At 41.0% G+C, this 72,089-nt stretch overlaps 2 protein-coding genes across 9 annotated transcripts in view; one reads left to right on the top strand and one right to left on the bottom strand.

The window, feature by feature from the left end:
- LOC146570526 (uncharacterized) overlaps window positions 1-25,301 on the top strand; it is a 26,160-nt gene extending 859 nt beyond the window's left edge. The window contains exons 2-13 of the mRNA XM_085279014.1: window positions 5,631-7,557; window positions 9,669-10,037; window positions 10,965-11,004; window positions 11,154-11,299; window positions 18,722-18,754; window positions 19,039-19,125; window positions 19,409-19,609; window positions 20,785-20,964; window positions 22,512-22,724; window positions 22,841-22,960; window positions 23,099-23,239; window positions 24,820-25,301. Coding sequence (XP_085135140.1) covers window positions 5,707-7,557; window positions 9,669-10,037; window positions 10,965-11,004; window positions 11,154-11,299; window positions 18,722-18,754; window positions 19,039-19,125; window positions 19,409-19,609; window positions 20,785-20,964; window positions 22,512-22,724; window positions 22,841-22,960; window positions 23,099-23,239; window positions 24,820-24,891 — 3,453 coding nt within the window. The 5' untranslated portion in view covers window positions 5,631-5,706 and the 3' untranslated portion in view covers window positions 24,892-25,301. The remainder of the gene's footprint in view (window positions 1-5,630; window positions 7,558-9,668; window positions 10,038-10,964; window positions 11,005-11,153; window positions 11,300-18,721; window positions 18,755-19,038; window positions 19,126-19,408; window positions 19,610-20,784; window positions 20,965-22,511; window positions 22,725-22,840; window positions 22,961-23,098; window positions 23,240-24,819) is intronic.
- A 770-nt stretch (window positions 25,302-26,071) lies between these two features.
- On the bottom strand, window positions 26,072-69,987 carry tjp2a (tight junction protein 2a (zona occludens 2)). Of its 8 annotated transcripts, none has more exons than XM_085279011.1 (26): window positions 69,754-69,987; window positions 60,009-60,138; window positions 50,874-50,927; window positions 44,069-44,193; window positions 43,817-43,919; window positions 42,547-43,309; window positions 41,148-41,251; window positions 38,905-39,058; window positions 37,548-37,659; window positions 35,782-35,912; window positions 35,599-35,683; window positions 35,298-35,448; window positions 35,047-35,155; window positions 34,547-34,766; window positions 34,105-34,289; window positions 33,908-34,003; window positions 33,718-33,797; window positions 32,702-32,912; window positions 32,088-32,188; window positions 31,772-31,993; window positions 31,561-31,650; window positions 30,700-30,921; window positions 30,470-30,484; window positions 30,137-30,214; window positions 28,891-28,976; window positions 26,072-28,792 (listed from the first exon to the last, which is right to left on the bottom strand). In XM_085279011.1, the coding sequence occupies exons 2-26, from the start codon at window positions 60,012-60,014 to the stop codon at window positions 28,636-28,638; spliced, it is 3,660 nt and encodes a 1,219-aa protein (XP_085135137.1). In that variant the 5' UTR covers window positions 60,015-60,138; window positions 69,754-69,987; the 3' UTR covers window positions 26,072-28,635. The 8 variants fall into 8 exon arrangements, with proteins under 8 accessions (XP_085135137.1, XP_085135131.1, XP_085135138.1 ...); XM_085279005.1 differs by lacking the exon at window positions 69,754-69,987 and adding an exon at window positions 63,879-64,362; XM_085279012.1 differs by lacking the exon at window positions 60,009-60,138.
- Between the last annotated feature and the right edge of the window lie 2,102 nt (window positions 69,988-72,089).

The following is a 72,089-nucleotide window of genomic DNA, read 5'->3' as shown; positions in this document are numbered from 1 at the left end:
TTTAGGAAATGGGAACTATAACATTTCAACGATTCGAAGAAGCGGGCTGTAAGACTGGCTGATCATTTATAATGACAGTAGCAATCACAAAAGCAAAGACGGCTTTTGGTATTTTAACATCAAGGCCATGGGAGGGTATTTAAGAAACCGAGTGCGCCTTCAAAATAAAAGCTCATGGCAGCTTTATGGGTTAATCGTCTCCCAGAGGCTACATGTAATACAGTGCACGTAATGTCACGATTGATGCATCCCTGTATGGGCCATATGCTTGCTGAGTGGGTGTCTGTTTCTGTGGTGTGTGTGTGTGTGTGTGTGTGTGTGTGGGGGGGGGGGGGGGGGGATGAATCATACTTGGATAGAGAAAGATGAGGATAGGTGTACATACGTTTTCATCTGCCCATTGCTTTCTTTTTTTAATTTCCTTAAAGCATAATGTGAGAAAATATTAAAATTATGTATTAAAACCCTAAACTAGCTTAGGTTACTTCAGTTTACTGTTATGTAAGGCAGCTAATCATGAGGAGACGATGGAACTGGGTTATGTTGGGCATTTTTTCTTTGAAATATGCAAATCAAATTTGTTTTTGGTTAGCTGCCTATGAACTAATCATAACTGAACAAAAATAACTAAAGTTGCTTTAAGTGTTACTGCAGTATTGAGTGTGCAGGCTTAAAAACCAATACAAGAAAGCCTGTAATTCCTGTAGTGGCCACTTGAGGCCAAGTGAGTCATCCCCATCGACTCCGATGTTAAAATGCTCAACTTTACACCATTAAAAGCATTTTTTAAAGCCTGGTACGAAAACGGTTTTAGCTTCTATAAATGACGACTCTTCCAGGTGTATTCTGCAGTTAGGGGGTGGCCAGTTTGTTTGACAGCTTCAGTTTTGATTAATGACATTGTTTGTTAACCTTGTACTAATTAGTAGATATGTATCTGTGCATTGCACCCTTACAGTTTATGAATACTAGCTTGGCCTGATAACCGAACTACCTAGCTAGCTGATAACCAACAAAACACTTTCATGTCTTCCTTCCCTCGCTCCAAAAAAAAATGGCAGATGCCACCTCCCTGAGCCTGCTTTTGCCAGAGGTTTCTTCCTGTTAAAAGGGAGTTTTTCCCTCCCAATGTCACTTTCCTACAGAGTTACTTTTGCGAGATCTCGCAAACTTGAGATCTCAAAAGATCATCTTCATTTTTTTTTTCCTCCAATGTCCCTTGCGGGGTTCCCAAATGCCTGCTATTATAATACAATATAATATAATATAATATAACATAATATAAATTGATTTTTGCTTTCTTTTTTAGTTTTTTATTACTTAATTAATTACTTATCTTTTCCATTTTGAGTGAATTTATTTTCACTGTGGGACTAATTAGCTGAGGTTAGCTTTGCTTAGCTTAAAGGACTAAAAATCCATGATCAGACATAAGATCCACATTGAAACAGATATTTCTTTTATGTGACGTTCTCCCTGATGGCGTTAAGCAGGTGCTGACGGTCCACCTCAAGTTTGTAAACGTGGCCAGGATTGTCCAAGTTTGTGCCAATAGTTGGATGTATGAAATGGGATGCTAGTGTTTGTCACAGTTTCCTGATAGTTCATAGACTAAATGTTTAATCATGTAACATAATGACAGCAGCATTGATACTGAAATCAATTATTTGTTGGTTTAATTCTGCCTTTTAGCCCTGATGCATGCATAGAGTGTTAAATAGATTTAATCATTCAGGGCTTTGCTGGTATGTATAGTGTGTGTGGATGATTGTCAGTGAAAGGTCAGCGAGTTAATGGGTTAGTAAATCCCCCACCCGGCAGCTTTCACTTCAGCCTGACAGATGGAGGCGTGGCGCTCGCCTCTCAGCTTTGCATGCCCTGCCTGACTAACAGCAGTGCTGCCAGGGCCATCTGTGACCCAAGTCACCCCTTTCTCCCTGGACTCACCCAGCCGCTGCTATCCAGTTGTAAATTCCACTCAGAGTGGGACATTAGCCATGCTGGAGGTCCATCCTCGATCTTCCTGCTTCCCCTCCTGACAGTTGTGTTCTGTCCTCATGTTTCATCATCACCATTAACCTTTGCCCTCACCATCCAGCATATTCACATATTCGCTTTTTTGCCTTTAATTTACTTAACACCTTTACAGAGGTGGTGGTGTTATGAGACAGCTGTAATCCTTGTACCACCTTTTCACAGTTTATTATGACTGCTGCAAAGCCACTGACATTCATCAAAAGAGATGCAAATGACATGAAGATGAGAGGGGAAAAATATAAGGATGCTTCAGAGGTTTTGCTGCATGTGAAAAATGTTGGCACCCACCAAAGACCTTGGCCTTTCACCAAAGAAAAATCACCAGGAATATGATTAAAACATATAAATATAATTTTTTCTGTTTATTAAATAGATAAAAAATAACAGGAATATCCACAGACTTTCATTAAGTATGGTCACATACTCTTTGCTTTAAGCATACGCAGACCAATCTTTGTTAAGTAAGTAGCTGAATGCTCCAGATTCTTGGTTTTCTAAAGCTGTATACAGATCAGTTTTTCCCTCAGTAGGTCTTTTGAAATTGCCTTAACAAAAAAAAAAAAAAAATAGCAGTAAGCATTCTCGACGCTGCAAAATCCATTTATACTTTTTTTTTGTTTCTGCCTTGGTTTGTTGTAATACACATTAAGACGTTTACTGAGGTTTTGCTTTCACACAGGAAGGTTCATCCATTCATGAGGGAAGCAAAACAGTTTTCTGACTGTAGCGTCGTCAGCAGATTTATTAGCAGTGACGTGTTACGTTAGACTGGATAACTGAAATGGGATCAAGAGCTTCCTGTGTCTGTTTGTTAGGAATAAACGAAAAAATTAAGTCAAAGATGTTTGTGGGACACTTAACTAGCGAGCTGTGGGAAAGCTTCCAGAAACACCATGCATAAATAGACTTCCTGGATCCAGATGAAGTTGTGATTCTTTCTTTGACATCAAGATGATGTCTCCCAGTTTTTCTGTGAAGATGCATTGCTAAACGTCCCATTTTTCTAAATGTTACATTCATAAAGAATCCAACCAAAAAGTTCTGGATCGAGATCTAGATCCGGAAAGACTCCTCAAGTTAACGTCCTTAATTGGCTCCGCAAATGCTTCCAAAACTTTTTGAGGCATCCTGCTTACAAGTGAACAGAGAAAGCAGTCGTGTCTGCATTTAGGTTTGCAACCCCACATTAACTATTTCCTCCATAAAGACGACCGCCCCTGTAGCCTTAATGACGTGTTTTGGCACCCCAGTTTATCAGTCAAAGCACAATTTGACAGCCGTTAGAATTTCTGGGTTTTTCCGAGCATAGCCGTAGTAAGCTGTACAGGAAGAGATCACCCTCACTAACTTCTTATGTACACCCAGTTATTTTGTTCTAGAAGCAGGTCCAAAATATCACAGAAACCACTCAGTTCAGAAAAAGAGAAACAAGGATTACGCCTAGTAGGTGTCCAAGGTGGAGAAGATACACACATACATAGCCAGTTCTGCAGAAGCGGGACTAATTTCCACAATATGAAAACCATCGAGGACATGATGTGTATCTGCAGATCATCTCTAGTACTGCAATAGCCCCTCCTGCTTGGCTCCTCAGTACAACCGTGTCTCTGTTTCTCAGATGTTATTTGCTCACATTTTTGAGTAAATATAGTAAAAAAAATAGTCATTTGGTTCAGATTACTGTCGTATTCTCCTATTTTAAGTTCTTCCTTGCATTGCTAAAGCCACAAGCCTTTATCCTGAGGTTTTTGTGCTTACGTTCAGAATAAATAAGAAAAAGGCTTTGAGGTGTTTATCTGCGTTCTTTAGCAATGAATGCAAAAAATGGAAGTCTTGGTTCACATATGCACGGCCAGCATTGGAAGCCCTGAAAAAGTCCATAACCCCCGGAGGCCAAGTCAGCAAACAAGCGCGCCGATGGACTCTCTGATTGACCATTAGCTGCAGAGCTGTAAGAAGAAGCTAAAAAAGTTGTAATGTAACTCTAATGTATTTATAGATTCTTGTAATAAGGGAGGGCAGATCAGATACGAACCTTTTAAGATGCATCTGCGCTGGTCTTTATAAACTACACTGCAGTGTAGTTTATAAAGACTGTCCAGAACCAGTTTAATATTCTGAAACATGCTGCGAGGTGACGTTCGGGTGTCCTCTCTCAGCTTATTGACCTCAGAAGCCTGCGATACAAGATAAATGAGTGATTCCCCGGTAGCCTCGTCACATTAAATACATATCAAAAAGGGGCTTCTCCTTCACAGAGGGCATTTATTATTTAGATCACTCCCTTTTCCATTCTTCTCTGTCAGATCTTATCATGTAGCAAGAAAGAAGCCCCTCCTTGTCCCCCTGCCCTGCCTCCTCCTCTCCCTCTTCCTTCTCGTGTTTTCCACCCTGTGCCATCTGCCAGCTGCTGGCGGACGGACGGATGAACGGGGTGCAGATTAAAGTGCTCTGCATCCCAGAGGATTTGGATTTTGTTTTGTTTTTTTTGCTATTAGCAGTATAGTCCCTGCTTAGTGTGATATGCAATATTGCTGTTTTTTAAAGAGATGTTCGTTAGTCAATGACATATAAACCTTCAAAACAAAAGACCTGGAAAATGTAAAGTAGCAGTCTACAATAATTTTAACTTAATGCTTTTGTAGTAAATGGTAAATGGCCTGCATTTGTATAGCGCTTTACTCAGTCCCTAAGGACCCCAAAGTGCTTTACACTACATTCAGTCATTCACACACACATTCACACACTGGTGATGGCAAGCTACATTGTAGCCACAGCCACCCTGGGGCGCACTGACAGAGGCGAGGCTGCCGGACACTGGCGCCACCGGGCCCTCTGACCACCACCAGTAGGCAAACATGGGGTTAGTATCTTGCCCAAGGATATTTGGCAGTAAATAAAGTAAATAAAGACCAGTAATTAAGATATTGATTTGTGATGAAGCGCATCGGCAGCTGGCACAGATCACAGTGGGAAATCAATCTAGATTCACGGTGACTGGCCTCCAGTTACTAGCAGCCTTATGTATTTTGGTACAGACAAGGTGTACCCGTGTCTGAAAAAGAGGTGATTGTTATCCGTGCTTGGCGATCTCGGGAGACGTCATAGCTTTCATCTCAAGCTCATAAATCCTTCTGTAGCTCTTATTCTGGTTTAAACAATCAGACAAATGTTGTGAGTGGGACGTAGGTGTGTAAGTAATAAATAAACAGAGCTGCAGACTTATTTTCACACCTCTGCTGCTGCACCATTGGATAAAGCAAAGTATAGCTTTCAAAAAGAGGTGGACATGACTGAGGACACGGGTCCATCCGACACTGAGAATGAGCCCCAGGCGGCAGAGACCTGCAGTGCAAACTAGGGGTGATCACCAAAGCCACCATTATTTTATTTTAGATGTTAGGCAAACATGTTAATAGAATCTGTGAGTCCTTATATCAACACAATGATTATTATTCTTTCACTTATCCGTTAGCAAAAGTTTTTATTTTAATATAATTTTTACCCCGTTTGTCTCAGGCTTCAAAGCCTTCATGTTTTATCCTTACCCTTTAATAATTTTCCTGCTTATGTCGTGTCTCCATCTTTCCCAGGTTGTGCCCTGAGCTGGCTTTTCTTGGCAGTAAGAGGAGCATGTTCTGAAAATTGGACTCGAATCATACCCCAGCCATGAGCCACAAGTATCAGGGAGAGGCAACGGGGGAAGGCAGCGAGGAACACAAGGAGGTGTCGGGGCCTCCGAGGAGCAGGCAGCCCAATGGGACCACTGGAGACCCTCCTGTACGCCGGTCCTGGAGACCATGTCAGATGCTCAACCAGGATGGGGAACTGAATCCCCTTCATCACCATCACCCTCCTCCTCACCATCACCACCACCATCACCACCACCACCCACCTGGAGGTCGTGGACCGCCTCGGCACCGCCGCCGGCCTCCATCAGGGCAAGGGCAAGGGCAAAGTCAGCCTCTGAGTCCGGTCTCTGCCCCAGCTGCGGTTAGTCAGGATGCTGACCCACGTCCTGTCCAGCAACCCCGCGCTGCCGTCACTCGCTACCGCCGTCATGGTGACCCTAACCCCAGACTGAGAAGTCACAGACAGCGGCAGCCATTCAGAGAGGTTCAGGACTCCTCACCAGGTGTGGAAGAGAGAGAAGGTCCACGGCAGGTGCAGGTGCAGGAATCATCCACAGCTGATCCTGTAGTGGACCAATCACAGGACAGGGAATCTTCTCACCAGACTCCCATTGCTGTTGTTACACCCACCCACCTTGCATCTGGTGCTGCACCCCGTGAAGTACAGCTTGACACTCACAGTGCTCCTCCTGATGATGCTGAAGAAGATCTCCTGGAGAGTAAAATGGAGTGTGAGCAGGAATCAGATCTTAAAGAGGATCATCGAAAGCAGGAGAAGGTAGGGGATGAGGATGGAGACCACCGCCCAGGAGAAGGTCACTCTGGCTGCGGGCATGATGAGAAAGCTGAGGAGTATGCTGAGAGGGTGGAGGAGGATGAAGAGAGAGTGATGGACAATGTGGAGGAGGATCCTTCAGCTCAGGGAAGTGAAATCACAGATCTCTGCTCTGACACGGAGAGTGCCGCCTCACTCAGTATGGATGGACCTCTCCACAGCCCGCCTCCACTTCACTCACCAACTCCCCCTTCCTCCCCTGATGTTCCAGCTTTCCCCCAGCTGGACCACTTCGGTGAGGACGCCAGTATGAGCCCTCTACCCGATAATGACCTGCCACCAGAAGAAGAGGAGGATGAGGATTACTCTGAGTCATGCTCGTTGTCCCACTCCACTTCTTGCTCTGAATCTTATCCAAAAACCTATGCAGACTTTTATACAGAGTCCCACCAAAAGTCTTACTCAGAGCCGGTCTATGAGTCATACTCGGAGTCAAAACCCCATCCCAACTCTTTTCCCGAGCCGCTTAAGACCTCCTACCCTGAGCCAAACAGGGAACCTCGCAGGCAGGCCAGTCAGAGGACCGAGGCTAACAGGGGCCACCAAGAGTCTCGCCAAGAGCCCTTTACCCCCCACAGACAGGAGAATGTACAAAAAGGAGCTCTGCCCTCCCCCATCGAGGGTTCCCATCATGTCCCGAGGCAGGCCAGAGACCGGCGCTCACAGCGCTCCCCTCTGGATCGCTCTGTTGGCTGCCGGCTGCACCACTATGATGGTCAGTCTGATGGCGAGGGAGGCAGTGCCGATCAAAGCCCTGTCACTAAAAACCGCAGGCAGCCACCCAGACAGCCAGAAACCCAAGCCAAGACCCCTCCATCTGGGCTGAGCAGCTCAGGCGAGGCCCAGGATGAGCAGAATGCAGAAGGTGCAAAGGGCTCAGGCGACGCCATTAGCCTAGCGATTAAAGACATCAAAGAGGCGATTGAGGGGGTGAAGACGAAGACGATGCGCTCCCCGTACACACCTGACCAACCTGTGGAGCCGATCTGGGTGATGAGACAGGAGGTCAGCCCCACGGAGGATATGTACCCCCTGCAGACTACAGCTGGCCATGTTAGTATCCCATCAGTTACTTTATTAATTTCACAACAGACTGAAAGATGCAGTTTGATTGACTCAGGGGAGTAGATCAGTTTAGCCTTTTTATTTTCATGTTCCTGCTGTTTTGTTTTTCTACAGTGAGCAGGTTTCTCTCGTGATGGCAGCAGATAAATATAGAGGTCATTAAACAGAAACAGAACAGAAAGCTGAATCTTTTTAGGGATCAGCATTTTAAGTACAGGAAGCCATCCAACCGCACTATCACATGACAGTGCAGAGATATAGAAGACCTGCAGCTTCTTGGTTTTTGCCTCATTTTCTGTGATTTTTCAGGACTTTTTAACATCTCTACCGATTTTTTTTATTTATTTTCATGCTTCTTCTGTTTCATCTGTAGCATCTAATTTCATGTTTCACACATATTTTATCAGCTCTATACACATTTGATGCATTTTCTTGTCGTTATATGGTAGTCTTCAAATAGACTGTGAGCTACATACTACCAGGTGCACATAAAAAAAGCAATACTTGCAGAAACAATTTTATTTTCTTATTAATTTGATTACTATTCAAATATTTGAGAAACTTGAGCCTCAGTAAATATTATCTCACACTGCTATAGAGCCGCCGGTATCTATCATAGTCACCAGAGTTGAAATCATGAAATATTTTGTCCAAGTCTCTTTGAGTTCTTTACTATTAAGCTTATATATACCCCTACCAGAAAGCACATCAAATCCATGATGCACTACTACTCATGTGCCCTCAAATTATTTATGCCAAAATTCAGAATTTAAGTAATGTGATTACATGTAATTTTGTTACATAAATAAATTGTAAAAATGTTATTTAATAGAATCTGGTCAAATGAAATACGATTGATTGGTATTCATTCAGTTATTCCAAGCATTTTTCCCTCAATGATTAATTATTTGAATAAATAAACTTTTAATTTTGTGTATTTCAGTTGCATTTTACTCAAAAAAAAATTAATCCTTCATGTTCACGTTAGCAAAGAATCGTCTTTTTGAGTGTGCCTCAAAGTGTTAATTATCGCACCTGGTGGTAAGGTGGTATGGCACAGAGTAGAGTATTAATTCATGATTTTGGCGCGACTTAGCTGAGATAGGAGTTTTGTGTAGCCCAGCATGTCAACAGGAGGCAGGGGGCAGAGCAGAATTAGGCTGGTGCTGAACAAAGATGGAGAAACATATAAAGATCATTTTAAAGCAGTGATAGGTATTTGAAAATGTATTTTAGAATATTATTATGTATTACTGCTGTTTATTTTCCACAGTGTTAAAGGGGATCTATTGGGCTCAGTTCCACCTCTGTATTTTTGGACTCTGCTAGAGCAGCTTTGCATGATTCACAGTGCAAAATAATCCATATTCATGGTCCAGCCCCTCAGTTCATCTGCTGTCTGTCCAGTCATTATAGACATCTTTCTTCTGATTGGCTGCCCCTGATAAACAGAAAGTTTGAATAGTGCGTGGGTGGGGCTTTGTGCCTGAGATCACTATATAAAGCAGGGATTTCAGACTCCTTTTAAATGACATAATTCATGCTACATACAGCAACACTTTGATGTTAAGTGGGCTGGACCAGTGAAACTACATGATTAATGTGTAAAATTATAGTAGTAGTTCTGGTAGTTTGTTGCCCAGACTGTCCTGTGAGTTTTTGTTAATTCTCAGAAAATGTTACAGTTTAAAAGTTTACAATTTTTCCAGGCCAATATTGGCCCCTGGGCCTTACTTTTGACACCCCTGATATAAGGGATATCTACTCCCACTAAATAGAACATTTGGTACTTACAGTATATAGGACTTTTAAACTCTTATCTGCTGAGCCACAATCGCACTGCACTCATTTTAACAACAAATTCCATAAATAAATAAAAAAAACATAGTAGACTGTCTTTAGGGCTTGACTGATGTCATCAAGTGATTTTTCTGTGGAGCGCTGCACTGATAAAGTTTTTTTTTTATCCTTTCCAGTTAGCTTACATTGCTAGCTCTCATTTGATTTTATGGTACACGTATTAATGCTTCATCCTGACCCTTGTATCAAGTTGCAGTTTCACAGGGGTTTTTCCTGTTTCTCTTTTTCCCCTCCCACAGTCTTCTCCTCACTCACCCCCTGAGTCAGCTTCTGAGTCTCCAAGCTGCTACACCTCAGCTCCAGTTCGGGATCCGGTCAGTCCCCTGAGGGTTGATCACTCTTCTAGAGCACCCAATCCCCAAAGTTATCACACTGGACAGTCCCAGCACAACCATCACCACCACCTGCACCAACAAGGCCACCAGTCACAGCAGAGGGATGCCGCTAGGTCACCGCAGACATACACCCAGCCACAGCCGTACCCACACATGCCGCCTAATCAGCATCAACAGTGTCAACATCAGCAGCAGCAGCAGCAGCTCCCCTCTCAACAGCCACAGACTCAAGCTCAGCAACAGTCACCTCCTCAGAAGCCATCTGTGCAGGAGGTGAGAGTTTAACTTACCAAAACGCAGCTCTTTGTTTTACCCAGTATTAAGTTTCTGTAGATAACAACCGACTGATATTTGGAATAAATGTCACATGAGAGTTTTATAAATGTGGGTCATAATAAGGCTAAGAAAGATCTTTGGGTGTTTGAAAAAGTGTTACAGCCTGTGCAGGTTTGTGGAAAAGGAGGGATAATATTCTGAGAAAAGGTCATATTAAAGTCATAGAATTATGAGAAAGGAAACTCAGTAATGCAGATAAAATGCAGATTTACAAGAAATAATCTCAGATTTATGGGGGAAAACTTGCCAATGTATGAGGTATAAAACGAAATGTATAAAATTGACATAAAGTAAACTTACAGATCTACTAGAAAAATGTTGCAAATTTATGAGAATAATTTACAAATGTAGGAGAAAAAAAACATCCCACAAATTTACTTGAAAGAAACTCCAACATCTAAGAGATTTAAAAAGTCACAAATTTACAAGAAATAAAGTAATTAACTAAAAAAAACTTACACATTTGAGAGAGGGAGAAAAAAAATAAAAAAAAAACCCTCACAAATCAAATAGATTAAAAAGTCACATATTTAAGACATAAACACACAAATTTGCTATAAGAAAGTTTGCACATTTATGAATAAAAATTTACCAATAAGGAAAAAAAGGTTAAAAAAAACTTCCACCATATTTATAGCATATTGCTCTTATCTCTAGTTCTTTCCAGTAACATTCCTGCGACCCCTTAAATGAATCTAAAATGCCATCGTAGAAACACAGTAAGACTCTAGGGTGATGATAAATCTTGCAAAGGCCTGCATCTCTTATAAGGTGTTCATCTGAATGTGAATGAGTCGGTGGAGACCTGCAGCGTGTGAGGAGAAATAATAAATGTTGTTTTTTTAATTTCCTGCGCCTTCTCAGATTCGCAGATCTCTTCCACAGTTTCCCACGTTTGTAGACGGTGAGTGATAATCATATTTTTATTCTCAGCTGAACCTCTGTCTCATATTTTGTATTTCTCATATATCAGATATTTATTTGAAAGCATGTTAATGTACATATGCAGCGTTTATGTGTGTTTTTCTAACAAGTGCATCTTGTTAAATGCAGTCCCGGGACCGTGTGACCCTGAAGACCTTATTGATGGCATCATCTTTGCAGCAACCTACATGGGCTGCACCCACCTGCTGTCAGAGAGGACGCCCACAAAGAGCGCCCGCATGCAGCAGGCCCAAGAGGCCATGAGCAGAGTCCGAGTAAGAGCACGTTTCATTCTGTGTTCACATCACAGTGAAAGGATATGAACAGGAAAAAAAATGTGGCTTTCCCTTTGTAACTATTCTTTATGTAACAGATACCTGTTATTAAGGCCTATCTAGGGTAAAATAAGACTCATAGAGGGGTTTATATTTAAAATAAAACCAGAAATGTCAAGATGTGAGTGAAAAACTCACAGATGGTGCAGTGGGTAACCACATATTTATTTGGTATTGGACTAACAATCACGGAGATCTTTTCCAGCTTCATAGAAATTGGACATGACCCTAAGGCAGACCTTCCCAAAGTGTGGGGCCCGTCCCCTAAGCGGGTGCAGAGCCATTGCGGGGGGGGGGGGGCGTGGTATGAAAAGGGAAAAAAAAAACCCAACAACATTTGGACACTGCTAGCACGGGGCGCCTCCACAAACGCAAAGCAGGAGATGAAGCATAGCTGAATATGTTTCCAAACCAACTTCCTTCTAAGCCAAAGACTAGAAAATATGGTGAAGCAAATCTTCCCTTTGGCTTCACCTGCACAAGTGCCGAGGTAGGTCTCCCTGCAGAATTGGTTTTCCCTTCGTCAGGAGCAGCGCTGGGCTGTTTAAATCACGGACAAACAGTATCCTACATTCTTGATTTTTAGTTCGCAAACACTTGTTGTAATGACTAACTACTCCTGACATATTGGAGATGTTAGCTCTTTATACAGTAAAGTTACAGTGGGATACAAATAACATCAGGCTGATCCTGCCACGATTTGTTCCCCCTGTCTAAATCACAGACAAACAGTATCCCACAGCTGTTTATGTTTTTACACCCATTTTGCACAGAGAGGCATTTTTTGAAAAATTTCTTGATAGCAATGTTGAATATTATTACACAGGAAAAAACAACTACATGTAAAATAATCACACAGTGACGCCTCTGCCTTTGTAAATGGAGGGACAGTAACTGTGTGTTTATATGTAAGCGTGTAAAACCTGCAGATAGAGACAAAATACTGTTAATCTGACTATCTGCCATTCAGCCTAATGTAATGTAATGTAATGATACCTTAATCAAGCCATGTAATAACAACATGTGCCAGAACATGCAAAAGTAACATGGCAAGGCTCAGACAGTGAATGGACTGATTCTTATATAATGCTTTTCTACTCTCCTTGATTACTCAAAGTGCTCTATGCAACATGCCACATTCCCCCAATCACACACTTCCTCTACAAATTCACATTCTTGAGATGCAGCCTGGAGGAGCCAGGGCTCAAACCACTAACCTTCCGATTAGTAGGTGACCTGCTCTACCTGCTGAGCTACAGCCACTCACTGGTAAAGATGAGTAAACCCTCACTAGGTTTTGGATAAAGTGTACACTCACAAACCTGCATTTGAAATGTTGGCTACCATAGCAGTATAGTATTGCAACATGGCATTTGGGTCTTCTAACTAAAATAGGAACATAAACAGTGCCATCATTGCCAGACCTGGCCCAGATCTGGTTGACATACACTCTGCCATGACACCGGTCAGTCAGAAGTGCCAGCTTGATGCCAGATCCGGGCCAGACCTGTTTTCTATGGGCCTGGGCCAGAATAAACCAAACCATAATCGAGCCAGATATGGCATGCCATCGCATGGACAGTGCCATCTATGCCAGGCCTGGCCCATATCTAATTTTTGTGTATCTGTAACTGCTGACCTAACGTGCGTATGTGACACGTTCATGGCATCTGCGGATTGATGAGGTTGATTTTGCCAGTTTTAGAGAGTGAGGAGACCAAAAAAAATCAATTTGTGACTGACTGTGAGTAAATTTAAGACTTCATAGGAACTAAATGTTCCCTAGAGGTCATAATTATTTCTTGTTTTACCATGAATACAAGGGGTAGCATGGTGGTTAGCACTATTGCCTCACAGCAACAAGGTCCTGAGTTCATTTCCACCATCAGTGTGGAGTTTACATGTTCTCCCTGTGTTTGTATGGGTTCTCTCTCCAACTTCCTCCCACATTCCAAAGACGTGGGGTTAGGTTAACTGGCAAATTGCCCATCGAAATATTTGTATGTCTCTGTATTTTAGCCCAGTGTGTGCCCTGCCTCAGACAGCTGGGATAGTCTCCAGCCTCTATGAGATGAGCAGAGCTTTGTAACATGGTGCTTTAGCCTGCTGGAAGCATCCATCAGATGGGAACCCTGTGATGATGAAGGTACTGACATGGTTAGGTAGCCTGTGGCTTTAAACTCATCCTCCGGTATCCTCCACAGTTTTATACCACCGTTGCAGGCCTGGAGCACTGATACAAGGCAGGACAGACCCATGTTTTCATGTTGTTCACATCAAATTTTAATCTGAACATTCAAATATTACTGCGGAATTGGAACTCGGCAAACCAGGAGATGTTTTTCTAATCTTCTGTCATCATCCGTTTTTAGAAACTGTTGCCTGAGTTTTCTGTTCTTATCTGACAGGAGAGTCACTCGGTGTGGTCTTCTGCTGCTGTAGCTCATCTACTTCAAGGTTTTGCGCTTTCATAAAGGTTATTCTGCTTGGTTGTGACCAGTGTCTATTTGAGTTAAGCATTTGCCTTCATATTGGCTTGAAGCACTTCACCGATTCTCCTCTGATCTCTGACGTCAACAAGGGATTTCCAGCCAGAAAACTGCCACTCACTGGATATTTTCTCTTTTGTGGACCATTCTCTGTAAACCCTGGAGATGGTCGTGTTGAAAAATTATCCACGCCACGTTCAAAGTCACTTAATCCACCTTTCCTCCCCATTCTGATGCTCAGTTTGACCTTTAGCGGTCCGTCTTGTTGCTGCCATGTGATTAGCTTCTTAGACATTTTTGTTAATGGCTAGTGTATCTAATAAAGTGGCCACTGAGTGTTTTTAAGTTGTGGAGTGTGTGTTATCTTACTTAACAGACATCTGTGCATTCTCCTGTGTTTATCCGGTGACTGATGAACAAAAATGTGTCTTGAGTAAATTAATCCCCACTTATCACAGTCTGGGTGATATTTCCTTTGAGGTAAGGTCAACATGTCTTTGGGCGCCAAAATGTTTTACATGCTGGAAAAGACATCAAGGATTTCAGATATTAAAGCCACAGTGCCCTGATTCAGAGCTGCATTTTCTAATGCGCCTTGACGCATCATTGGAGATGGAACTGAGCTTTGCTGTGTATTTGGGTCTTTAAAGTCAGAAGCCCTCAGTGGGCAACACAGCTAAAAGTCCCTGTGTGTGTGTGTGTGTGTGTGTGTGTGTGTGTGTGTGTGTGTGCAGTGAATCAACCACAGATCACTGCTTCTGATCCAGAGCCGTACAGGCTGGATGTTATATAAACTGTGCTATGAGGCTAGGAGACCTCACTTTATTCTTCAGTCACAGTATATGATGTCAAATGGGGATCACGCAAATGGGGACGTAATAAAAGGATAAGGAATAAGAGGATGTTAATTTAAATGTGACTTTTTGGTGTTACTGTAAACATGAGAAAAAAAACAGATCAGCCCTTTCTTTCTAATGCAGTCAGTTAAATGGAGGTGGTGTCGGGGAGGGAGGGAGTGAGATGGCATTCAAACGTAGAGCTATCTGAGTGTGAGAGATGAGTAGTGAGACGTGAGCTTTGTGAAGAAGTAAGTTGGAGGCAGGAGGAGGAAGACAGGAGCTGAGCCCGGCTCTGCGCTCCTCTCTGGATGGTTGACTGATAGTTTGGGGACGTCGCCTCTGTTAATGTCTGAGAAGCCTACAGAGAGGGAGAAGGTCAGAGACTGTGAGCTGATGATGTGGATGTATGAGTCCTTTTATTTGTTAGAATGGGAAAGAAAAAGAGAGACAGGCTTCTGTCTAGTAAGCTGGATGAGCTGACTGTAAGGATGCTAAATCTGATGCTGTGGCTTTTTTAAAACCTGTACAGCTCTCTGTAAAACTGACTTTGTTTTCAGTCGTGTGTGTGTGTGTGTGTGTGTGTGTGTGTGTGTGTGTGTGTGTGTGTGTGTGTGTGTGTGTGTGTGTGTGTGTGTGTGTGTGTGTGTGTGTGTGTGGCTCTTCCACACACATTTTCTATAAAATTGCATTTCATGCAAAGTGAATACAGTAAGCGTTGATTCTACGGTGGCTTTATGCATTTAAGCTGCTCCAGTTACTGAAGAAAATGAACAGATCAGATATGAAAACTGATACTAGATCAACTTAATAGGTTCAGTGTCTGTAGCTGATAACAGGTTTTTTTTGTGCTGTACATAATAATCTATAATATAATGTCTGATTAAAGAAGTCTTGAAAAATAAAATATCAAATCCATAGAGTGTGTACTAAAAAATGGAAATAACCTCACTGACATCACCCATGTGGCGTAGAAACTAAATATCTTGTCAACTATATGGTTGAAGTTTTTAACTATACAAAAAGGAGTCTATTAAATTAGGTATTGTTATATTTATTAGTTATCAAAAACAAGAACATTTTTTGATTTTTTTATTAAAAACACCTTCTTTCAAAGGGAGCCTTTCAAATTGTATGTTCCTGTTGTTGTTGTTATTATTAATTGTATTTATTTATTTATTTATTTATTTATTTATTTATTTATTTATTTATTTATTTATTTATTTTAATTATAGTAAAAGTTAAGCATATAATCCACATGGGGACTGTTTACCAAAAATGAAATAGCTGAAGGATAACTTTACTAGTACATGCCCACACCACAGCAGTTTAGCATCTTTGTGCTGCTGTTGCTGTTCATGATGAAATGAAAATGATCATGAAAATGCTTTCATATGCTTTCATATGTTGTTATGGCTGCATAAATGCTAAAAATGAGTAGATTCAGCCTGTTGCTTGGTAGTTGCCAGGCAGCGTGATGGCGCCATCATGTACCGTGCATCATTAAACATCTGTGGATCAAAATTAGAGCCTCTTGTTATGATATCAAAATGAGACGATGCTTTTTTTAAGGTGCCATTACAAACATTACAATTTTAGCCTGTTGGTAGGTGGTTACTAGGCAACACAATGGTGTCATAATATCTGATACTGATAGGAACCTTCAAGAAGCCTAAGAAGTACCCATTTGCAGAGTTGGGTTTTGTACAAGGTGCTGGTAGACAAACAAACCGAGATTGCGTGTGTTATAGTAGAATAATAGTTATCAGTAAATAGAGTTTTTAATTCTTAAATATTGGTATATTGGTGTGTGTCGTATTTAATGGAGGGCTGGTTTGCAGCAGACAAAAAGAGGTTAAAGCTGCAGCAGCGCTTGTAGTGTGAAGTTTAACTTTATTACTTAATCAGCATTTCATCAGGGTGAGGATGACTCCTGGTTTTGTAATGAAGCTCTTCTTCATGCTGCACGTGTTGCTGGAGCTGTAACATCTTCAGACTTTATGTTCTTGTCTATACTCCTTGAAAGTGAAGTTAAGCTTCTACTCGGCTTCTAGTGACCAAAGCTGAACAAGGATGCTTTATGTGGTGAATGGTAAAAACACTTTTTAAAATGTAGTTAATTCACATGAAACATAAGACTCTAGATTTTATTTTCAGTCATCTTTTTTTTTTTTTTGCTGTAACCACAGCGCTAGTGCCAGTTACCTAACCTCTCATCCATTTGTTTCTAACATTTGAACAGTGCAATCACTTGTAATCTCTAGAAATAAACTGCTGTTGTTTCTGTGTGAGGCTGTCGTCCACATGCATGCTTAGTGTCTCCTAATTTAATGTGGGCAGAGGGATTTGTGGAAAATATCCCATACCAACTGTTGTGACTGTAACTGTGATTGGCAGCACGGTGGCTCGTGCACCAATTCTGGAGCACAAACAAGCCATGATATCAGTCATGATATTCCATTAAAATGATCAGAAATGGCACAAGAATTGACACATGAGCTGCAGTTTTCAGATTCACAAACATTTTTCTACTGTGAAATTTTAGTTTATAGATGCAGCTTTTCATGGCACTCTCCTGTACAAATATGGTTTCCTATGGCTACAAATAATCAACACAGTGGCAAAATGTGGAGTCCACAAAGTAATGGCTGATGTTAGGGTGGATATGTTTACTTTCACATCTTTTTCAGAGTTAAATAGATGAATGGTCTGTTTGAGTGTTGAGTGAAGTTCTTCAGAGTTCACCATAGCACTGCAACAGCAGCAACTGGAGGTTGTAAATGATTTTATGATTTCTCACTGTGGAGTCATCTCTATGCTCGTCCTGTTAGAACTCAGTGCAGCATTTAACGTTGTTAATGACAATATTTTACTACAGAGAGTAGAACACACATTGGTATTAAAGGAAGTGCACTGCAATTGTTTGACTCATATCTGTCTGATTGGTTTCAATTTGTTTAGGTAAGTGGGAAGTCTTCTTCATATACAACAGTTAATAATGGAGTTCCACAGGGTTATGTGCTGGGCCCAGTACATTTTTACATTATACATGCGTCCCTTTGGTAATATTAAGAGAAAAACATGCATACATTTTTACTGCACCCAGCATTATTAGTCATGAAACCAAATGACACAAATCAGTTAGTTAAACTATAACCATCTCTTAAAAACATAAACACCTGGATGACCTCTAACTTCTAAATTCAGACAAAGCTGAGGTTATTGTACTCGGCCCTAAAAAACATTCCTTTTTGATAAAGGATATTGTTAGGGCTGGATCAGGTGACCCTGAACCTTCCTTTGGTTACTTTCTTCTATATTGTATTTAATCATTAGCAATCAATGAACTCTGACTCTCTCTCCCACAGTGTGTCTTTTGTACTGAACTCACCCCCAGCTGCTCACGGCAGCAGGGCACCCCTCCCTGAGTCCGGTTCTGCTGGAGGTTTCTTCCTATTAAAACAGTTTTTCCTTCCCACTGAGGCAACTGTTGGTGTAAATTGATGCTATATAATTGAATTGGACGGAAATAAAGGTTACACAAACTGGATAACATATTAGAGCCACATTTATTTTTGTTTAAGCTAAATCAACTGTAGTCTGAGTCCACATAAACACAATGAGCCTTCTGATTTCACAGACTAAATCCTTGATCTCTAAAGGGGATCAGACAGCATTTGGAAACCTCGAGTTGTGATGAGGCATCTGCTGCAAACACATGAGGTCGCTCATCTTTCTTCAGGGTCGTTTGTGTCACACTGATGCAGAGAACACTTTTGATAATGTTTGCTGCAAACGCCTCTGGCATCCCACTGTTGTCAAATGTGATAGACAGTAACACCACTGCCCTCTCTCTCACACACACAAGCACACGCAACATACCCCTTTAAGGTTCTTGTGTCCCTTGATTTGGCATTTGGAATAGAGGCAGTCTACAGTGCATGATCCGGTTAGTTTTTGTGTTTGTCCACCTTTTCCTCAAATCACCGCTGCCTTGATTTGTATTTCTGAATCGCTGTTCTTTCTGATCACTGCAGGCAGCTCAGAAACAGGCGAAGAACAGGAAGAAGGTGAGTTTGTTTTTCATTCTGCTTATCTGTGATTGCAATGCATTATGCAGAATTTGTGGCCAAGGATGACGACAGAGGAGAATGGCCATGCACGCTTCAAGTGTCTCTGTCTTATTCATTTGTTGAGTGCAGATTAGACCAGACGTGACTGTTTGCTTTTGTCAATCTCATGAGCAGCTGTTAGATTTGGAGGTTCTGGACAATCGTGACGCCCGCTCTACTCTCTTTGCTGCTCTCTATCAACCTGTTGCCTCCTCTGTTCACTTCTTTTCTCGGCTATGCAGAGCCCCGACGACGAGGCTCCATCCACTGCAGAGGTTGATCTATTCATGTCCACACAAAGGATCAAGGTCCTCAATGCTGACACTCAGGTATAAACATAACATATATTATTTTGTTTTATATCAACACCACAAAATTACAAATTTCCCTTGCAACACTTTCCATACTTCTATTAAAACCTTTAGTATATTAGCAGCTACCACATCATATTCATCATTTAAAGCTCACGTTATCTGTGGTGTACCGCAAGGTTCAATTTTAGGTCCTTTGTTTTTTATTTATTTGGTTAAACTAGATTTGATTTATTATTCATTTTATTTTTATTATGCAGGGCCTGTATTTACAAGTGACTCATGTATTTGTCATTACCAGGAGTGTTTAATGGACCTGCCCCTGAGGACAATCTCCTACATAGCTGACATTGGTAACATGGTGGTCCTGATGGCCCGAGGGAAGATGGTCCGGTCCCGCAGCGCACAGGAAAACCTGGACAGCACAGCAGAGCAAACCACCATAACCCAAGATGACAGAAGACTGTACAGAATGATCTGCCACGTCTTCGAGTCTGAGGATGTGAGTTACTAGTGGTTTTTGTCAATGATTAAAACAGTGGTCCTCAAAATCTGATTTTATTCAACTTGATCACCTTTTTATTTTTAGGGTGTAGGGTCTTTTTCGCTTTTGATGTAGGGCAGGCCATAAAAGTTATCTAAGTAATCTACTGCAGGATATCTGCCTCTTAAGTCTGAAAACATGTTAGATTAAATTTCCCCTAAAACAGCTGTAAAGACTGTTAAATAGCTGTAAAAGTCTTTGAAATGTAATTGTAATTTAGTATATCAATGGGTCATCGCATTTTGCCTTAAATTTGGTCTGTTTCTGCATTGTCTTCTTGCTGTACAATGGTATTTGTCTCTCCATTAGGAGCTCCAATATGAACTTTTATTGAGAACAATTTAATTCTCATCTTATGTGTTTCTGGTGCTTTTGTGTTAAGTTAGCCTAACCATAGCTCTGCAGCTAACCATCATGTAGCAGATCACTATATGTCAACTAACCCTCCAAGTGTTGCTCTTCAATTTACCTTCAGAGTTTTTCACTTTCTTTTTTAAGAAATCAACTTTAGCCAAAATATGGTATTATAACCCTTAGACATCTACTAGCTAGGTAACCTACTGCTAACTCATAAATCCTTCAGGCTTGGACACCTTGAAGAACTTCCATACTGATTATTTCTTCAGAATTTCATAAACTCTCAGTGGCACATCAAATCTGGCTTGCCTTTTATGAGCTGAAGGAGCATTTAAGGGAAACCCAGGGTTCAACACCAAAGCACTGATCTTCCGATTGGTAGAAAGCCCACTTTACCTCCTGAGCCACAGCTATACTCAGAAATAGAAAGAAACAGAAACAGAAATCTGATTGGATAAAGAACACTAAAATAGCTCTAAAGGGGAGAGTTATTTATAGTTTGCAGTTTAAATCTGCTTCCATTGTTTCTAAAAGCACAACTGATGTCAGCCTTAACCTGAGAAGAAAGAAAATATTTGTAATTCATAAAGGACCGATCCAATATTAATTATGGACAAAATTAAAAACTAAAAAGTGGGAGAGCTTAAAAATTCTATACGTTCTTTTAGGATTTGGTTTTAGAATAAAATGTTATTTTTAGGGTGGGGAATGTCTTTAAAGGTACAGCTGTAGTGTAGCTTGTTTCTTATTATCTGTGATTGATCTCTTTCTCTCAGGCTCAGCTCATTGCTCAGTCCATCGGTCAGTCCTTCAGCGTTGCCTACCAGGAGTTCCTCAGGGCCAACGGCATCGACCCCGAGGACCTGAGCCAGAGGGAGTACAGTGACCTGCTCAACACTCAGGACATGTACAATGACGACCTCATCCACTTCTCCAAGTCGGAGAACTGCAGAGACGTAAGTCAGCCAGCAGGTGGCGGCACAGTCGGGAGGTTTTAATCATCATCGACAGGGACACGTCTGCATTCGCAAGATAAAAATATTCCACTCTGCATATGGATGAATCTTTCAGATAAAAATAGCAACACATCTCTTTAATTCAGGTCAGGCTATTAATGTTTTTCCTGCTCATTGTGTTGTTAGTTTGCCTCGCAGTGCTGTTACATGAGCATCTGGTTTAGGAGTCACAGCTGCATGACAGTTGTACTGAGAGATGACATTTTAATAAAAAGAGCAAACTCCTAACCTCAGTATAAAGGTGAATTTGTGATGCTCGACCTGTTCTGACCTCGGAGCCTCCTCCCTGCTCTCGCTGCCTGCTGTCATCTCACATTTTTCAGAGTTGTGTGGTTGGCGGCGAGAAGCCCGAACTGGGAGGACTGTGGTAGATTTGGATTGGTGAAGGTGACTGTTGATATGTGTCCAAAGTGTCTCTGTAAAGTTCTTTTTCTTTGGTGCGATTCACATCTTAGTTTGATATGAAGTCCACAATAAAGACAGAGGGGACGCTTTTAATCAAAACCTGCAGGAAGTTTTATTTGACTGTATCCGCCCTCCATGCACATATGTGGAAAGGATAACGGTTGAGAGCAACTGCAAATTTCCCAGCATCAGTGAAAACAGACGTATCTGTTTATGGTGTTGTTGTGAAGCACTTTGGTATACTCTTGGTTTTAAATGTGCTATACAAATAAACTTGTATTGTATTGCATCATTAGTTAAGTCAGAAACAGCATGAGGAGTACGAAATGGATGACATGAATTGAAGGTGGGCTGCAAAGTGGCTTGCAGAAGCAGCAGATTAAATGTTACATCCTGTTTGAGATTATCCAATCCAGTGTTCAGGTGGATGTTAGCTGAGCTCACAGACTGAAGCCAGTGCTGAAGTGCCATAAACCTGCATTCATATCTAGTGGCCAGCAGGGGGCGGCCAGTTATAGGGAGGTCTATGGGATAAGTCTTAAGTCTTTCTTTAAGCACTTTCTTGAGAATTTTGTGGTCTCAGTTGCACATTCAGGTCTTACTGAACACAACGGGATGTTAATTTTGTAATTTATGGCACACACTAGGGTAAAAATTAGGATAAAGCACGGTATGTTTTACTGTGTGATTGAGAAATTGGTGTGCTCCTTCACTTTTCAGACACACCTCACATTTGGATTTAAAGCACTAAGACGTCCATCTTGAGGCTTCATTAACACATACAGCTATGCATATATACATTCTATATCTGAGTTTGATGCCACAGCTGCTAAATTGCCTAAAAACACTGTAGTCATTCATTATCCAAGTCATCTGGCTGTTTGTTTGGCACGATGTCAGACTAACAAAGATCCGCTACCTTATGTGGCTGAGAGCTCTCGGAAGCCTGAGCCCCTCCTCACAGAGTTATAGCAGATATCCGACAAGATTTGTTCTACTAGAATCCCCAAAATGCAACTTTGAAGCTGTAAATGAACATTATTTGGTATCTTTAAAGAAACTAAGGTCATATTCACGTTCAGGTTTACATCGAGAAGCAAAAAGGCGAGATCCTCGGCGTGGTGATCGTGGAGTCTGGCTGGGGGTCAATCCTCCCCACAGTGATCATCGCTAGCATGATGCACGCCGGCCCAGCGGAGAAGTCTGGCCGACTCAACATCGGAGATCAGATCATGACCATAAATGGTACAAGCTTGGTGGGTTTACCTCTCAGCACCTGCCAGAGCATCATCAAGGTACGTTGCTGCTCTCTCTTTTCCACCTTTCATCTTTTTTGAAACCCCTTACAAGCAGAAGGGGTTCTTAAATGTTTGCTGGATCTGTCTCATATGTCTGCTTGCTGTTTCCCCAGGGTCTCAAGTCTCAGTCCAGGATCAAGATGAACATTGTCAGGTGCCCTCCTGTCACCATGGTGCTTATTCGCAGGCCGGATCTCCGATACCAGCTGGGCTTCAGCGTCCAGAATGGCATAGTGAGTATCTGAAGCTACTGAAACTCACTCGCAGCTGCAGGGAACAAATTAAATGAATTGTCCTTCTTGTCAAATTCTTAGATTTGGTATCGGCTGTGTCCCCACTAAGCCAAATCCCTCTGTTTCCTTCCTGTGCAGATCTGCAGTCTGATGAGAGGCGGTATCGCTGAGAGAGGTGGCGTCCGCGTCGGTCACCGCATCATCGAGATCAACAGCCAGAGCGTCGTGGCGACTCCTCACGAGAAGATTGTTCAGATCCTGTCCAATGCCATGGGAGAGGTAAATACTCAAAATGGCCACATATGTTCTTTTATTTACCTCAGCAGCAAAAAACATGTTTGAGACATATCCTAAAATATCTTTAACATGTAAATTCCCGTTTTATAGGCCTTCTTGATTTATTATTGAAACTGTCTCAAAATCAGCCTCAGTTCCATCAGGAAAACAGCTGCAGCTGAAAGACTTGCTTCAGTGAATGCCTTTCCTCCTGCATCAATATTTACACATTAAAAGCCTTTTTACGGCTTTAAAGCTGTAATCCCAGGGTTCTTTGTGCAGCACAGCACCATTTCACTTTAAAGGAGACGCTTTATTGTCATTTTCAGCTCCATATTTAAAGTCTTGCCTTTACTACGGCAGCTTTGCATGACTTACAGTTGAAAATAATCCTTCCATTATATTATATGGGTGGGTCACGCCATGAAAAATCAATCAGTCCATTCCACCTGGTCCTATCGGCATAAACCGATTTATCTAGCACAATAACTACGTTTTGCCTCCTCACTATGAATATGAGATCATTCCAGATTTCCTCACCCTGTCCCTAACACTGAGCCCATCCTACAGGTGAGACTTATTTCAGCCCCATGAATTCTCAACCTTACTCTTTCAGTCATTACCCAGATCTTCACAGGTGGCTATAACTGAGGGTCAAAACTTGGATGGACAGCTCAGCTCTCGGTTCAGCACAACAGTCCAGTGCAGTAGGTGCACAACCAAGGCTCTGCCTTCCCATCACTCATGTATAAGACATAAGTGGTGTATTCATGAGCTTTAAGTGTTTGGCGGCCAGGCCTAGAGGAGGTGGTCCCAGATTCCACTTCCACGAGTGGTTATGCAGTGCCAAGACTTAAGTTTCATTAGGACTTCCTTAGTCTAGCCCCTCCCCAGGGACCAGTTTACCGTAGGAGACCCTCTCAGACGCCAAGACCAGAAGTACACTTAAACCCCTACACCACAATTGGGTAGTTATTCAACAGGGTAGCCTTCTGTAATAAAATATTTTTCAAATGAGCGATCATGGCTCAAGAGTTGGCAGTTCATCTTGTAATCAGAAGGTTGCCGGTTCGAGCCCCGGCTCCAACAGTCTCGGTCGTTGTGTCCTTGGACAAGACACTTCACCTGTTACCTCCTGGTGGTGGTCAGAGGGCCCGGTAGCGCCAGTGTCCGGCACTCTCGCCTCTGTCAGTGCGCCCCAGGGCAGCTGTAGCTACAATGTAGCTTGTCATCAACAATGTGTGGATGACTGAGTGTAGTGTAAACCGCTTTGGGGTCCTTAGGGACCAAGTAAAAGCGCTATACAAATACAGGCCATTTACCATTTATTGCCTTCCAGTGGAGAAAATTCACACTGATTAATCAACTCTGGGCCCTGAAGAAGGTAAACGTTTGCATTCACTGAAACAAAGTACATCCCTGGTTGATACTGGCCTAAACTGTGTCACAGTTTAACACAAACAAATGTGACATCTTTAAAAAAGAAGCTATTGTAATTTTCTACAAAAAGTTATTCTTGCATGGAAAAGGTTCATTTAAGGAGAGTTTAGTTTGCTCATTGCACTTTTTCCTTTCTGCTCCAGATCCACATGAAGACGATGCCTGCAGCCATGTACCGTCTGCTGACAGCACAGGAACAACCGGTCTACATCTGAACACACACGTCTCGCTTGACACATCACTCCCGCCTGTCTCCGTTTTAAATCCCTTTTATCCCTCCTCTCCCTTCCCTGTTTGATATCACTTGACTTGCCTTAATCTGTACAGTTGACTGTCATGTAAACATGTACATCTCCAGTGTGACAGCAGAAGGCAGATTATCTCACTAGGCCGAGTGTTAATGTGACGTTTTATGTTTGACCAAAGAGAAATTTGGGATTTTCTTGTGTATATTTAGGTGGAGAACAGAGCCAATATTAGCTTTGGTTTGAATAGCTGTATAATCTCTGAATGTACTCTAATCATGTTGGACCTATAAAATGTCAGGGTGACACAAAAAGAGTTTAAAGCTGAAGTTGTAAAGGTTGCATGTATAATTCTGCAGAATAAACTAAAGGAAAAGGCAGCAGTCTGTGACGTTTGGTTTATTTTTGTTTGAAAAGTAGTTAAAACTGGACCAGTGGTGGAGTCGACCTTTTCTCAAGTATAAATTTAGAACAGTTTTTTCACTTGACTGAAGTACACACTTACTTGCTTCCATAGGAATAAAGAGGGCAGGTAGTAGTCACATGCTGCTGACAAAAAGCAAGTGTGACCACCTCTATATTAGCTGTGTTTTAACACAATGTCACAATCTTGCCAGTGGATTCACCCCAAGGTCAGTGAGCGCTCACTGCACTGCCAAGAGCTTCCTCTGAGACTCCATGGGCCTCGTTTAGCACATTAAATTTTAGTGTTCATGACAGTTCAGTTAGAAAAAGGCTGAATAAGTATGGCTTGTTTAGATGGGTTGCCAGTAGGAAGAGTAGTCTTCTCTCTAAAAGAACATGACAGCACACCTCAGGTTTGCAAAGCTTCATCTGAACAAACTGATCTTATCATTGGTCCAGAAGGCTTGCAAAGTGATCCATAATGCACACAGCCAGATTACCAAACATAGCCTCATACAAACTGTCAAGCATGGTGGTGGAGGGGGGATGATTTTGGCTCGTTTTTCAGCCACAGGCCTGGGCACCTTGCAGTCCCCGAGCTGACCTTGAAGTCCTCTCTGTACTAAAGTATCAGAGTCAAATGTGAGGCCATCTGACATCTGAAGACAATGAGCCCAACACAGCAGCATTTCTAAAACAAAAGCAACCCAAAAGCAAAGGTGGAACATGACACTCTGAACATGACTTTGTGTAAAAAAACAAAACAAAAAAAACATTTATTAGATTTTCCCAAGAGACTTGTGTAACACTCAGGAGACAAAACAAAACAAGCAAATCATAAAATAACATTTAAGAGAGACTGATAAACCAACATGATTGTCACCACATTCCCCAAACAGTAGTGCACAAACACTGAACTGAATCAAGTGTATGAATATATATTCAAAATTTTCAACAAAAAAAAAGCATCAGCAATAAAAAAATAAAATAAAAATGTGATTGTCTCTGATTGCCAGCAGCTAATAAAGAAACATAGCTCAATCACAAATTGTCTGAACGCCTCGCTCGTGATACACTTTTTAATGAAATCTGTGACGTCATTTACACGCTGGTCTAACACAGAAATGCTAAACAGGCAGCTGCACAGCTTCCCCATCTTATCCAAGAGCCCTGCATTCGCCAAAGTCCTAAATTAAAAAAAAAAAAAAAAAAAAAAAGAAGGGGGGGGGGGGGGGGGGGGGCGCACGCAATCTTTTGGTAATTATTATGCAATGATGAGATACAGATGCTGCATTCATGCAATCCATCTGAATCTCCTATTTCTGACTTCGCATCTCTTCAGTGACTGCAATGCTCTTCTAAAGCAAAAGCAAAGAACAAAGGAAAGATGTTTCCAGTTTAAATCTACTCGTGTATTTCGACTGTGTGCAGTAACTGTACTGAAAATACTTTCCAACCTCTGCTTGGTTCAGTTTACAACAGCAGTTAAAACAAAACAAGTGCTTTTTAGGTAGAAGCCTTTATCTCCCGAGCTGAAATCAGAGCTGCAAGGCACTTGGGAATAAGCTGCTTCCCAGACTGCACAGCTCACACAGCGGCGTGCTGCAGACGCAGGCGTCCACTTTGGAATGTGTAGTTCAGCAGGGGAGGTGCGATTAGAGGACAATTAACACCAGAGGAGCGTGCCCGAAGCATGTGGCGCCTCACAAAAACGCACAAAATTGGTGAAAAAGCTGAGGTGCAGTCCACAGAACTGTAACAGTGATTTGGGCGTTTGCTCGCTTCAGTTTCAGCCTCGTGTATTCACCATCACAATGTAAAAAAACTGCACGGTGTATCAATAACAGGCATTAGTTGTATTTTTACAGTGTTTTTAGCTGGTTTTAATTTTACATTTGTTACATTTTTATTGTGTCCAAAAGGTTTGCACCTGCTCCACGCGCAGCACTGATGGTATTCGGCAACTCAGTGGGATCAACAGCTATTTCTGTTGCTTCACATTATTGTTTAATTATGAAAACCTGAAAAACTTTTTTATTATGATTTCTTGAGACTATTCCATCCATCACTCGAGGACAGGCAGGTATACCCTGGACTGGTGGCGCCAGACAACACAGTCAACCCCTGGAACCGGAGCTTTCCAAGAGAGTCTACACCCACCTGAAGGCCCCAGCCAGCAAGCTCAAACCGGGGACTTTCATATTGTGATACAACAATCTTTCTACAGTCATGGTCAAACGTTTAGGTAGTAGCAGAAATTTTGTGCTCGTCACACTTTGCCGCTCCAGAATTTATTGAAGTTTGAAGTTGCTGGGCATTGACTCCTGGTCCAAATCCTGACTTCTGCCTGTTTGTCAACTCACTTTGTAAGGATTGACCATACTAAAAAAAACAAAAAACAAACAAACAACAAACAGCTCATACAGCAGCAATTTGGTGACGATTGCTGCTGTATGTACCATGTCATGGTGAAAATAACATGGTGCATTTTCACCATGTCACAAGGCAAAAGTGATGTCAACCCATCAAGACTCAAAGGTCAACAGAAACAGATCACCATCCATCAGGATTTGGCCCAGAAGCTGATACCCAGCAAACCACAGAAAACAGCAGATGTTATGAAGAATGGGCAGATCTGCAAATACTCACTCTTTGCATAAATTTACCAGTAAAAGTATTCAAAGCGCATCACATATATAATCTAAATGAAAAAAAATGTGCCACTGCCAAACTTTTGGCCTCGACTGTTCATCAAGTTTCAATTCATGTATTCATACTATATTCATACTTTTGTGTCCCACCTGCAGAGGACCTAAGCAGCAGAGCATGAACCTTAAATTTAGGACACAATTGCGCCATTATAGTTAATTTGCATTGCTGTGTTTTAAGTTCATGAATTTTTCTTCTGTTCAAAAAGGGAGTATAAAAATGTGACGTCTCCAGCTGTGTGAAATGGCTTCAAGTGACGTGTTTACATTTCTTTTATGCTTCTTATCCTTCCAAACATTGGGCGTTTTACTGTGTGATGGTGACACACGGTAGGCACAAACTGAGTCCCGGAATAAAGGCGGGAAAATAAAACATAGATCACAGACACCAACAGAATATTTACATTGAAACATCAGCTGTGCACAGTTTCTGTAACGGCGAGTGGCAAAGGTAGACCAGAGATATCTGTGTGCGTTTGTGTGCGTGGGGCACCACGCTTTCTGCACAACAAGGGACGCGAAAAGTGTCTGAAACTGACGACACGACAAGAAGTTCGAAGAGTTTTGATCGGTGATGATGTCACTTCCTGCTTTCCCAGCCTTACAGCTCAGTGTCTTTGTATTTCTGGGGGTTGTAATATCCTCTCTTGGTCTGGTCGGCCAGCTGGCGGCGGTAGTCGTCCTCGTCGTCCTCGTGTCCTCTCGACTCAGAGTACGGCGGCCTGGAGGGAGTCTGTGGCTCGGGGATGGAGCTTGAACTGGACACACACAAACACACACACCACGGGTCATAAACTTGCATCTTTATAAAAATAGAACATTTTTTATGATGTCAGAGATGAGGCTCTGTTCTCACCCTATTGGCTGAGGACGGCTGAGGTTGGGTTTTGGCAGCTTCACTGGGACAGCGTAGAGATCTGGATGCTTCTGGGCGATTTCCAACTGCATAAAGAGAGGGACAGACCCAGATATGTCAGATCTAATACAAAAAAGTAAAGAACAGAAATAAAATATCCTACTATACCCAGACAGGCTGCAAGTGTATCTTTCTTTAGTTGAAGGATTTTTAGTTCTACCTTAAAACAACACTCTTAAACCCCGGTGAACATTAAACCAGGTGTCTCTTCCTCCCATCTGGAGTGCTGCTTTTTTAGAGTAAATAGTAGGAGGACAGACGCTGCAGTCCAAAGTTCAACTACTGTGAGGGGTACTGTAATAATATTAATACATCTATACATTAATACATAGTCAGAATCTACCTTACCTTGTAAATCAAGGCAAGGTAGATTCTGACTATTACAATTTACAAAAAAATTATGTTGAAACATGCAAACATCAAAGGAAATACAGAGCTTGTACAATACTGATGAGCTTGGAAGTGACTGTTTCCACTGAGAATATTATTGATGAAACTTCAGTGAACAGTAGGCTGATCAACTGAAAGATCAGATGCATCTCTTAGGTCCTGTTTCAGGTCTTTGCTGGATTCTTTTCCTATTTCTTAACAAAATGTCTTTACATGACAGATGCTGTTTTCTCATTTATTTTTTGGTTCATCCTGACCAATGGCAGGTTTTTAGGAATCATCTTGTTGGTGCAAAATTATTTGATTCCTATCAAACTCTTATCTTTGGGATTTTTTGTAAATTCAGCCCAAGAAACAGGAACAAAGTGCCTATTGGTACAATTAAAAACTTGTTCTTTGCAAAGATTGCCAAGTGTAGACACGTGATGATTCACAGGTAAGACTTAAGTGGATTAAAAAAAGAAAGAAAAAAAGTTTCAAAACAGCAAGATGGTGACAGACAAAATGCTCAAGGCTTCAAAATGAGTCCACAAACTAATTTATGTTGGACACAGGCATCTTTATGTACATTTCATGGATCTGACTGAACATCAGAAAATGCTTTTAGACACTGGACTTGGATATGGGAATGTCAGGATTGTTTTAGGACAGACGGGGAAGTAAGAGGAACTTTAAATGCAGCTTTCTATAAATCTGACAGGATTCAACTGCCAAAAGTCAACTGAAAGCTCCCTGCTGTGTCTGTTCCTGCTCTGAAGTTTACAGCTGTACCATGAAGAAAGACAGCACTACTGACTCGAGCGTTTTCTGCCTCCTGTAGCTCCAGGAGCCTCTGAGCTCTTGCCAGATGGTCCATCTTCTCAAACGCTTTAATCTGGAAGAAAATAAAAGTGAAACTTCAATTTTTGATTTAAAAAAACAAAAACAAAACAGCATAGATGCCACACGTCCACTCACATGGTGTAACTCACAAGGAAGTGATTGTCAGATGAAACATTTACAGACAAGAGTGTCTGTAAATACGCAAATACATAATGAGATTTATTAATGGGAACATTTGTGATGCATGACGAGCTGTTGTGGATTTGAAGGGAGGGTTGGAAACACATGTTGGTAAATTTGTAGTTACCTGGTCACCCATTTTCTATTTCACATTAGATGCAGAGAAAGTAAAAAAACAAAAAAACAAAACAAAAGGAGGAGAAGGGAATAAGTTTGATATAATACCAGAGTGAAATCTTCTAAAGCAAGGGAAGAAAGAAACATAAAGTCTGACTTTTTGCCCCAGATAGCTGCCTTGTTGGTATAAGAATAAAATAAAAAATAATTAATTCATTTAAATCAATAAATGAGTCTAACCTTGCCCAGGAAGGATTTGTTGGCGGGGTCCTCCACTTCGTCGTCTTTCCCCGGACTCTGATCTTCTGACGACTGGTTCACTGGTTGGCGGGCGATAGTGGGCTTCACAGGCTTCACGGGAGGGGGAGGCGGCTTGTTTCCGCCCACTGCGTCGCTGCTGATGGTGCTGCTGGAGTGTGACTCGTAGCTCCGTGTGGAGTCAGTTCGAGTCTGAGCACGAACCTGAAACAAACAAACAAACAAAAAAAAGAACCATTTGTGATCATTTGCTCAACTACAGGATGTGGTTTGTTGTTTTTTAAGGAAGAGCCACTTCCAAATATAAGGCAGGCAGGAGTTTTGAACATTTTTATCAGCTTAGTGTGAGAAAGTTTATTTCAGTCACAGCTGGTTTAGGCAACAAAAGGTGTTTTTCCCCCTCATCTTCAGTCCCTTATATTTGCAGGTACATATGTGCATATGTGGAAAGAAACATCAATTAGAGGAGGAGTACAAGGTGCAGGTGGGTTCCAAAGCGGCTTGCAGAGGAAGTACCAAATGAAGCAATTTAAATAGATCCTCCTTTATTGGATGCACTCTTAACTGATGTATAGAAGGGCAACTTTATTCATCTAGATTAGAGTTTTTGTTATTTATCAAGAAAAAGTTCTGAAAATGGACACCGGCACTAAATGAAGTCCAAAGAAGACAGTTCTACCCTCAGACATTTCCAGCTTGGTTTGAATCAGATCTGATGGTACTTCGAGTCTTGCCAAGAACTGAAAGGTCTAAAGACTTTAAATTGAGATGCAGCTTGAGAGACCACAAGAAAGTGTAGCGACAGTGATGTCTGACGGGAGGAAAACAGGGAGAGGTTCTCACCTTTGGGGGTTCAGGGACGAAAGAAGGGGGAGGGCTTGGCTCTCTGTTCACCTCTCTTCTCATACGTACACGGGGTTCAGGGTGAGGCCGCTACACAAACACACGGCACACAGAGAAGGGTCACAGGGGTTGGAGTAGATATTTTAACAGTGATGATGATGGATTAACAACGTTGGGGAAAAGAAGAGTGTCTATCGGCAGACACGCCCACCTCGTCGGGCAGTACAGGTTCTGATGATCGACTGATGGCCGACACGGGCTGGGGTTCATCCAGTGTCTCGTCCAGCTCATTGTCAGTGTACGCCCCGCCCTCGTCCGCTGTGTCATCGTAGTCGCTGGTCATCCGGCTGTCCATGCTGAGGTAGTCACTCATTGCCGACAGGTAGGACATGCGGTCGTCTTGGAGATCTAGGTCCTCCTCTGAACCATCCACCTGAGGAGAGAAAGTAACAGCAAAGCGAAGGGGTGTAAGAAACAGTCAAATTCACACAAAAACAAGTGGTCTGCAGAAGTTCACTGACACTCACCTTGCCCTCGCACACCCACACAGCTTTGTCTTGCTGCTCCCGAATTAAATCTTTCACACTGCCATACCATGCGTCATTGGCCGAGTTCAAGTCGATGGTGTCTAACAGACAAAAAACAAAACAAAAAATTCTTAAAAGAAAAAAATATAGGAAGAAAAAGATTTCATAATACTTAGTACTGTCAAAGTTAACATGACAATACCACGTCAACGCAAATTCCTTTTAACGCCTCTATTGGCTTTTTGACACGCGATTAACGCATGTGGGCTCTGTGACCTGTAGATCGGGTTGTCTGGAAGTGGTTTCCTCAGTTACATTGTGGATGGTGAGTAGAAATGGAGAAAGAAGCGAATTGTTGCGTACATTCAGTGTATTTTATGAGCATGCAGTACCTCCGGGGGTTTTCTCAGTAGTAGTTGTCATTATTTGGATTGTTGCAATAATTATAAGCATAAATGTGAATAAAGTATGTATATTTTCCGCCCCATGCTGGTAAGAATATTAGAAACATGAAAACTATCCTGTTAAGGGCAGTTACAGTTGATTAAAAAAAAAAATCTGATTAATCACAAGTTAACTACGGACAACCATGCCATAAATCACATAAAACTCACCCGTGAAAAGGTGTGAACAGCTCTTTTTCAGTCTAAGGGCCTGCTCATACAGTTTGCGTGCGCTGCGGTTGGATCCGGGTATGAGGCGGTTTCTCATGGTCTTCAGACCTTGTTTGCTGTCAGGGTTCAGGAAAAGGACGATGGGGTACCACTGAGTGTAATTCAGGGTGTCCACAGCTTTGGGAGTCACGTCCAGCAGAGCGTGACGGTCCTGCAGGAGAATAATAAAAAAGAAAAACATGGTTATATGTCGGATGATGAGTAATAATTGCACAGAAATCTCTGTTAGTCACTCTCGACAGCTGTTCATCTGAGCCACTTCAAACTCTGCAGGTGAATTTCAACTATGACATTGTCTCTTTTAGCAGTTTATTTGGTTACTATGGACTTTGGGATATAAAGGTTGTTTTGATGTAGAGGAAGTTGAAATTCTGCACAAAACGGCACTAAAGCATGTAAAGAAGCGCTCTATGATGACTTGTTTTATGGAAGGTAATAAAGGGTAATAGCTGGAAAGCAAAATCTCAATTAAAATTAAATTTTGATTAGCTGACCAGAACAGACTAACAACCCTACCCTATTTTAATTCTTAGCCCTCAAACAGGTGGATGAAACTATGAGGTCAAATCTTTTATAAAAAAGATCACTTAGTCTAAAATTCAAATGGGTTCCAACAAACATGGCTGCACAAGTTATTCTTTAACTCTTTCTTCTTAGATGCTCCACTGTTGGCAGATTTTTATGCTTCTGATGCAACAAATCCCTTTGGAGTTTTGATGCAACTCCAAAAGGATCCACCCAAAATTACGCTGGGGATCTTTGGCTTGATATCTGAAGCTTTATATTTTTGAGCCACTATTATTCAACTCTGGTTTAATGGTGTTTAGGGGACATAAAAATAAAAAATAGGGGAAATAATAAATTGTAACAATATAAAATGGGTGTTGCGCACTCCCATAACAGCCACTGCACTAGTGTTCATACAGCGTCATTATCTTCTAATGATTATACCATACCTGTTCAATGATTTGCCGAATAGAGTTCAATCTCACCACCCCCGAGGACTTCTCACTTCCTGCATCCTTGGGCTCAGTTTCTGAAAGAGGAGATAAAAACCACTCACAAACAAGAACAGAGTAAAGAAAGCCTACAGAAATCTTTTTCTGTTAGTGCTAATGTTTATTTACAGGCGGTCGTGATACTTACTAGCAATGACAAACTGATCAGGAAGTTCAGTAGCCAGTTTTTCGTTAACCACGTCAGAAATGGGCCCAAATATCACCACCGGTCTCCTGAAACCAGCTAAATGAAACAAAAAGAATTAATTCAGAAGTCCTGGCACAGCGAGGACCTCTGCAAAATGCCTCAGGTAAAATTGCAGGGTGAAAGTGTTTCCTGGATACCTTCACGTAATACCACTCTCTCGTAGGCGGGGAAGCGTGTAACCGGAACGTTGCCCTGGTCGTCTCGACTCTTGCGCAAATCTTTCTTCTTTGCAGCTCTTTGGCCCCTCATCCTCCAGAAGTCTCCTCTGTCATTGCCCGATGCAGCCCGTGCAGCATTCTGGACGTTAGCCATTTGCTCTGCTCTGATATCGAAAACAAGAAAATATATGACTTTGTCTAGTTAGACTGCTCACACGATGATATGCAGATTTCTTACCAGCGAAAGAACATGTAAAATGATCAAATATCCAGCCAAATCCTTAATACAAAAAAAAAATTAAAAACTTGAAATATTTATATTTAAAATAAAAAAACAACAACAAAAGACATAGCCATCACGTTCTGATAGCCAGCAGGGGGCAGAAAGGCTGTCTGCACAAAGATGATCATCATTGCATACCTGCTCTTGTTGGGGATGATTCCCTTTTCTAACAGCTGGTTGTTTTTGTCACTACGGATTGCCAGCCAGTTGCCGAGTTTGCCATCATAGAGTGTGTCCGTCACTTTGAAGATCTCCCCCCTGGAGAAAGGAAGGCTCTGCGGGGCCTCCTTCTCATATTCAAAGTGGGTTCTAATGAAGAAGGAGTCGCCTCTGCCAGATGCTAAGACATCTTTATATACTGGCAAAAATAGAAGAAAACAGAAGCTAAAAATACCCCCCCACCATTATTTGGCATCCCACATGGCTCAAATTTGGGCCTCTTGTTTTTCCTCATTCATCCATTATCATAAAAATAAATAAATTACAGGAAATAGAAAAGCAAGCAAGCCACTGGCTCTTCATACAAGACTACTAAGACTTTTTATCATATTCTGTGTGTGTCTATGTGATATACTTTAACACAGGACGGTTTTGGCATTAGTACTGTTTGTGCAACTGTTCTTTATCCAGTCCAGTACCTTCAGGCTTGCTCTGTGCAAGAATGGTAACTTCCTCTCCTTTAGGAATCTCCAGGAGGTAGAGAACAGCATCTTCACGCACCATGCCTCTGAAGTCTCTGTTGTTCACCTGAAGCACACAATAGGAAATAAAATGAGAAATCTGGCCTGATATATGTCTCAAAGACGAAGCTTCTGTCTTTTTTCTCCAACTTCAGACACAGCACTCTTGTGTGTGCAGGGTTTAAATGTGGAACTAAAACATGCTGTACCCTCATGATCTGATCTCCTGTCCGGAGACCCTCCTGCTCTGCTGCACTGTCCTCCTGAACACCGGCGATAAAGATGCCGACATCATTTCCTCCCGCCAGCCGCAGACCCACACTGTCACCTTTCTGGAAACGCACCATCACCGTGTTCGGCCTGCATTATGGAAACATGGAAACAACAGTTGACAAAGGAAGAGTCTATTTATGACGGAGACAACCAAGCTGGCTTCTTGTTTTTGAGTAAATTTGAGTTTGAGCAACTCAATTAAAACAAACAAACAAACAACAACTAACTAATACTGACCCGTATATTTCCAGGTCTTCTGCACTTGGCTTTAGTGGCACTTTAGGGGGAGCGTGAACCTTTGGGGCGACACTGGCAGCTGGTACTGCAGAAACAAAATCATTTACAGTCAGTATTCAATTCAACTGTCTGATTTGACTTATTTTTTACAGTCTTGTATATTCAGGGCGAAATCATGTTTACCTGGTGGTGTCTCGGAGCGTGGCTCCTCCCTCTCTGCGTGCAAAGCAGCCTTATCTTCAACGTCTCTGTCGGCACCTCTGAATGGGGTCGGCATGGCACCCATTTTTGCCAGCCTGCTAGGCGGTTCCTCTCTAGTAATATCCCAAATTTTTGGAAAGTTTAAAAGAAGCATTTTACACATTTAATTCGGTTGATATAATTATGACTCCTTTTCCGGTTTGGTTTAATAACATGGTGGTTTTTCCGATATTTGATGTGACGGGCTGCCTGAGCTTCATCAAGCATAAAATCAGCATAATCCTACATTATCCTGATTTGTTTCTGGTGTATTTAATTCATTCGTAATAAATGACTGACCAAAGCAGAGCTCAATGCTTTTGTGTTATCTAGAATTAAGAAAAGCACAAAACAAAGCAACACTTAAAATCATTTTTTAGATGATTGTGGTTTTTGTTTGTTTGTTTGTAGAGCAGGCAGACAAATCTTTTGTTGTGAGGAAATGTTAATTATAATTCTTTCCTATGAATGAAAATGAGACACAAGGTCACAAGCAGTTGCCAAAACAATATAGACCCAGCTCTTCAAGGATTAAACTTTGTGTGTTTGCTTTTGGTCAGACTCAGAAACATTTGAAATGACCTATATAAAATTCCAGTTGATTTGGAGTCGTTGCCCAACCCAGTTCAGTTTATCTTCCACAAATCTTTAGAGCAGAGGTGTGTAGTGCAAATTGGCATAACCTGTGGAGCCACAAAATCTTCTAACTCAGTCAGGACCACGAAAGTAAAAGAAGAACTTTATTTCTGCAGTAAGATTTGGGAGTACAGCTCTGTTCTTAGACTTTCCTGTCCTTCCATATGCACGTGTGTAGTGGAAATCCTGAGATGGGGAAAGCAGCAGTTGCAAGACCAACTAGTCCAAAACAGAGCAGGCATGGATGGCAGATATGACATGAATAAGCACGAAAAGGAGCACGGGTGGATGGGGGTTGCAGCTTTTAGATGCAGCAACGGTAGCAGGCTAAAGCAAGTTAAACAGGATTCTCTACAAGACTGAAAAACAGGATGTTCAGGAAGATATCGGTTGAACCATTAGTTTATGTGGGCTAGCACTGAGATCAGCTGATATCATAGGAATGTGACTGAGTTCAACTTGGTGAACCGAATGAACACTGTGCTCGACTTCATGAAAAATAAAAAGGGTCAAACAATAAAGGAGGGGCTAGGATTCATACTAGGATTGGTGTCATAGACACCAATATCCTTGAAAAGGTCAAACGGCCAAATAAATAGGTACAGTTTGTGTTATGTTCCTAATTGCACATTCCTGGTGATGGCTGCCCCTCCCTGAGCCGATGCTGCCGGAAATCTTTTCCTGTTAAATTTCCTTCCCGTGATCACCCAGTGCTTGTTCATAGAGTATTATCTGATTGTTGTATTCTTTTTCTATTTTTCCCCCTATAAAAATAAAACTGAAATCGCATTTTCTGATTTCACAGGAAAGCAGATTCCCAGACCTCCCTCTCCCAAGCCTGGAAGACGCAAAGGAGTTCCCAAGCAAGCAAAGAGACAGTCTCAGCATGTCCCGGGTCTGCTCTGGGGTCTCCTCCCTCCTGATAAGACATGCCCAAAACACCTCAGCTACATGCCATCTGGTTCAGAGCATCGTACAGATGTAGTCTCTGAGCCCTGAGGCTGAGAGGAAAAGCTCATTAAAAGCTTTTACAGCTTGAAATATACCAGAATTGGCCTTTAATGATAGTGTACCTGGGCTTGTCTCGAAGTCTCTCATTGGAGGAATGGGAGGAGAGGTCAGAGTGGTGGGCCCGTCTGTCATCCTGTGGAGAATAGGAGCGGTACGACTCGATCTCAGAGATATCTGAAACACACAAGGATGATGAAAAATATCACAACTCCTGTGAAACCACACAAGAGTCAAGCAGCTATGGGGGTGGGGGGTGGGGTCCTCTGTGTTCAGGTAGTAAAGTCTATAAACTTTATCAGAAAGAGTAAAATGCTGCATCTCTCCTTGGTGCTTCTTTGTTTTGTAAATTACATAACATGGCCTTTGCTCGGCTCAAATGGCCCCTGGGTCATGAAAGCGGGGGGGGGGGGGGCACACAGCTCTCAGACAAATGAAGGTCAGAGCACTGTTCCCAGATGAGTAGCCACACCAATTAGATATGCAAATACCAGTTTCTGGGGTTACAATGATGATGAGGAGCACTAAAACTCAACAGGATGTTTCAATGTTAGCATTCAGGGTGTGGAAGCTAGACTGCACTACTATGTTATACTCCAGGGCAGGGAGGAATAAGCACAGTAATACCATTACAAAGTAAAATTACACATGTGCACTTAAGGTGATTTGTACCTGTCAGACCTCAAAATCCTAATTTTTTCAGTCAGTCGGTCCCTATTGTCCTCAAACAGAATTACAAAGAAGGGTGCTGGATGGTAGAAACCAGAAGGCTGCAGCGGTGCGAACCTTAACATAATGAAATTCTGTCATATCCAGTAGCAGGATTATGATAGGGGATTAGATCACGCCGCTAGAGGCGAATGAGCACTTTCACACATGCACACGCGCGCACACACACACACCCCAAACCAGTCAAACTGGGTCACAAGTCTTCGTGCTATCCCCCCCTCCTCCCGGCAAACATTTGGTCAGTGAACAATCCACTCACACCACTTATCTCTATCCTTCCCGACCAATAACAGCATGCCATCTGGTCATGTGACAATAAAAACAGGTATAAAGGGGTGAGCAATAAGAGGGTGGAGGGGATGGTGATGATGTGCTGAATATGGTTAGCTCGTAGTGCTTTGTGGAATATGTGTATGTGAAATAATATTTAAATAAAACTAAAAGTTGATGTAAGTAAAGCCTTTATTTTAAGAATTAAGAACAAATTTGATTGACAGGTACAGAAACATTAATGGCATTAAGGTTTCCACAATTGATTCATTAGAAGTTCATAATGCAATGAGGTTTATATTTCTAGATATATATATAAAATGATGAAGATGATGATGATCATGGAGATGATGATGGCCACTCGCCAGGTGTGCCTTTACACGGCATAGGACCTGCTGCTTTTCAGTTTCGAGTTTCTCTCACCGTCGAGCTCCGAGTCGCTGTCGACCATTGGCGGGATTCGGACCAGGATCTTCTTCCTGTCTCGCTGCACCACCAGCTGTAGCTTCCCGCGGGACTTCTCAATCAGCTTCCCGGCATCGCTGAGAGACAGGTTTTCTGTCACAGTCCCATTAATCTGACAGAGACAGAGGGGATTAGGAGATGTGCAGACGCTTCTCACTCACGAATCACACAAACAAAGCATGCAATGTTTTACAGTTTTTAAATATTTTGTACACTTAAAAAGGAATTATGCTTTTCCTAATGTTATATACAAACATCTACTATCACAACTACAAATGTTGATATTACACATGGTCAAAGGTTTAATCAGGTAAGCACATAACTAATCTCCGTGAGCCAAAAGCTCACTCATGCTTCAGGTTGCTTTAAACAGTCAGTTTCAGATACTTTTTTTCTGTTCTTGACTCTGTATGATGTCATTGAGATGGGTGATCTTTAAACTGAACCTATTCGGCATATGTCCAGCTCCAGATTTTTGTTAAAGCTTAAAATAATCCTTATTTATTTTACACTGTAAAGATACAAGTCAAAAGAGGCAGAGGAGACAAAAGCAGCCAAAAAGTAACAAAAACACAACAACAAAAATGGCTAGCTAAAGTAGAACAAAGCAATAAGGTAAAAAAAAAAGAAAAAAAAAAGAAAAAAAAGAGCTCAATTAAATAGGGTAAAGAAATCAAACTGATTTACAACAGTCCACATAAAAGATAAAAAAAAAAATGACAGAAGCTAAAATAAAAAACATAAATAAATCAAAGAGCAAAAACAAAATACATTTTTTTGAAAACATTAAAACACAATTCAGAAATACCCCATGGAATAAAATAGCTCAAATTCAATGGTGGCTTACTAAATGCTGAAGTTAAATGGAAATGCAGTCCCTAAGTTCATCCTTTTAGCTTCTTCCACCCTCATTTTAAGACGACTGCCATTCACACAAATACCATTTAAAAACAGCAGGTTGTTGGTGCTTCTGTGCCAAACATGACCACACTTGGGACACCCCCCTCTCACTGATATCATACAGAGCAAACAGTAGGGGGAAAAAAAAAGTTTAAAACTGAGCTTTTAAAGCAGTGTGAATCCTGAGCGTTGGTTCACTGAGATTACCTTTACACACGCCGCCTTTGTTATTTGAAACTTTCAGAAATCTTGTTCATCTTGTTTAATATGAGACAAATGTAAAAGTGACCACTCTGCCCTGCCTCTGTGTGGCAGCTGCTTCTCCCAGGTACTGATAGGAATGTGGGCGACTTGTCGACTAAATGTTTAATCGCTGCTGCCCTTTCTAGTATGAAATACTACTCTGTTAAACGCACGTTTCTTATTTTACACAATGGTACTTTTCTGCTAAAAGATGTTACACTTCCGCTACCCAATGTTGCAGCTCTGACTCTCTCTCAGTGGAAGACATAAACAAAAGAGACTGAAAGCAAACAGATGACAGCTGTGTTACAGCACGGTTTTGCAGCACTTTAACATAAAAGAAAGAAATTAGAGGCTGTTTGTCAGCTGTGCCTGGATACGGAATACAACCAAGCAACTGAAGCGGCAGAAACCAAGGTTACAATATACTAGCACTGACTTTGGTCAGAGACCCATCTACTCCTGGCAACCACTGGTCACTAGGGAAATAATTTATTTCTCAGCCTGCTCTTGATTGCTTCCGGAGCTGTAACTTAAGAAAGTGTAATGCAAACCAGAAATCGAGAATACTCACCTTCAAACTAAATTTCGCACCATATCACTGAAACCAACAACTTTTACAGAGTGTCTGTGTTGTCAGCAACCTACTAGTGAACAAGGCAACTGGAAAGTTTCAGTGCAGAGGTATATACAGCTTTTTGCAATCTTACTGAGGAAATACCAGCAAGCTTTAGCAACCAGCTGAGGAATACTCATTTTTCCAAAGCGACAGCTGGGCCATGGGGTCACAAACTAGTCATTAGTCTTGCGTGACTGCGATGTAGCCATCGATTTCACATCGACTGCCAACAACTGGTCAGGAAATACTCATTTCCCCTAGCAATCTGTAGTTGCTACGCAGTGTCTTTAACCCTGTGTGACCGGATCGTTTCATCCAAAGCGTGACCCATGATGCTGAGCGAAAGCCCAGTTAAATATAAATAAGGATTCATTTGAACTGTCAGAAATGGACGGTTAATGAGCAAAAAATAACAAATAAGGAATATACACCACCCTACCTTCAGAATAATGTCCCCTTCCTGCAGGTTTCCATCCTTGCTGGCAAGTCCTGTGCTGGTCATCTCTTTGATGAAGAGCTGGCTGCCCAGACGAAGGCCATATTCTGCAAAAACACAAATCACACATATATTTTATGTATAAATAATCAAACAAATATTTTACCTTATTTTACCCAACTCCACTTTAATTATATCTGACAGTCACAGTCTAGATAACCTGGCATGACCGAACAAATGGAAAAATTAATCAGGTCACTTTTCGACCTCTGAAGGGTTTATTAACGGTCACTGACCAAAATGCCTCTGGACACATCTGTATAAATGATGCACTGATATACTAGGCTGATGTTTAAAATAAGAATTTACCTATAAGCACTGTGATCACTTTTCCAACTGTTCATTTTGTTTTATGCATTTCTGTGCCAAGTGAAGAAATTCACCTCAATTTAAAAATAAAGCCAGTAAACCGCAAGCGCCAAACTGATGAATGGTACAAGCCATTTTATCTGCTGATATGCTGAAATCAGCTGGTGGTGATGTATGCTGACATGGCCGTGCCTCCATTAACTCTCTCTCTCTCGCTAGAATTGCTTGAGTAAACAATTAAACGTACAATTAGGACATTTCCATTTTGCATCCATTTAATAAAACCTTCAAATAAAGTGCATCCTTTCCTCTGCTTAACATTTATCAAATTTGTTGCCAATTGTTTTTCTTGTGGCAGACACCACTTATTTTGTGCTAAATGCAGGAGGGGGTTTCTTTCCCAAATAGCTGTACAGGTTTTATTTACTTTTTTATGATATCAAAGATACTTAGAAATGGGTAACAAAACTCTAGTCAGGACCACTTAAACCCTTGTTTTGGGATCACCATGCCCTTCCCTGTGCATATGAAGGAACCCCCTACTACAGAACAGAGCAGATATAAATGGCAACAGATATGAAATTAAAATAGAAACAGAAAAAGGAAGAGCTGGGGCAGGAGTCAGGTTTCCAATAGGCTTGCAGATGCACAAGTGCTATTGGCAGCTACCTTTGTGAGATTTGCCAAATGGTTGTGTAGAAGGGTATCAGCTGAGGAAGACACCAGATAACCTGGTAGGAAAGCGGTTAACCTTTCTATGTTGAATAATAAACCATTCTATATGTCAGATAAGAACCTAACTGAGTGATTCTCAAACTTCTTCTTACGTCTTAGTTCAGAATTGGGAAAAAGTTCACAACCCTCCAATATAGATTGTTTTGTTATTTATTCATTAACATAAAAATAGGATTTAACCTGAATTTTAGTAAAGGTTAGCTTTCCATGCCACCCACAGAGACTGTAACCCTTTTCATTTAAGGTGAAGAGAACCATTCACATGTTTTGTTTATCTGACAGCCTTTTAGCGTCTCACCTTCGTTGGGATGGTTTTTCAGCAGTAGCACATTCACAGGTTTCTCCAGCGGCTCCAGATCCCGGGCAGGGCGTGGCAGAGGGAGGGGCACGGCAGCAGGTGACGGTGTGCGTTCAAGGCGGTCCCTGCTTGCACTTCGCTTTATTGGCTCGTCATATTTCCGCGGCTCATTTGCGATGCGGTCAAGTCCTCGATCGTAGCTTTGATCGCGGCCGCGGCCTCGTCCTGGACTGTCACGCCTGTAGCGCAGATCGGGGCTCTCGTTGCGGTCCAGGGCTCGGTCGCTTCGGTAGCGTCGGTCGGGGCTGTGGTCGAGGGCTCGATCGCTGCGGAAACGCCGATCAGGACTGTAATCTCGGTCTAATGTGCGGTCGCTGCGGTACCTTCTGTCTGGGCTGTAGTCACGGTCAAGTGCATGCTCGCTCTTATAGCGGCGATCTGGGCTGTACTCTCTATCCAAAGTGCGGCCTCTGCTGCCATCTCGCCGGTACTGGCGGTCCGGGCTGAGGTCTCTCTCTGTGCTCCTGCCACGTTCCCGCCGGTCATAGTCACGATCACGTGTGTGGTAGCCGGAGTCCATGTAGCCGCCTCGCTCCCTCTCCAGGCTTTGGTCCCGGCCTCCGCCACTCCTAGCGCTGTACACGCTACGTCGGTCTTGATCATAGTTGTAGTCATCATTGTAGTCATTGTTGAAGACTCTGTCGTCAGGTGATGGCTGACGATTGAGCACATTGACTGGAACCTTTCTGGGCCTCTTGACTGTCTGAATTTTTCCATAAAAGCACAAACAGATCCAGTTAAGAAAAATCCTAATTCCTAATGTGAAGAGTAGATTCTTTTTTAAAAGAGAGATTGATAAGATAAGATAACCTTTATTAGTCCCACACGTGGGAAATTTGTTTTGTCACAGCAGGAAGTGGACAGTGCAAAAGTTATGAAGCAAAAATTAGAATACAATAAGAATAAATACAGTACACAACTGTACAGAATAGAATAAAATACTATATACAGTAGAATAAAATAGAATAAAATATACAATAAGATAAAAATAGAATACAAATGCTATATACAACTGAATAAAAATACAACGATGCCAGAAAAGTATTGCACTTAGTGTTATTGCACCAGTGTGGATGTGTATGTTTGATCAGTTGGAGTCTTTGTTGTGGAGTCTGACAGCAGTGGGGAGGAAAGACCTGCGAAATCTCTCCGTCCCACACCGTGGGTGCTGCAGTCTCCCACTGAAGGAGCTGCTCAGTGCTTTACTTACAATTTTTGCTACTTTGCCACACTTCCTGAGGGTCTGGACAGCGAACGAGTGGATGGCTCCATCCATGGGGATGGCGTTCACCTGCACTACTCTGTCATTTTCACTAAACAAAAGTAAACACACAAGTTAATCCAACTGAAGTCAATTACATTTTTATTTATTTTATCAAGCTGTTACATCTGTTTTGTGAGTAGATTTATTTTGGAGTTTGTTTCTTTGGAGTAAAACCATAAAATAACAAATGGTACATACAACAACAATCCATCAGCTGGCCCTCCCTGCAGGACATCAGATACCACAATGGACGTCTCGCCAGTGTCCTCGTTTGGGTTATCCCGCCCACCTGATACAGCAATGCCAAAGCCCATCTTCGAATCCTGAAAAGAGAGGAAAGATTTGTGAACTCAAAAACGCTCCAGCTACTCTCTATACAACTGGACATTGCACGCTGTGATTTTCGCACAATCCTAAGCAAGGCTAACAGTAAAACACCTGCAGAAATATCTACACGTGACCATAAACTGTGTTTGTGTAAAGTTGTCATGACACTAGAATTTCAAACTCAGCACAGACATACTTAATACCATTTATTTTATTTACATTCAGAGGGGTAGCGCTGAAGTAGGTTTGGTAGTGCTCTGCTTCTGATGCCTTTGCACCACAATTAACCTTAAGAGGTTAATATGTTCTCATTTTCGAACATATTACTTTTTAAACACATAATTTAACATGAAAACACAGTTTATACTGCACTAACATTACAGAAGGGCAGGACTTTTACTGTCATGCATCAGTTTACTGAAGCACAAAATATACTTGTTTATCCAATGGCCAGAAATAACAGGAAAATACCATTTAAAAAAACAGATTAGGCAACGCTGACTTACTGCCTTAATAAAATGAAGACCAAAGTCAACCCCCACAGGCCTGTTTTAAACCAGGAAAGACCCAATTTAATCCAATTGAGATGCTGTGGTATGATGAAATGAAAATGTTCTATTGGATGCAGGGTCAACAATTTTTCCTGGATGTTGTTTATATCTCATAAGCAGCTGAGGGAAATGTCTGATGGAGTTTGTTTCTGCTAAAGGAGGTTCTATGAATTCCTAAACCCCTGCTCTGTGTGACAGCATGCTCAATAAATACATCAAAAGTATCCATTTGTACATTAATAGTTTAGTTGGATTTTATGCGGCATTATTTGCGATTTAGTTCAAGAATAAAAAAAGAAAAAATCCAGGTAATGAATTCATAAACTTTTTTCCTCCAACGGTACATCATGAGGGCTCGCTTCATTGTCCCCTTGTGTTTTTAAGCTTTTGCGTGCGTGTGTGAGGTCCAATAATCCCAACGGTGTGTTTCAGCTCACACTGCATTATCATGGCTGTATGTGTATTGTACATGGTGATTAAAGGGATTTTGACTGACTGCGATTACAGCTCTGCCTGCTGAGAGCATGTAGGACTATCCAGCGGCTGAGCACCTGTACTTCAATACTATGTAGCTTTCTGAAATACTACATTGATGTTTCATAAGTAACAAGTGTCAGATTTTAAGCCAATCTAACATGTGAGCACTAACAGAAAGTTTAATTTAAATACTCTGTTTTTAAAGGCTGCTTAATTCTTCATGTTTCTGGGTTTCTCAGATTCTACCTGCCACTGCTCCAGCTTGCCCTGATGAGATTAGGTCAGAGATTTGCTGACCCTGTCTCTCTTTATCCCCTCCCTTCCATCTGTACTTAAAATACGAAATAAATAAATAAATGAATAACAAAAAAAAAAAACAAAAAAAACCAACAACACACTCTCTGGCAGATGGCTGTCGAGATAGAGGAAGGGTAAGAGTAAGAGCAGCAGTGGAGGGGGAGAATAGAGGGCTGCATCAACAAACTATGGCTAAAATATATCTTAAAAAAAGAAAAAGAAAAGGTTAAAATATAAAGTGTAATACAATTATTACATATATAAAAATGATAATGTAATAATTTTAACCCCAACCCTTCAGATCTCACATAAATGTCAACTCTCTCAAGGTTGCCTTCATCCTGACATGAAAACGCTCGACATTGTCTGATTTTTCCTCAGATTTCATAACTCACAGAATTTCTCATACTCAAAAAACAAAAAACACGTGCAGTTTGTAACATGAAACCAGGAATAATCCCCTGACTGAAACAAGAAGAAAGCCTGTTGCTGATTTGCATCGTTTCCACCAGTGGTTGAAGCAAGAGGGAAGATCTGTGGAGCCTGATTAAAAAAAAAAAAAAAAAAAAAAAAAAAAAAAAGTCACCAGCTGCTCCTGCAGATGCCAATCTAAATAAGAAATCTTAAACCAATTTTATAATTATTAAGGAATATTTACAATGTGATATGGGCTGATTATTTTTCACCATCAGGTTGATGAAAGTAGAGCTGGTAACAACTTTTTGGGGGGGTATTCTTAAGTGACTTGTCTCTCTTTAAATACTCAGAACATGCTTTATTTTCTGATGCATCAGATCAACCATATTATACCCATCTTTACCCAAAACCAAGTTAATAAACGGTGTGTGGCCTGTTCTGCCTTTTCTTCTTCTTCCAGCTGCTCCCTCTAGGTGTAGCTCCATCTCCACCTCTAACATCCTCCTGTCACACCAACCCACTGCATGTCCTCCTTCATTATAACCATGAATCTCCCCTTTTTCCTCTTTGCCATCTTGTAAATCTTGCCTCCGTCTGAAGACGTTTACAGATATTTATTTAAATTGGATTTGATAAATGCATATTGACTGGCTGGCAGATGAGTAAAAACAAAGCAATAAATCCAGAATTCAGTTTGGGAATGTTTGACGACATCCCACTCATATGAAACACATGCGAATCCTGCTTTTTCATTATTAAGTGCATGCTACAGAGATGGAAAACAACGCAAGCAACTAAAGATTAACTGTGTGATCAGGATCACCTCCACCAATTCCAGTTGCTGAACTGAACCTCTGGATTAGGGCTGGGCCATATTATACCGTTCACGGTAATACTGGTATAATGTTAGGCAACGATAGGAAAATGAAATATCGCGATAGAATGGGAGTAAAACGCGCATGCGCAGTGCCTTTGTTTTCATACGCACATGGCCGATTGTTGAGTGAAACAGATGAACCAGAATTGGTTTGTAAAAATGGTGCAACTTCAGTGATGTGGAACTGGTTTGGTGTTTGTCCGTCAGATACACGACAAAGCACATTTTTTTTGCAGAACATGCAAGCGGCCGTTGTTATTGTCATATTTGTCGGACTAAGATGCTCTTAAATCTGGGAGTAATGTGGGTCCTAAACCCCCCTCTTCAGGTCAAAAGAACACTGCAGCAGCAATGAGAGTTAAAAACTGTCTAAATTCTTTCATCTTTAATAAAACGATCAGCATTGCTGCTTTACCAGGTGTAACTATAAAGTTTAACTTCCAGGCATCCATGAAAACAAACGTTATTACATTTAACGGAGTTAGAAGTTAGCAGGAAGCTAGCGGAAGTTAGCTCGCTAGTTTCGCTAGTTACCTAAGCATGATATTGCATGTTCTGACTGAGAGATTTCTGAAAAAAATCAAACGTACAGCTCTGCTATCACTTCCAACATAAATGAAGACAGGAAACTAAACAGCAGTGACGTTTGTAGGGTTACTGAAGTTGGGCTAGCTGGTATATAATGATGTGCTACGTGATCGCTAGCGACACAGCTATGTTAGCATAACATAAACAGTGAAGCTGGAGGACGAACACTAACACTTTTCCACTTATAAAAGTTAACGCGAAGGTTCTTCATGGTTAGAGACAAATGCAATCGCATGGCAGGATGCTGTAAACGGACCAAACTTCAGTCAGGAGAACAACTGAGATAATCCATCCACAATACGAGGTTAGTCATTAATATACTGCAACAACATGGGAATAGAGCAGCTGCCAGAGAATTCAACATTAATGAATCAATGGTACAGAAGTGGAGGAAGCAAGAAGAATGAGTTTAATAAAGTTTGATTTATCTCACTGCTTTGTTTCGCTTAATGTGCCTTATAATCCTGTGCACCTTACGGTCCGAAAAATGCATACTGCACACTGCAGTTTAATGTTGCAAAGCACCTATTTTTAACTTCAGTGGATATTATACATGGTTATGCTCAGGATATGTCAGCCCATTTCTACTGGAAATGCCTTTTGGTTAAACTTTCAGCAAGGAATTTGCATTTGCACTGTTACATTTTTATAAAGCTTTAATGTACATAAAAACCAGCTTCTTGTTTAAGTGAAAATAAATGGAAGGTTGTCTTTTTGCGCTAGTAATGTTGTGGAGTTGTATTTTGTCTCGCATCAATTATATCGTCGGTTATATCGTTATCGCAAATTTTCAAATATATATCGTGATAAATATTTTTGGCCATATCGCCCTGCTCTACTCTGGATTGTGTTTGTTCTTTTTGGAGCTTTTTAAATGCCATAATCTGACAAATGATATAAACTACTGGGCAGATATTGTACTACACGGTGTATTCAGTTTGCACTTTGTGCTGTATATACATGTCTGTGGATCTAGACTCCAGAAGTCATTTCTTTTTGGAGAAAAGGGTGGACGACTAAGTTACGAGCTGCAACCTACCTGAAAATGGAAATGTGGCTGAATGTTGCATACTGTAATAAATACCGTTTTAATCCCTTACAAGCAAAGTATGGGCTCTACCTTAGACCAAAAATCAAATAAATATCATATATTTAGACTCTGTGCTCCTTAAATGACATTAGAAATACTCTGAATATTTAAAGAGAGAAAATTCGGTTAAATAGTGGAAGGGACCAAAAAGTATAAGCACAAAGCAGAGTGTGACAGCTGGCTGTGGTGGGGTTGTGAGGGGGGGGGGCTCACGCCTACAGCAGAGGACCTTTTTGCACAAAATCTGCTTTTCTGGCCTAAGTGAGCCACAGCACGCGACAATGAGCTCATCATGATGATTACCTAAGCTCAAATGACTTCCTGCGCTTACACAGTCACACACGTGACTAACATAACAGCAGCCAGAACCCTGGTCACTGGATGATGGTTAAACAAGTTGAACGAATAAACGATTAAAGATGTGATAGCTGGGAAAAATCAAAAAGTGGAACTGAAGTATATCTTCATTTTTTAATAGTCACTGGATCATACAGTTTAGGATTCCTGGACTAAATTTTTCAACTGAGAAATAAATAAATAAATATTTTAACCTGGTATATTTATGTAAATGTATTTCTAATAAACTTAAGTTATTAATGATCAGAACATTGTTGAAAAGTAATCTAACTATGACCACATGTTAAACACTGAAATCTATTTTAAAAGGAACCCATTACGCCAATTTCTGTTTCATATTTTTTTTATTCTTGGACTCAAACCCTAAATTCAAGATGCCCCTTTGAGACCAACCTCTTTTTAAATAAACTTTCTTCTAATTGGCTGCCCCTCATCAACAAAACATTTGAACAGCTGGTAGGTGGGACTCACTCTCAGTGACATCATACAGAACCAGGGGAAAAAAATAAAAAATAAATTTGGCAACAGCCAATTTGCAAATCCCACATTGCTGCATTGGAGTAATGTAGATGTGGTCAAGACAACCTGCTAAAGTTAAAACCGATCATCTGAATGGGGATAATAGGTGATTTAACTGACTTTGAACGCAGCATGGTTGTTGGTGCCAAATGGTCTGGTTTGAGTATTTCAGAAACTGGTTATTTACTGGGATTTTCCTGCACAGTTAACTCTACGGTTTCCAGAGAATGGGCCCACAAAAGGGAAAACATCCAGTGAGCATCAATTCTCTGGGCAAAAATGCCTTACTGATGCCAGAGGAGACTGGTCCGCCACTTGGTACCAGCTGAGCATTGTTTAAACACGATAGCCTGAGTATTATTGCTGAACCTGTCCATCTCTTTATAACCAGTGTACCCATCGTCTGTTGTTACTTTCAGCAGGATAACACCCCATGTAACAAAATCATCTCAGGACACAGATTCCCATGTCTTGACCACCTCTTTAAGGTAGACTATAGACAGTATAAAAGATGAACGTTAGTTTTACTTTTCAGATATAAGTAACTTGGATGTGCTTTACACCTGCAGTCTTTTCAATGGCCACACAAAGCCAACAACTTTGGTTTCAAGTAAGACTTTGTGTTATATGTTATATGAGTTCTGTGGAAAACCAGAACTCAGCTCCTTTACTTTGTTACCTTTCTAAACAATTTCTTGATGTCGTCAGTCTCAAGTAGCACTGAATAAAATATTTAGTTGTAAATTATGGTCATCTTCAAAATCGACAAGGACAGTTAAAGCAGTCTTTAAGAAGCCTTGAGTTGCAATTGCCATCGCTATCTTGGTGTCTGACGTGATAATCCTTGTTTCTGATTCTTAGAATGAAAACTTACAGACTGGACTTCATGTTGTATTCAGTAAGACTGGAAACTAAGAGCTGAGCCCCTAAACTAATCAGGAAACTGTTTTTTGAGGGCGCAGAGCAAAACAGCCAAGCTGTGTTTTCCCAGGTAGCCTTCTCTACAACCACAGGTCACCAGCAGATCGCCATCTGCTGGCTATTAAAAAGAGTGCAGATTAAATACACTTATGACTTGGTTGTAAAAGCTAAATCCATCTTCCACACACACACACACACACACACACACACACACACACACACACACACACACACACACACACACAGGTTTGAATTATACTCCCCCCTAGCTGCTAAAAGCTCCATGATCCATTACTCTAAGTTACTTAACCCCGAGTCAAGTATCATAAGCAGAAACATAAACATAACTGTTCTTGATGGTTTAAAACATAACAGCTCTGCTTGAATTTGGTCATTCAGAGTTCAGGGGAATGTCACTGACATCATTTTCCCTTCACTATCGGTTCACTTCAAAATATCAAAGCAATCAATTAAATGCATTTCCTGTGATCCACCGGGGTCAACAGCTCGGGCTTATGGAAAACATGTGCACGCTGTAAATGAGATGAGGTTGGGAGTGTCTTTAGGTGCAGATGGACTCACCCTATGCAAGGTCACGGTGTATTGCTCCCACACGGTCTCCTCCATGACCGGGTTCTGAGGAGAGAGAAGAAAAGATTACCACGGATGGGTTTATTTCACCGGACAGATTAATAATGTATTTTGTGATGTAACAACAAAGCTAGTTCATTAGCCCATGCTTCCTGTTGTTACACAACCACAAGAACAATGACAGCCCTCCACTGGGCTGTTTAGTGCAAGCTGTGAAAAGTAACTTCTGGCTTTTGTTGATTAGAAATGGATTTGGAACACTTAAGCATCAGTTTGCACTCTTTAAATAAGACAAAACAAAAAACTGTATCAAACAGGCTGTATGAGGAAGCCACCGGCAGGTCACACTAAGAAATACTAATTAAAAGACAGACTCAAACTGACAGAGTGAGGAAAAAACTGAAATAAAGTGAAATTGTTTAAAAGATGTTTCCTTTTTAAATAGATGCTGCCACTTTATTTATATCTGTTAGGAGACTAAAAACTCATTCAGTCCAAAGAAAATCGCAAAGTTGGTCAAAAACATGCCCTTATTTTCAACAACGACAAAGGCGATTTCAAAATATAAAAACACGAATGACACATCAATTTTTTTACACAACAAACATGGAGAGAGAAATGGCAAACTACTTTATATCCGTTCACGTAAACTACCCGGAATTTTTTCACCCGTTAGTGCTACTTTTCTGCACTTCTGACATCCTCATTTCAAAATAAAACACGACCCAAACCATTAAAGAAACTCTCAGGTCATGCTGGCTGGCCAGACATCTGATCAAATTTAAGCTGCAATCAGAATAGCACTCACGAGCCCCTGCAGGATACGTATGGTCTTCACCGCGTGGGCCCATTTCCTGTGCAAGCTGAGGACCGTCTTCATCATTGGTGCTCAGTCTCTTTCCTTTCTGTGTCTCTCCCTGCTCACCGCCAGCGGTGCTCTGGCAGACTGATGTGCGCCACAGCCTCCTCCATGGCCACAGCTGCACAACCACCAGCAGCTCTCTCCCTGCATCTGCCCGCCCGCCCGCCTGCCTTTGACGTAAGAGGGATTCTGCTGGCCTACATTCAGCACAAATCCCACCGTCTGCAGAAAGTGTAAACACACAGGCACACCAGCTCCTGTGCAAGCACGCGGCGATCCCAACAACCTGAGAGTTCATCCACAAACGCGACAGCGGATCACTCGACGTATTCCGGCTTCGCCACGCGCTCGCACATCGAGATATATCGGGCACTTCCCAAAGTTTCAGAGCCAATTCTCACTTCACAGAGACAAACCCACAGTGAACGTTTGAGGAGTTCAAATCTGAGTTAGTACAATGGTTAGGATTTTACATCGTGGAAAGCGAAAAATCTCTGTGCTGCTGCCATTCCAGGCTCAGGCTTAGTGAAATGGGGGCATGACTCGAGCTGGCAGCACACCCATCATAACCCACTTTTTTGATCTTCTGGCCAGCACAGGAATACTTTAGGACCAGTGGCAGAAGCAGAGAGACCCCACAGTGGGGGGGAACAAACTCTTGGAGGGGTAGATTTTTTTTGTTTTGTTTTTTTTTTTAGATCTGGAAATGACCTTTGAAATGCCCATCTGGAACTTTATCTTAAACAGTTTTTCGCAAACCAGGCTCGTGTGTGTAGAGAGCAATGGATTGGAAACATACTGAGCCCAGCCTCAATAAAAAGGGGGAACATTTATATTGGAGGGGGGGGATATCACTTGACATCCATTTGCACCACAAAGGGCCAAACAGACTGCCATGTGTGAAGAGGGGAGACATATGAATGACTTAGAAATATGAGCGTGCTTCAGGCAAAGCCAAACCAATTTAAGTCAGAGTGTCTTTTTGTACTATGCGATTTGAACGTTATGGGTCCTCGCAGGCAGGCCCACTGGATAAGTCACAGTCCCTAGTGCAAGCGATTACATAACAAAACACAAACACATTTCCACTAATGAGGAGGGGAAATGACATACTGGGTTATACACACAGGATGTGACTTGGAAAACAAATTTAGAGGTACAGCTCATCACTTATCACAAAGAAAATACAAAATAAATGTGTAGCTGAAACACATACCATTTTTACTGTTACCGTAAGACAGTAACGTCTCTTGCAGAATTATTTAAGTACCCATCTATTCTTATATCAATCACGTTTGTCCAAAGAAAAATAACCTGGAACATGTTTAATAGATGGTAGACCTATATTATCATTTTCATTATAACTTCATTTGTTTGGGGGGTTTTTTTGGACTAATCTGAATGTTAAATGTAAATTAAGGTACAAAGTGATGCATTTTAATTATAACATTGAATTACATTGCTTTGCCTTCCCTACAGGCCAAAACTAACTAAATAAATACAATTATATAAAGTAGGAACATGACATGAAACATGCTACAAGAAAATGTTCAGTTAAGTTAAAGACTTTTCTGCCTATCAACCAAAGTTTTATTTAGGTTTTACAGCTTTGTTTAGAGTATAATCACATCATTTGAGCAACATGCTTCTCTTGTCCCAATTACTTCCCATCTTTCCTTGAAATCAAAGGAACATTATCAGGAAATGACAAAATGACCCAGCCACTTCCTGTGTTTATGTGCTGCTGATAAGAAAAGGCAGTGCAAGTCTACCCCCTCCTGGCCGTATACCTGCATTACATCGTGTGCCAGAAAAACAACTCCTGCATAAGTATATTTAATTTAGTGTAGAAAAACAACAACTACATTGAGTTTGAAGGCTTTAGTTTGTAATGCAGGGGGACCACAACACTGCCGTTTCCCGAGAAAGTGGATTTTCAAATAACCACAAGATAAATAAGTCCAAAAACGTTAAATCCGCTGTAAAATGTACCAATCGGTCGACTAAACAAAAACTGCGGATTGGATCAGAAGTCAAAACTAATCTTAAGACAACAGATGTGTTTAAAGTTAAAAGTTAGCTAACTAAACCGTTCGTGTAGCTGGTAGCAGTCGCAGTAGCAGTAACAGCAGGTGCAACAGGCTTCAGCAGGGATTCATGGAAACTCCCGACTTTTCCTCAAGGATAGTCACACACACATACACAGAGAGAGACACACGCAAACACACACACAGCACATCCATATGGCTAAAGTTATCTAATAATGCTACATTACACTACATTTGTATTCGTCAGTACTGACTGTAGGCGTACAAAAGGACTTACTGTTAAATACTGAGTAGCGTATCTGCTCAGAGAGAGCAGCCCCCCTCCGTTTACTGGCATCACGCACTTTGAACTGTCCGAGAGTGGTACCGAGGATTCAAACCAAACTACGACTAGTTAGGCGTTTCCGGTGGCACATCTGCCACAAGTTGTGAAGAATTTAAAAAAAAATTAGAAGCTTGAAAAAGTAAAAGTCCCGAATGTTTCACTCTAAGTGAACCACTTCACTCACAAAACACACAGACTTCGTGAATCCAGAGTAAAAAATTAGCGCCGACAGCTCCTAGCTTGGTTCAGATTGTACCAAGTAGGACCCCCCGGGAGGGGTGGGGTTAGGTCCAAACTAATTTAGATAAATAAAGACCAACTCGAACAACAGTTTAGAAACTTAACTTTAATGAAACTAATACTGATATTCCAATAATATGTGTAATTACAAACCGCTGATAACACAGCAGATAGAGAAATAAAGGTGGCTTACGACCACCCTTAGATCGTTGAGATGGACGCGTCCAAAATTCCCATTGATTTTTAGGCAGCCTGCTGTGAGGCTTCCAGCCAGACAGCACAACAACAGCCTTAATTAAACTAAGTGAGGAATATTATAGACATTAACCAAACTGTCGACGCGTCCATTTTAGGATAACTGAAATATTTTATTCCAACTGCTTTCAATGCAAAAAAAACAACAACAACGTTTATTCAGGGTGTGTAAATAATAATAACTCTTGTGAGTAAATCCAACACCCCTCCCCCAAACGACACATATATTTAAGCTCCTAAATATCTACTAACAGGTTTGACAGGAAAAAGTATAGTTTGTTCATTTAGGCAGAATGCAGTCATTTGTTGAGTATTACCTTACATTGGTGTTTGCTGTCTGTTAATATCAAATTTCCCCTAACTTAATATCTACATCTCTACATCTAAATGTGTATTTGCGACATTACAGATTGACTTTACATTACATTCAACCTCTACAACTTCAAAAATGTTTCCCAGAACTTTTCAAACACATCTTTTTTAACTTAAAAAAAAAACTTTATTCTTTAACGGGACATTTGACATATTTTGTCTTGCCTAGTCTGTTCAACTGAACAAACATTTATATTGAGGTTTTCTAGTCAAATGGACCACTTAAAGGGCTTTTTAATACAAGCTGACATGCCCAAATTCATACAGTAGTACTCTAGAGCACACTCACTCATATACAGACGGATGTGTTGGGAGTTACTTGGGTTTCAGTAGCTTGCCCAAGGATCCTTCAATATGTGGACCGGAAGACCTGAGGACTGAGCTACTGACCTTCCTGTTAGTGGTCTTCTGATTCCTTCTATTGTTGTAATAGGAAAGGATCTTCCACTACAGTTGTGATCTGTCCTTGCATCTGAAATATAACTTCTTTTTTTTTTTAGGTCATGGAATAAAGAGATCAGACTATTTTCCTCTCTCAAATGATGCACGCAGCAAGAAATAGTTGGCTTTGGATGCGCTTCCACCGGTGGAAATTGGCATTGTTTGATTCCACTCATCTACTAACAGGCAAATATATTTTTAACCAATGAGAGCAGCGTCTTCCTGGGTGACAATCAAGAGGCTCATATCTTGGAATGGCCTACACGCCTACCAGATCTCAATCTAATCAAACCACCTTTTCTTAAATAAATATGACAGACATCGCCATGATCAAAAACACAAAATGACGGTGCTCTGCTTCAACAGTGAAGTTACAGAGTCTAGGAGAATCAAATCCAAGGGGCACTGAAGCCATTTTGGTGGCACTTGGATGGCTCAACACCTTAAAATGACTCTTAATGTTGGTTTTCCTTTATTTGTCACCCATATAATACTATGTGAAAAACTCAAAGCTCCTATTATGAGAAGCTTATACAAAAGGTCAAGATGACACATGCAGATGTCCCACAATGACCCCTTGTTTTCCCCCCCCCTTTCATCTCTGTGTGCACAATTTACTGTGTGTACGAAGCCGCCCTCATCTGGTATTTTATCACAGAAGAATCAGATAAGAACACGCCAGCTGACTCTGAAAATGTCCAAAATCCTTTATACAACCTGATCCATCCCTTTAATATCCACCATTTTTACAAATTTCTGCTTCTGAAGAACACAGCACTTTATCCACACTTTTTTTAGGGCAGTGAATTAAATAATGACAATACAATTTCAGAGAAATTAAGGTCAACCCAAATAAATCAACACATTCCACTCCAACTAAGAGATGCCAAACTGATCTTAAAATAGGCCATCCAAATGCAAAACAGCTTCACTGCCCTGAATAATTTGTGGGAGCAAGTCATTAAAACAATGAAGCTTCTGGGACGTGACATGTCTCCCTGGTTAATCATCATTCTGGATTCAGGAGGGGTCACAACAGTGTAGTTATATTCAAATAAGGAAACGGGGAGGAAGCAGCCTGGGAAAGACTGAGTCACTGAACTTTATCTTCAAGTCGTCAATGTGTCAGAGCAGAAGCAGTCTCAGTCACAGCTTACAAATCATTTTTGCACAAATAGAGGAAAAAAAAAGGACATGCCTGCATTTTTCAGATCACTGATGGGATTACGCAAGAGTTTCGTAAGACTGAAAAATCATTAAATTTTCAACAGCAGAGTTTCACACAATCACCCGAGTGACGTTAACCACAAAACCCATCAAACCTTGCTTGACAAAAACAAACAGCCAAGAAAAAGGACACTCAGTGCGCTCCATGTGTGCACAGACAAGCCCTGAAAGCATTACACTCAACACAAGGAAATCATTAAAATGCAAGGATTTGACACATTTTCTTAGCTTAGATAAGCTCCAGCTAACAAGCAAAATCACTTCTACAAATACCATGAATTTAATTAAAACATTACTAAGAAAAAAAAAATTGTAGTTACCTGAATTACATCATTTCCACTGAACCAATTCAAGTAAAAATCATACTTTCATGTGTCTCATCTCAGCTTGGCTTGTTTTTGGTAGCTGGCGTTTTCCCTCTACCTCCTCAAAGTTTGCTGGACTCTCACTGATAGCAATGTCACACAGAACTGAAGAAACATCCACGTGATCACACTACAAACACAGGAACAACAGAGGATATCCACGAATTCACTTATGCTCCTTATCCAGGTCGTGATCACAGAGGCAGCAGCCTGAGCAGAGCTGCAAAGACCTCCCTCTGACATGCCATCACCTCTAGCTCTTCCAGCGATCTGTCAAGGCGTTAACAAGCCACCTGAGAGACACAGGCTCAATTTCATACCTCCTCACTCTGTGATGAGTCACCCTTGTGGCTCCTGGAGGGTCTCTTAATTAAGGTCCAGAGGTGAACACCCAAAGGCAACAGGCTGCATCTACACAACAAACATGTGGCCTTCATAGTATGCCACGGGACGAGGGCTGCTTGATTGCCTTCCATTGCTCTGCACTGGATCTACATGACTTTGGCCTAGCACCATAGACAAGCATACCAGGTAAACACATCGTTTTCAGGGATCTCCTAACAAACTGTTAGAGGGAAATACAGCAGGAAGCTGTGGGAGGTCCTCTGATGCTGAAAAAAAAAAAAACAACCTCTAACATCATCTTGATGCATTTTATGTCACTATCAAGTAAAAGATCATGTCCACCGCTAATTGAAAAATGCTGTAGTACATTTCAGAAATGATAAAGAGTCTTGGAAAACTTGACCTCTGACCTTGACCTTAAAGGTTGAGGTCACTGAGATTCATACATGTTTGGGATTTTTAAGCAGATGCAACTATGGTATGAATTTGAAAATCACTTTCTTCTCGAGTTATTGCAGTCACAAACCTGCGTCCATGTTGCCCGACTGACAATACAAAAAAAAGGGAAGAATAATGCATTACAATGTGCTTTTCAATAACATTTACAGTCAAATCTTTCCTAGTCATACACAAACACATGGATTTCCACCATTCACAAGTGCGTGCAGCCCAACACAAGCACTGCACCTTCACAGAGCAAGGTTAGTAAGCATCAGTGCAGACTCAAACCTCAGCTGGCTATTCTCAGAGCTGAGAAACAGCAGCAGCTCCAATCTGAACCCCTCCCTACAAAACAAACTCCTCACTCGGTTTCCGCCTGTTGTGTTCGCCTCCTTCTCGCACAGGGCACCACACAGCCTTCACAAGAAAACAAGAGGTGGTGACTGTGGTCATTGTAGAAAGCTCTGCAAACAAATGACTGAATCTTTGTTTTCCCCAAAGCTTTTAATACCACAAAAATGAACACGAACACAGCAGTATCAGCTTTACTTTGATGCTTTTGTGGGGAATTTAACATGGTTGGAAAATAACTAGCGTCTGATTTATTATCTTTAAAATCTCCATAAAATTAAAGACAATGATTGTACTGTGATTTCTTTTATGCTAACATGCAAAATGAGCTTTCAGTGCAAAAGCTCCTTTTTCCACACACACACAAACACACACACACACACACCACCTGGGAAACAAACCATCAAACAACACCGCACATATGCAAATGGCTTAGTCATCAGTGCTGTTGTTCGCTCTTTCCTGTCACTAACATTGAGTAGGTGCAGAGAGAACTGAGGCTGAGATCTCACTGACGGCACAACGGCTAATTGAAAAGCCACTAGATTCACTGCTAGATGTTTAAAGTACAGTAAACTACAGTGTGGTGATTTCAGTTGTGAATGGGAGGGATGTCTGAAGCCTGGGAGGACCTCTATATCAAATTTTAACTTCAACAACAAGTTTGTCTTGCAGCGGTTGATATTAAATTATTTCACTCAAACAAAAATCAGAAAAATGTTAATGATCGAAAGGGTTATACTTACTAAATTCTGGGGGGTTCATGTTGATGAACTTCTAAATTTTAAGAGGCATATTGATGAGTTAATGAAAAAATTACCTATGTTGATATTAGCGAACTACTTACACCGATCGTTATTAGAGCCTCACTTAAGTTACTGTTATATGGTGCAATACTTATCCTTCCCATATCAAATAACACACACACTTCAAATAAAAGACTTCAAATATTATGGTCCAATCTAGATGCTCCTTCTGATCCCCTTTTTCTTGGTTACAAACCTCTAAATTTAAAAGAATATAACATATTTCACAATGACTGTGCTATGTATAGAGTAGTATTTACATTTAACAAAAGACTTTGTGAGCTTATCCAATATTTCATCCTTCTCACACATATAATACGAGAAAACAAAAACACCAAGATTTGAAGGGAAAGATTTTAAACTCTGGTTGGCTTTCTACCTGAGATTCACACTTATTTTTATGTGAAACTAGCTAGAGGTATTGGTGTGTTAGTGTATTAATGGATGGTTAGTGTAACAGTGTTAGTTATATGTTAGGATCTTTAAGGTTACCTTAGGATACTTTAGTGACTAGGTTAGTTACAGTACATTGGTAATTCTATACGCATTTGCTGTATATTATCTGATGTTTTGGCCCCTATTTATAAGTTGAGGTTAGCTTTTAGGAAGCACCATTTCACAAATAACCATCTCATATAGACTATCATGTTGGAATGTATATTTTGATTGATTTGTGAATAAACCAAACTGAAACTAAAGCAAAATAAAGCTCAGAACTGTGTACTCAGTTCAGTAAGAGACTGGACACTGGGTAGAGTTTAGGCTCAAACAGTCGAGTATCTGAACCAGTCCTAGCAAAGTCATTTAAAAATGTTAGTTTTAATGTTGTACGCCACGATTGTCACACGTGATGGCCGACTGACGGTCCTCGCCTTTTTTTCTTGGCTTAGCTCACTGAAGACTCAATCTATTGCATTTGATACCAAAAAAGTACCAGGTACAAGGCACAATCCACAAGGTAGTGTTAGTGAAGAAAGGAAAACAAAAAAATATCACATAACTCGAGGCCAAATCAGATACAGTGTGGACGTTTATGTAAAAGACGTACCATCATAATAGCCGAGAAACTGCGTGAAGACAGGCGGCGAAGATACAAGTACTGGGCTTCTCTGGACCAGCAGAACTTTCTGCTGCACTTGAGGAGGTCAGTGCTGGTCTGGTCAGAGCCAGGCTGATCCCTGAGCACATAAGAGAAACACAATATTACATCATAACCAGCAGTGTTACCATAATGAAAAGGGATTATTTAAAACTTTCACTGTATAGCACTTTGTCTAAAGGGCAGCAAGAGGAGTAGATTTATTTCTTTAGAGGATGCTTTGACCTTAAAACATAGCAATTTGTTGAATAGTCTGAAATATTTAAATAGGCATGACTCAGAAAATCATGTTGTCCAAGTGAGGTGTCAAGAGATGCTTTGCACCAGGCGGAGAGATCTATTTTTATACAGCATAAAAAGAATAAGGCTCTCTAAACATTCCTGAGTTATGTAATTGCTTTACACATTTCCTAGACATGTTCATTTATAGTATTTTACACAGTTTGCAGGAAACATTAAATAAGAGACTTTAAAACAAATTATGGAGGAAAAACTCTTCTTGGGCTCGACTCGTAGTTTTGCATGACTTTAGTTGAAAATAATCTATATTTTTCTGACATTTGGACGTAATCCACCTTCTCCCTCATTCTCCTTCTCCTGTTAAGCCATCCTTCTTTTGATTGGCTGCCCCTCGTTTGAAGAACAGGTGGGTGGGGCTTTATGCAGATCCTAATATGGCAAGATTAAAAATTATCTTAAAAAATGTTTAAGGGCAATCAAAAGCAAATCAAAATGATATAGAGTATATAGTATGATGGATACTTTAATAGAATTAGCCACATGTTTCTCATTGGTGCATGACACAGTTAAACCAGACTCACCAGAAGACCAGACAGACACAGATAACAGACTATTATCAAACTCATCTCAAGTCTCATTTTAAGCATCTCTGCCATTGATCACAAGCAGCATGTCCAAACATATGGTCAACACCCATCCCCAGCTTCATGGCATTGTGTCAAACACACTGAGATGATCTGAGTGGATAAAGTCAGATATCACGTACAGAGAGGGAAGAAACCAGATTTCCTCTGCGTGACCAAACCTTAACTGTTACACTTTCAAAGAAACCCAAAAAAAACACACTCTGTGAATGCAAAAGGAGGGGCTCAGTATTTCCAGGAAGACCTGAAGCGTGCCTGGGGATAAAAACACTGGTGGTGTCTCCACTGACTTCTTACCGAAGTCCGCTCTGCGCAGACTTCATTACTCTATGAGCGACTACATTAACCCTTGTGTGGTGTTCGTATTTTTGTCACTCAGCCAGTGTTCATGGGTCTGGTGGACCCGCTAGAGTTTTGGCTTTCCAAATTAACACTATCAAACAATTTTATGTTAAATTACTCAACAGATGTTTACTTCATCCCAATTACAAGACATATGAACAGCAAACCTGGTTAATTTTTTCCCTTTACCTTTATTAGATCACATTTATGAATTAATGTGCTTCTCGTTTTTCTTTTATATAAAATGTTATAAATAAATCAGTTATAATCAAGTGGAGTGAGTGGAAAGACACAACACATTTACACGTGAAAAAATAATTAATTGTTTAATTTTTCTTTTGAAAAAAACTGAACACGGGTCTCACAGACCCGAACACCATACAAGGGTTAAAAGGGCATTTAGATATTTTAGTACCTCATTTCCTACAAGCTCATGGATATTTATCCTGGCATTTATAATTATGTTACTACTAAAAGCAGGATACTCAGAGGGTAATGTAAAACAGAAAGCCAAACCATTTTAATCCCTAGTATGAGCCACGCTCCAAAAACATATCCTATTTGCTATATCCATTCAAAACAACTCCTCCATTCTTCATGAATGATTTCATTTGGGGAAAAGAATCAAAGTCACCTCTTCAATTTGTTTTGTTTTTTCTTTTCAAATTACAGCTCAATCAACAGTTTGCATTTACTTGCATTCTGTAATGATCCAAATTTATAATGCATTTTCATGTTGCTTCCACATGCTCCAAAAACTGATAAAAAAGGAAGCATTTGTTCTGTTGATCGCCCGCCCTCTTCTGTTTTTTGTTTTCCTTTTGGTTTGTCTTCTGTGTGGGACTTTGTGACTCGTTCCTGTAAATGATTACTGCTTGCCGGCTTGCTTCCAAGTAATTGCTGCATATTAATATTAAAGATTTCAACCAGTAAAACCTAACATGGCTTTTATTGCGTAGCACACAAAGGAAACACAAAGGAAACAAAGCAAACTTCAGCAGCACTTGTGACAAACAAATTAAAAGTATTGTCATGATGTTTTTGACAGTGCATCTGAACTTACAGACCAATATCAAAGTTTTTAAATTTCAATCAGATCTGGATCCTTCCCAAAAGTTCATTATATCTAAGTTGGACCAAGCCCTACCTATGAAAAAAAATATTGAAATGGCAAATCTGTCCATAATATTGTAGTAATCCTGCTAACAGACAGACAGACAGAGAGATAAACTGAACCAATCACATAATCTGCTGGGTGGAGGTAATTATGGCTGAAACATAAATTGCTCAATAACCTTGGGATCAAGAATATTTCAAGTATACCTCCCTCAGTTGCAGCTACAAAACTGATACTTGAGGGTGAGGTAGTTCACAGAAGTAACATTGTTTAGGGCCTGCTTTTATTAAAGCTTGTAAGTATTTGTATTTCTCTACTTTTCCACAGATTTGTCATTAATGTGACAAGCATTAGTTTGATTATTTAATCCTGTTGTTATAGTTAGATTATCTTGGATGTGTCGAGTGTAAGTAGTGAACAAGTTTGTGCGCACAGAAGAACTACATAATTATGAATGAATGAAAAAAAAAAAATATATATATATATATATATATATATATATATATATATATATATATATGACAAACTAATGAGGTAATAAAGCAAGTTAGTCGCTCAGCATGACAAACTGAAATGTATCAATACAAATGCAGGAGAAAAAGCTACAAAGACAGAGGATGAGGAGGTTTCTACTTTGAAACTTTAATCAACTTTAAACTGTTTGGAGACAGTGGTGACAATTTGGCTGTCACGATACAAACGATAAGAAATTCTTTGAAGTGTAAAAGGAAAGAGGCTGAAAATGCTGCTACAATAGTTGTAGCCTGGGCGGGGTTCCACATTAGGGTTGGGCGATAATGTGCAATTGTTACTCCTGACTCCCTTTGTTATGGGTCGCTGCTCGAGTCGAGGTGTGTGAGTTTAACTTGGAAGAATAGTGTATTGCAATAATTACTGAGGCTGGTAAATAAAGCAAATACTAAACTGAAGCAATTTGTTGATTGGTACATAAGTAATTATTGAAAAATTAAAAAAAGACTACATAACAATGATTTTAAACAAAGTTTTAAAAAGAAAACATTTCCTGCCAAATGCAGGACACAACACAAACACGGGTCTTTCTTTAAAAGAAAATTACTTTCCACATTACATCACTGTGTCTCTCTGTAGTGAGAAGAATGTGTCATGCATTGTGTTTACAATCCACCTGTCCGATTCCTCCCCCTTCCTCGTGGCAGCTAGTGGCCCAGATGGTCACAATGTTGATATATTTGCCTCACAGATTTCTGCCTTTAAGGATTATGGTGAGTAACTGAAACACAGTTTCTGTGCTGTGTGAATGAAATAAAATACCTTCCCCTTCCTTCTTGCTTGGGAAACTACTAACAATAGAATTATCTGCATGACCACCAAACTGTTTTTTCTTCAGAAATCTTTTGATTCCCCCACTGAACTGCAACAGCAGGATATAAAAATCCATCTTCTAGAAGGAAACATCCAATACAAGTACCGGTACGGTACAGTAATCAAACTCACCCTGGGGGTCTCCACAGTTTCCTGCCTGGTGGCAGCAGCTCCCGTTTGTTTAAGGGTACAATCCCCATCGCTGCCTGCATGATCGTGATGAACTTCTTAAACTTCATCTTCTAACTCTCCTTTATGAACATCCCATGGACCTCATCACTAACTGCTGCTACACTCCCTGATCCCAACCTGAAGTGATGAGTGTCTACTCATCTCCTTTGGCATCATCAAACTTGTCTGTTCTTGCGCCTCAGTGCATCACTTTCTCCAGGAGACTGAGCCACAGATTGAGCGTCCAGTGCTGCGCGGTTCCCGCGGCGTGACCACTAAGGGTCCTGTCCTCAACCGCTGACTCCCACAGATGTCCTTTTGGCTTTTCCAAGCGAACGAGGATGAAAGGAAAACAAACAGCCACGTTCCTGCCAGGAGGTGGGCTGGCCGAGAGGGGATAACAACACGTCACTCTTACATAATTCTCGAGCTTCTCTGGACATTACACTAATGAAAATGCAGCTTCTGCCACCACCGCCGCCGCCGCCGCCGCTGTGACTGCTGCTGCAGCCGCTGGGATAATTGTGGTACTAAGCCTTGACAGATCATGCATGCTCCCCGCCCCCTTCTCCTATAATCCCCCCATCCAGGCTTAGTTTTCTCACCATTTACACCCAGACAGATCCATCTACTTTGAAAAAAAAAAAGAAAAAAACAAATCACATGATGACACACCCCTCAATACCAGAGCTAACCTCTAATGGACGAAGATTATTAATGACAAAGCAATGACCAGACAACTTTAAGCTGCAGTCAGTCTGCAGTTCAAGATTTGCACAAGAACAGATGTGATGCCACAGCACGTTTTCACACCCATGTTTCACTGGAGAAGCCAAATGTATCTGGCTTCTGTGTGTGTGTGTGTGTGTGTGTGTGTGTCTTTCAAGCCCAAATTCACACCTTCATCTGACCCAGTTGATTTTTCTTTTGTGATTGGCTGGCTGCACAACAAGTTTCCACAAACCAAAGTGACAGACTTTCACAAGGCGAAAGGTGCAAGACAGGACCTGAGAGTCAGATAATGCCTTGACTTGCAGTCTGCAACTCACTTCTCAAAAATGTGATTTCATCCTCAGTATTCTGAATTTGTGGATTAATAATTGTTTAACAATGGTTTTGCAACCATTCAGTCTCATTAGTAAACTTCAATAATCCATCCCCAACTCTTCCCTGCATGCATCCCTCTCCTCCCTCCCACTTTGATATAAACCCTCGGCACGCACGCAGATTAAATGTATCTTGCCATCCCCGAGTCACCAGATGACAGCAGGCTGCCATGTCCTGAGAGGTTTGAAATAAATAAATAAATCTTTGTGACCTCTTGATGAGCTGCCAGCCAATGCAAACTCTTGACAGAATTTATATTCAAGCTGCTTGTATGTCTGGATTACGGCTCCGGATGGTCCTGCCATGAGAGCTGCTGCAGATTTCACTGAGCAGGAAAAATCCCTCAGCACTCCAAGAGGGGGGAGCAAAAAATGCCAGGAGCGCAGCAGGGGAGACACAGAAATAGCAAGACTATTTTTAAAAACACTGGATAACGGCAACATGCGGGGAGAGGAGGGGAAAAAAATGAGGAGAGGGGTTTCTTTTGAGTTCACCCTGTATGTCTGTTTTTGTCTGATGAGCCACAGATTAAGAGCAGTGGCTGGACCGAGGGCAAAATTTACAGAGCAGAGTGACAGTCGTTTTTATCATAATCCAACACTTTACAGTAATCTCACGGGGAACACTGATCCAATCCACACTGAAGAATGTGTGTGCGTACTTATGACTAACACATGTGCAAACGTGAAAAAACTAAACAAGCAATCACACCTGTGAACACCTGGCACATGGACAATGATGACTGGTTAGAAAGCGAGTTATGTAGCAAACTATTTTTTGGCCAGATACCTACCAGCACAATGGTGCTGAAAATACTGCAGGTAACAGTTTGTGAAATAAAGCCTGTGAAATCAAAGTTTAACAGTTTAAATAAACAAATGATGGATGATTTGAGGAGCTCCGTGCTAACTGTAACCTGATAATAAAAGGTGGAAGTGCCAAAAAGTCCAGTTCCTCTAGCAGCTGTTTAAAGCAAGTCAACCCCCCATGTTAAAATGTCCAACTTTACAGCCAGGTAAGACAGTTTTTTTGTGTGTGTGTGTGTGTGTGTGTGTTTGTTTTTTAAATAACTCATCTGCCTGGATAACAGCCAACTGCTGTCTGCCAAGCATCACCTCCACCAAATTGAGCGTCTACACCGCGTTTGTGCTGTTGGTGCCTTTTGGAGCATAATGAAGTTGCAAAAATGAGCAGATATGAATTTTGTGTGAGTGACAACCGTTTAATTTGTGGCTAATAACCAAGCCTGCTAGCCTTTGGTTGATCACTTAAAGTGACACCCACACACTCTCGGTCCTTCGGGCTCCAACAAAACAAAATGGCAGCAGCCAAAACACTAATACTGTCACTTTAAAATATGAAGTCCAGAAACCACTAAGTATTTATATACAGCCTGTAAGCTTTGAATTGAAACATATGGGAATTTGGTCAGTTAGGGTTTGGCATTTGTATAGAAAACGTGGAAAACTCTAATCGGATGTATTCATTGTGACCTTGATGAAGCTGTCCATTTCCTGGTTCATATACGTTCCTGTTCTCAGCTATGACCTGGAGCAGGGGATAATAACTGCTCCAGGGGCTAGGGTTAGGGGGTTAGGGTTAGGGTTCAGAGGAGTGCTGTTCCTCCTCCACATGGAAAGAAGCCAGCTGAGGTGGTTCAGACATCTCACCAGGATGCCTCTGAATGCATTCTGGGAAAGATATTTCAAGCACGTCTAATTTGGAGGAGCCCTGAAGGCAGACCTAGGGCGGGCTGAAGAGATTATCTCTCAGCTGGCTTTGGAATTCCTCAGTAACCCTCAAGGAAGACTAAGGGGGTAGTGTTAGGGAAAGAAATGCCTGATCATGCTTAGACTGATGCCCACACAACTCAGACCAGGATGAGAACATGGATGGATGTTCAAGTTAAAATAATCCCTTGGAACTGTATCCATATCCACAAAGGAAATATATACTGAAATTTATTTCAAAATGTATTTTTTCAGCAGTAAAATTCAAACCAAGTTCTTTATCTGTCAAATATTATCAATCTATAACGCATCTGAATTAACCTGAGAATGCACACTGCACCACACACGCAGCTCACGCCCTTTAGTTTTTAAAAAGTGGGAGAGTAATTCATGGTTCCAGCTAATTCCTCTGTAACTGCATGTTTTTTTTACTTTTTAATGAGAATGAGTTCTGTTTTTTCCCCCTCATCTTCCCACAGGGTGAACAAATGCGGCTGGAGCTGCTTGGTCTTCTTAATGCTTTTACATAAGCAGTTTGTTTCTCTGCCCCTTGTCACTTCCTCACATGCTCGAGTAGTGCTGGGGTGCTGCATTACTAAGGCCCGGGCCATTATGCAATGTCCGTATGCAATGCATGTGAGTGCCAGATGGAGGGACACATGCCACTCACAAATCTGGGATGAGAGTGTGCAGACAGAAAGGGAAAGGGGAAAAAAAAAAAAAAATCAGTATGCACATCCCCTCCACAGGTATAATCTGGATCAGCTGCAAGCATGTAGTGACATGAAGATGAATTAAAGAGTCAAAAAGCAACACGAGAGCGAAAAAAGACAACATTTTTCAGTTTATCTATAAAAAGCTGGGTCTCCCTGCTAGATGTGTTTCCGTTCAATAGCAGTGAGACATGAGCACCGTGATCCAAGAAACTAAATGACACTGTAGACGTCCCATGTAGATTTCAACTCTTTTGGGGATGTACCAGCTGTGAAATTAAACTGGTCCAGGTCTTTTATTTTTACAAAGTCTTTTGGGTTTTCAGACATTTAGCTTGAACAAAATTAATGTGACACAACAGACAGGTTGAAATGTGAGTAAGCACAGTACTGTAAACCACAGATCTACAGATATTAGAGAGAACACCACCCAAAGTAAGGCTTATGCCACAGCTGTCCTAAATTAACAGTATTGGTAATTACCAAAAATATTGTTTATGTTTCAGTAATGGTTAATCCACCGATAAGCGCACACTCTTTAACTGAAATGATATTTTTAACAGCATAATACAAATATTGTAATTTGCAAATTTTCAGACTTACCATTTTACAAAAAAAACCCCACAGGATCGTTTTTTGATTAAGATGCCAAATTACAGTTATTTACTTGCAATCCTGAACAAGTAATTTTAGTGGTTGAACGTTATACTTGAACACACGTATCAGGAGGTATGTGTACAATTCCAGGTAAACACCACCACATGGAAAATTTATATTCACTATCATTTAATGGCTACTTCCTTTTAGATACTGAATTGTAAGCAAAATAAAAGAACTATGTCTGAAAACATTACACAACATAAGGGCCACAAACATGTAAATGCAAAGATTTCTAGATGATAAAAGTGCAACTATGCCATTTGTTTTATGGGTGCACATGCTGTATCACCATTTACACACAGTGTTTAATGTTTTTTTTTGTTTTTTTTAATTCTCCCTATTCCCGATCTTTATGTTTTATTCTAAAATAATTTATCCATAGAGCTTAAACTGTTAGTTTAAGGTAAGAAGCAGCCTTCAGAACTACAAAATGAAACCAATGTGGAAGTGCCAAAAACAGCTGTTTTTCTAGCGGCCACTTGTTAAAATTTAACAGTTTTACAGGGTAAACGGCATGTTTACATCCTGAACCTCTATGAATAGTTAGCACTTTCATAACAGCTGTGTGGTGATTATTATTAATATTATTATTTCAGTTTTAACGTATACGGTGTGGCTCCTGTTATTTGCACGTGTCCCAAACAGGCAGTTTTAGGCAAGCGATGCATTATAAGCCTCAGGCTGGTGGTACATTTTGGAACATTTCTGAAGGAATTACCACAATAAAATCACGGCTAACTATAACTTTTAACAAATTAAGTCCTTTGGAGTAGCATGTGTACATCTCCGTGTTTCACTTGCACAGTTTATAGAGACGGCCTGTTAACAAAGCTAGGACTCCAAACTCATCCAAATATGATCATGGTTCCACATAGCAGTGGCTAAAAACAGTAACACCGAAACCTCACATTCCTAGTCTAATGGCACTGGGTGATACGACTCTAGGTATATCAATATTTTATCGACAGTCTATGATTCAACCCCATGTTTAAAATGGTTTATAGCTTCCACCCTTCGTTCTTTGAACCTCAACAGTTATCAGAAATGCATGTCAGTAAATAAAAACTTATCCGAGAGGTTTTTTTCCTCTTGCTTTTTTATTATAAGTATATCATTTGAGATGATACTGCTTTATATGTATGTAATGAAATGATGCTTTTGAATGTTTGTTAACTGTTAAGATATAAACTAATAATAAAAATAAGAATCATTAAACACGAGGAAACACTCACAGTGCGAGCCCCTGTTCAATTTCACAATTTTATTTAGATTGCGCCACATCACAACAACAGTTGCCTAAAGGGGCTTGAGGCGTGCCTCTAGTGCGCTGAAACTAGTAGTAAGCGCATGAATACACACGCAGAGGAGACAGCTACACGCAGGCCCGAATACAGTGTAGGTCATACCTGACGTTTTGACAAGAAGAAACTATCAAATAAATTAAAATATGACACCTTGCTGCCTTCAAGAACCAAGCTAAAAAATGTTATTAGTTGCTTAAGCTGTCGGAGCCCCACCTTAAATTTACACAGGCACCAGATAAAGATGGGGTAAAATGGCAGTGCGCGCCACAAACACAGTGAAAGCAAATCGATACTCACTGCGGACAATGCCGGACCTACTTACCAGGTGAAACTTCGTGTGTCCTGTCCTTATGTGACCGCAGGCAGCAGAGTAATCCCAAAAGCTGAACTGGACAAAGGAAGGGTGAGGAAGGAGAGGATTTTGACGGAACAAAGTTTTGGCGAGCCTCGAAAAATCCTTCTTCCTGGTTCTCTCAGGTATGTGGGCGTAGCTTAGAAACTGCAGGTGTGCTGTGTGTGCAGCTCTACTGCAGTTTCACCCATGACCTTTTTGGGCGGTGCCATTCTTCTGAGTCACTCTTCCGGTGTCATAAAAGGGACTTTTATACCGAAACTACACTCACCAGCTACTTTATCAGGCGCTTTATTGCTTCTACTTGGTTGCGATAGCATACCCAGTGATAGCAAGAGCGTGGCTTTAATTCTTTATGGCATATTCCACAAGTTGCAGGAAACAGTCCTCGGAGATTCTGGTCTGTTTTGACATGATTTGACAAAGTTGCTGCACATTTGGTTGATGCAAATCTCCCCCCTCCACCACATCCCAAAGGTGCTCTATTACATCGAGATCTGGTGACAGTGGAAGCCATTTGAGTACAGGGAACTCACAGACACCAGCGGTTCAACAAAACAGTTTGAGATGATTTGACCTTTGTGAAATGACGTGTTATCCCGCTGCTAGCCACCAGGGAACGTGATCATAAAGGGATAGATATGATCAGCAAAAATAATCGTGTAGGTGATGTGATGTTTATACGACGTTCATCTGGTACTAAGGGGTCCAAAGTATGTTAAGAAAACATCCCCCACATCATTACACCGCCAGCATCCTGAACCACTGGTACAAGGTGGGATGAATCCATGCTTTCATGTTGTTCACACCAAATTCTGAACCTACCCTTTTCAGTGTTGCAGCAGAAATCGAGCCAAAAACATTTCCAGTGTTCTGTTGTTCAATTTCAGTGAGCCTGTGCAAACAGTAGCTTCAGTTCCCAGTTCTTAGCTGACATCAACAGTGAGGTTTTGTCCAGAGAGCTGCTGCTCATTGTCTCTTTTTTTGGACCATTCTCAGTAAGCCCTAGAGATGGTTGTGTGGGGAAAATCCCAGCAGATCAGCAGTTCCTAAAATACTCTGACCAGCCCATCTGGCACCAAGAACCATGCCATGTTCAAAGCCGTTTCAAATGTAGTTTTTCCCTCATTCTGATCCTCAGTGATAACTTTAGTAAACACGAAATATTCAGTTATTTGAATCTAATCTTGCACTCAGATGTTTGTCTCGTTTTAATTCTCAGTGCTAAATCTGCACTGCAGAAAAGACAACTTTGCTCAGAGCTGGTAAGTAGAGCTTCAAGGGCAGCTGCTCAAAGTTCTTTTGAGTGAATCCTTTTTTTTATTTATGGCTATTAAGGCCTGGAACAAGCTTACTAAAAGCTTGAAAACATGTATAGATGTTCATAGTTTCATAATTTATCTTTTGATGTAATCAATAAATTATTTAATTAATTATACGAATAAATAGGGCTTGTCAATGTTAATCAAATGTTACTTCTTTTACTTTTACCCCATATCATCCTGATCATCCTGAGTTCATGTATTGACAGCAGGGTTGTTGCCACATAGGGAGGATGGGGTGGCACTGCCTCCCTGTGAAATATGATTGGCCTCCCCAGTGTCCACCCAACAGTCCCACTGGACAATAGTGCCACTCATTTTACATGCATTACACCATGAGAGCCTGTGTAAGACCAGTGGTGGAAAGTACGAAAACGAGCCATTTTCTTCCGCTTATCTGAAATCAGGTCACGGGGCAGCAGCCGAAGCAGGGAAGCCCATACCTCCCTCTTGCCACCTCCTCCAGCTTATCCAGGGAAGTATCATGCCATTCCCAGGCCATCTGATGGATGTAATCTCTCCAGCACACCCACGGTTTACCCTGGGTCCTCCACTCAGTTAGACATACCCACCCGGAACACCTTTCCCAGTCAGTGACAGCCTTAGCCTCTTTGTGATGTGGAGGAGCGGCGGCTCTACTCTGAGCTCCTCCTGAATGACTGAACTACTCACCCCATCTCCAAGGGAGAGCCCATCCACCCTTCAGAGAAAGCCACTTGTACCTACAATTTCATTCTTTCACCTTTAAAAGAACTTTAAAAGAAATAGCACAAGCTAGTTATGGTAATAAAAGAGTAAATCAGTGAAAACACAAGAATGCAAAGGCAATATTGTTCATCTAAGAGTTGTGCACAGTCCGTGTTGTGGTGAGAGGTTTGGCCTTAAACGTGGCAGTTTTAGGTCTCATAATGGCTGACATCATTTAAATGATTCTGCGTAATGAGCACTTTTAGCCAGTTCAGGTCTAATGTGACACTAAAATGT

This window comes from Mchenga conophoros, linkage group LG7, assembly GCF_057382185.1.
Source record: "Mchenga conophoros isolate Kocher_MC1m ecotype Shallow Benthic linkage group LG7, M_conophoros_male_GT1.1, whole genome shotgun sequence".
Taxonomy (NCBI): Eukaryota; Metazoa; Chordata; class Actinopteri; order Cichliformes; family Cichlidae; genus Mchenga; species Mchenga conophoros.
Note: the sequence above shows the minus strand (reverse complement) of the source record. Positions and strands in the feature narration are given on the sequence as shown.

What these genes read in the sequence shown, in the direction of transcription:
- tjp2a (XM_085279005.1), bottom strand. Translation starts at nt 63,985, where the DNA reads ATGAAGTTTAAGAAGTTCATCACGATCATGCAGGCAGCGATGGGGATT. An exon ending in ACACCGTGACCTTGCATAGG is followed by an intron (nt 44,194 to 50,873) that starts GTGAGTCCATCT and finishes CTCTCTTTTCAG; the next exon opens with GATTCGAAGATGGGCTTTGG. An exon ending in GTGGCAAAGTAGCAAAAATT is followed by an intron (nt 43,310 to 43,816) that starts GTAAGTAAAGCA and finishes GGAAAAATTCAG; the next exon opens with ACAGTCAAGAGGCCCAGAAA.